This window comes from Salvelinus alpinus, chromosome 15 (assembly GCF_045679555.1).
Source record: "Salvelinus alpinus chromosome 15, SLU_Salpinus.1, whole genome shotgun sequence".
Taxonomy (NCBI): domain Eukaryota; kingdom Metazoa; phylum Chordata; class Actinopteri; order Salmoniformes; family Salmonidae; genus Salvelinus; species Salvelinus alpinus.
The window spans coordinates 14995046-15053897 of NC_092100.1; the positions used below are offsets into that span (position 1 = coordinate 14995046).

Consider the following 58852-nt stretch of genomic DNA (forward strand, 5'->3'; position numbering starts at 1 on the left):
GATTCTCCCAAAATCCAAGCAATCAACATCATTTATCAGAAGATACTTGAATGTAGAGAATAATCTCTGCTCTGACAGACGACTTTCTGTCTCCTTTCTTCTTGCTGATCTTGTTGCGGTAGCAAGAGAACATTCTGGAGCTTTTGGCAGGAGTGGTTGTTGTTCTTCTTCTCTACTACTGCTCTCCGTAACGGTGACTTTCCGTGCCTCAGCCAAAACAAGGTCTGAAAACAAAATCATTAAATTATGTATATGATCAAGAATATAAATCAAGTTTCAAATCAAATCAAGTTTATTTTATATAGCCCTTCGTACATCAGCTAATATCTCGAAGTGCTGTACAGAAACCCAGCCTAAAACCCCAAACAGCAAGCAATGCAGGTGTAGAAGCACGGTGGCTAGGAAAAACTCCCTAGAAAGGCCAAAACCTAGGAAGAAACCTAGAGAGGAACCAGGCTATGAGGGGTGGCCAGTCCTCTTCTGGCTGTGCCGGGTGGAGATTATAACAGAACTATGCCAAGATGTTCAAAATATTCATAAGTGACAAGCATGGTCAAATAATAATCATGAATAATTTTCAGTTGGCTTTTCATAGCCGATCATTAAGAGTTGAAAATAGCAGGTCTGGGACAGGTGGGGGTTCCATAACCGCAGGCAGAACAGTTGAAACTGGAATAGCAGCAAGGCCAGGTGGACTGGGTACAGCAAGGAGTCATCATGCCCGGTAGTCCTGACGTATGGTCCTAGGGCTCTATATAAAAATGTATTGTACCTACCAATCAGACTCTCCTTCAATTCAGCTTTATCTTCATGTGGTATGAGGACATCATGATCAAGCCAGAACAGGCAGAAAGATGGGTCCAGCAGTGCAGCCATTATGTATACATTGTCAACAAATGGAAGCTTTGTTGACTGTTCATCCGAGTACTCCATTCTGACATTCACAAACACCACCTGGAATCGACATGGACCAGACTGTATGGTGGAGGTGGTTCTCAACGAGCCGGTCACTCAGAGAGTGGGGAAACTCACTCCTCAGGTAAGAGGATCTACTATAGTCTTGCTTTTCAATTATGACAAATGTAAACAAAGCAAAAGCAAAGTGGCCATTATTTTACTGTGTTACTATTTTTCCTGAAGTTTATTTAGCACATTTTTCTTACTTACTTTTTAAAAACTCTGCATTGTTGGTTAAGGGCTCGTAAGTAAGCATTTCACGGTAAGGTCTACTACACCTGTTGTATTTGGCGGATGTGAGAAATAACATTTGATTTGATTTCATGTGCTATAACAGTGTACATTGTAACAGTGTGTTCTACTGTATGATTATGAGTGTAAGTGTTTTGTATCATTGCACTGTCTGGTCACGTGTAGTGTAACAGAGTTGTGTCTGATTGTGTTGCAGTTTGGTTATGTGTAGTGTAACAATGTAGTGTGCGATTGTGTGTAATCGTGTATGGTGTAATGTTGATGGTGTACCGTTGATGGTATAATGTTGATGGTGTAATGTTGATGGTGTACCGTTGATGGTATAATGTTGATGGTATAATGTTGATGGTGTAATGTTGGTGTACCGTTGATGGTGTACCGTTGATGGTATGACGTTGATGGTGTACCGTTGATGGTATAATGTTGATGGTGTAATGATGGTATGTTGATGGTGTAATGTTGATGGTGTAATGTTGATGGTATAATGCTGATGGTGTAATGTTGATGGTGTAATTTTGATGGTATAATGTTGATGGTGTACCATTGATGGAAAAATGTTGATGGTGTACCGTTGATGGTGTAACGTTGATGGTAAAATGTTGATGGTTTACCATTGATGGTGTACCGTTGATGGTATAATGTTGATGGTGTACCGTTGGTGTAACGTTGATGGTAAAATGTTGATGGTTTAACATTGATGGTGTACCGTTGATGGTATAATGTTGATGGTATAATGTTGATGGTGTAATGTTGATGGAACAAGTTGATGGTGTACCGTTGATGGTGTAACGTTGATGGTGTAATGTTGATGGTGTAATGTTGATGGTGTAATGTTGATGGTGTACCGTTGATGGTAAAATGTTGATGGTTTAACATTGATGGTGTACCGTTGATGGTGTAATGTTGATGGTGTAATATTGATGGTGTAATGTTGATGGTGGAACGTTGATGGTGTAATGTTGATGGTGTAACGTTGATGGTGTAATGTTGATGGTGTAATGTTGATGGTGTAACGTTGATGGTGTAATGTTGATGGTGTAACATTGATGGTGTAGTGTTGATGGTGTACCGTTATGGTATAATGTTAATGCTGTAACATTGACAGTGTTGTGTCTGGTTGTGTTGTAGGTGTTTGATTGTCAGTTCCTGCATGAGGTGAAGTAGGTCCATAATGGCAGTCCTCTGCTGGACGAGAACACAGTCATGTTGAGAGTCTACAGGTACTGTGCATTCATATTCAAACTATTGAGACAACTCCTGCTGAGACTGAGCGTGTCCTAATATGAACACTGTAATGTGCAATTTTAGTATTGTATAATATAAAACATTTAAAATAATATCATTATTTGTCATAGGCATAGTACACTTCATAAACTGAAATTAATCATCAAAGCAAGTCCAGAAATAGTTGTTGTTCTGCCCAGAACTAACACACTGGGGCTTGGTGATCAGTTTGTTCTGCCCAGGACTAACACACTGGGGCTTGGTGATCAGTTTGTTCTGCCCAGGACTAACACACTGGGGCTTGGTGATCAGTTGAATGAGTTGGTCCTTTATATGTTGCAAATGCAGATGGAGCGAGATGGGTTAGTGAAGTACTGTCACCTTGGCCTGGACCCATAAAAGTCTGGGCTTTTATAGGTCAATGAAATTTATGGTGCTTCATGATTTTATTTATATAGCGAATGCAAAGTCCATAAGCCAAGCGATTGCTTCCGGTCCTGCTGTGTTTAGGGTGAGTAGGCCTCCGCTGAGTTTGTAGATTGGACAGACTTCAAGAATGTGATTCATGGTTTTCTCCACCCCACAGACACTTTAATGCCCCATTAATGCAGGCTTTCTTTAATGCCCCATTAATGCAGGCTTTCTTTAATGCCCCATCGGTGGAGGATGGTGAGGCATGGGCCGTGGCCAGTCCTGAACCTATTGAGGGTGGTGCGGTTTTGAATATGAGTTTAAATCCCAGGTCTGCCATAGCAAGAAACTGCCGCAACTCTCCATCACGGCTCGGTAGTTGATCAGTACATTTGACGAGCCTCGGGGAAACTGCCATTGACTGCTATTGACACATTTGTCTCCCTACCCTTGTTCACCCAAGGCAGACGAACTGGAGACCCCTGTCCGAGAAACAAGCCCTGCCTCCATGGCACCAAGGAGGTGTGTTTCCTTAAAGCCACCTGCCATGAGTTCCTCAGCTCGGCTCTGAAATACCAGCACCTGAGTCCACCCTCTCCAGCGCTGATAATGAGCCAAAGGGTTTGAAGACGACAGACAAGGCTGTTGACGTCACCTTTCATTGCGACTTTGCATAGGGAGAGGAATTTCTCGATTGACTGACCTTCATGTCTTAAAGTAATGATAGATTGTCCTTTCTCTTTTCTTATTAGATCTGTTCTTACCATAATATAGACTTGGTCTTTTACCAAATAGGGCTATCTTCTGTATACCACCCCTATCTTGTCACAACACAACTGGTTGAGAGAATGTCAACAGTGTGCAAAGCTATCATCAAGGCAAAGGGTGGCTACTTTGAAGAATCTCAAATATAAAATATATTTTCATTTGTTTAACACTTTTTTGGTTACTACATGATTCCATGTGTTATTTTATAGTTTTGATGTCTTCACTATTATTCTACAATGTAGAAAAGACAAAATAAAGAACAACCCTTGAATGAGTAAGTGTGTCCAAACTTTTGACTGATACTGCATATCACTAATGGAAGTAAAATAAAGGATATCCAAAACATTTGTTGAACCGTTGATTCACTTTCCTATCACAGAACATTCAGGAAAATAGGGAGGATTTTTTTTAACCTTCCTTGGAATTCTGTGCTGTTATCTGGAGTGCAACCCAGAAGATTCCGTGAACGCCTGCCCTTTTCCGCCCTTTTGCCTCCATGTGTTTGCCATCCGTCGGGGACGGCCGCGCGGCTTGGAAAGCATATGTGAGATGGCCTGCATGTGTTTCCTAATCAGGTGTAAAATGGGCCGTTGCCACTTTCGCCAGGGGCTCTCGCGCACAAAGCTGTCTATGGTGTGACGCCGTCTGTCCTTCCTCTCCAGCGCACGGGGAGACAGGCCTTTGTTTGCACAGGCCCTGAGTGAAGCAGATTGGGGAGACTTATGCCAATTCATGCCACTATGCACAAAGAGCAGATGTGCTGTCCCAAACGCAGACCTGTTTTTTTTTTAGAGAGAGAGAGAGACCACTGCAAAACAGCAGAACCTGAGACGGAGCTGCATTTCCTGACAAAATGTCAAAAATATAAAACAATTAGAGTGTCATTTCCCCAAATTAGGGACAGTGCCACTACGAGAACTCAATCTGGGATGTGTAGAAGACTAGTCTCATATAGAGAGGCTGATGTGGTTTGTTTCAGTTTGGTAGTTTCCTAGTTTGGGCTAACTTCAGTTCCCATTTGCTATTTACTCCATCCCCTTTCCCTCCTGTAGGGCCATCCGATCAACAGCAGCACCTGCTCAAACAACTGTCCCACCCACAGCTATCAGTTTTGGGGTGGGGTGGGAGGGTCATTTTCATACCGATAGACAACCCCCCCCTGTAATAGACAGAGAAAAAAAATTCAGAACCAAAAGTTTTGGCCCCTATTCTCCCTTAACAGAACCTGTTTGCTCATGTTCTGCTTGGCTCTATTCAGTTTAGTGAGAGTTCTGGCCCACCGATGCACAGTGTCTCTGGAGGACCTGTTCACCCTTGATCTCCGACTTGGGGCTGTCAACACTGGGGAGTGTTACCTCAAGGTTGGGCCAACGCCTTCAGCCAAATGGAAAGCTGCCTGCCTGTCCCTCCATACACCATACTGACTGTCGTCCCGACTTGGGGACCTGTGTTTTGTGTTTTTTTGGGCCTGCTGCCCACTGCCACCTTTGGGTGCCAATTACCAAGTTTTTTTCTCCGTTGGACTTGTGGCCGTTTCCCCTGCAGTAAAGATGTTGCTAATGAGTTTTTGCGCGTGACCATTCATCACTCAATCTGTCTGGTGACCTTGCCCTTCTGTCTCCCTGGCAAGCAGGAGTGGGCTATCGTGGCGTTGGGTAACCGCTGCAGCATGGTAGCCTGGGAAGGACGCCATCTTTCCCTCCCTGTTATTTCCGCAACAGGGAAAGCCTGAGCAAGCGCGTGGTGCCTTTAGGCAAAAGTGAAACTTGTTGTTTCCAAATGACGGTATGCGTTCCGACATAAAAAAATAAAACTGCTTATTTGTGGGAAATTGTTATTAATGAATGTAAACATGAAGTGAATTTGGCTGGGGTGAGGGATGTTCACTTTAGGGTGCTTGACTTAACACGTCAAATATTCAAATGGAATACATTAGTTCTCAGTCAAATATGGATGATATTTTATAACTAATGACAATAACAAGATTGCAGTTTTACAACGTAGCATGCTATAGTGACCCAAACTGGTTCCAAAAATGTAAACTAGAGTTACATTCATTACAAATTGTGTCAATTCGATAATATACAATATGGACAATTTCCAATGAACACTCTGAACTTCATTTCCTGCTGACACTGATATAAACACGGCATTTAATTCATTGATTTGTTTAGTAATTTGTTCATTTAATTTCAATGAATTTCAATTAATTCATTTCCTTTCATTCATTCATTCATTCATTAACCCCATCTCCTCCCAGCTGGTAAAGGCTTCATGTTCCGGGTTCGGTACCTAAGAGAAAGTGTAGTTGTCTAACATCACGCCGACAGCGACACCACCCGCGACCACATTGTGTGCCTCATCAACGGCGGGCGCCACAGTATCCGCATCAACATCCTGCCCAAGGGTGACACAGCGCCGTTTAATGTGAGTCCATTTTCCATAACTCTACATGTCTCATTGCAGGTACATCCATGATGACTCTGAGACTGTGGAGAACAGTGTTGGACTAACAACTTTGCTCCTGTGATCTTACCAGTACAGGTAAGTAGGCCAGGAATGAAAGGAAAATAAAGAAATCTGTCTTTTGCTCCATTGTGTCCCTCTCACACCCTCCCCCTACTCAGATCCGGCCAGTGAATGACGAGCCACCCCAGCTAGGCCCAGGGCTGCGTGGGGGGCTGACCTGTGAGGAGGGGGATGGGTACAGGTCACCGCTGAATACCCCCATGCTTCACGTTTGGGATGGTGTTATTCGCCTTACAAGCATCCCCCTTTTTCCTCCAAACATAACGACGGTCATTATGGCCAAACAGTTCTATTTTTGTTTCATCAGACCAGAGGACATTTCTCCAAAAAGTATGATCTTTGTCCCCATGTGCAGTTGCAGACTAGTCTGGCTTTTTTATGGCGGTTTTGGAGCATTGGCTTCTTCCTTGCTGAGCGGCCTTTCAGGTTATGTCGATATAAGACTCGTTTTACTGTGGATATAGACACTTTTGTACCGGTTTCCTCCAGCATCTTTACAAGATCCTTTGCTGCTGTTCTGGGATTGATTTGCACTTTTCGGACCAAAGTACGTTCATCTCGAGGAGACAGAACCTGTCTCCTTCCTGAGCGGTATGACGGCTGCGTGGTCCAATGGTGTTTATACTTGCGTACTGTTGTTTGTACAGATGAACGTGGTACCTTCAAGCGTTTGGAAATTGCTCCCAAGAATGAACCAGACTTGTGGAGGTCTACAATTTTTTTCCTGAGGTCTTGGCTGATTTCTGTTGATTTTCCCATGGTGTCAAGCAAAGAGGCACAGAGTTTGAAGGTAGGCCTTGAAATACATCCACAGGTACCCCTCCAATTGACTCAAATGATGTCAATTAGCCTATCAGAAGCTTCTAAAGCCATGACATCATTTTCTGGAATCTTCCAAGCTGTTTCAAGGCACAGTCAACTTAGTGTATGTAAACTTCTGACCCACTGGAATTGTGAAACAGTGAATTATAAGTGACATAATCTGTCTATAAACAATTGTCGGAAAAATTACTTGTGTCATGCACAAAGTAGATGTCCTAACCGACTTGCCAAAACTATAGTTTGTTAACAAGAAATTTGTGGAGTGGTTGAAAAACGAGTTTTAATGACTCCAACCTAAGTGTCACAATGGCGTGTATAAGTGGCAGAGGAAGTCAGGCGCAGGAGAGTCAAATAGAGTGTAGAATGGAGTACTTTAATTAAAGTCCCAGTAATCTGCTCCATAACACTCACGGAAAAAATATAAAACAAATCTGGGTACGAAGACCCGTCGCACACCTATACACAATCAACACAACACTTGACAACGAACAATCTCTGACAAACACATGAAGGGAAACAGAGGGTTAAATACACAACAGGTAATGAATGGGATTGACAACAGGTGTGTGGGAAGACAAGACAAAACCAATGGAAAATGAAAAATGGATCGATGATGGCTAGAAGACCGGTGAAGTCGACCGCCGAACACCGCCCGGACAAGGAGAGGCAACGACTTCGGCAGAAGTCGTGACATTACCCCCCCCTGACGCGCGGCTCCAGCAGCGCGTCGACACCGGCCTCGGGGACGACCCGGAGGGCGAGGTGCAGGGCGATCCGGATGGAGGCGGTGGAATTCTTTTAACATGGAAGGATCTAAAACGTCCTCCACCGGAACCCAGCATCTCTCCTCCGGCCCGTACCCCTCCCAGTCCACGAGGTACTGAAGGCCCCTCGCCCGACGTCTCGAATCCAAAATGGATCGAATAGCGTACGCCGGGACCCCCTCGATGTCTAGAGGAGGCGGAGGAACTTCACGCACTTCAGCCTCCTGGAGCGGGCCAGCCACCACCGGCCTGAGGAGAGACACATGGAACGAGGGGTTAATACGGTAATTAGTGGGCAGTTGTAATCTATAACATACCTCGTTCACTCTCCTCAGGACTTTAAACGGCCCCATCGTGGTGTAAAAGCTTACCTCTACCCGTTCCTCAACGGCCGTGGTCGCACCTGTCAGTGGATTTTGTGACTGATCTTCCACCTTCACAGGGTTACACCACGATCCTGGTCGTTGTGGATCGGTTCTCTAAGTCCTGTCGTCTTCTCCCTTTGCCCGGTCTCCCTACGGCCTTACAAACTGCGGAGGCTCTGTTTACACATGTTTTCCGGCATTATGGGGTGCCTGAGGATATAGTGTCTGATCGGGGTCCCCAGTTCACGTCAAGGGTCTGGAAGGCGTTCATGGAACGTCTGGGGATCTCGGTTAGTCTTACCTCAGGTTTTCACCCCGAGAGTAATGGGCAGGTGGAGAGAGTTAACCAGGATGTGGGCAGGTTTCTGCGGTCCTATTGCCAGGACCGGCCAGGGGAGTGGGCGAAGTTCGTGCCCTGGGCAGAGATAGCCCAGAACTCGCTACGTCACTCCTCCACTAACCTTACCCCTTTTCAATGTGTATTAGGGTATCAGCCGGTTCTGGCTCCTTGGCATCAGAGTCAGACCGAAGCTCCTGCGGTGGACAATTGGTTTCGGCACGCTGAGGAAACTTGGGAGGCAGCCCACGTCCACCTTCAGCGTGCCATAAGGCGCCAGAAAATTGGCGCAGACCGTCGCCGCAGTGAGGCCCCGGTGTTCGTACCAGGGGACAGGGTCTGGCTCTCGACCCGAAACCTGCCCTTCCGCCTGCTCTGCCGGAAGCTGTGTCCGCGGTTTGTGGGGCCGTTTAAAGTCCTGAGGAGAGTGAACGAGGTATGTTATAGATTACAACTGCCCACTAATTACCGTATTAACCCCTCGTTCCATGTGTCTCTCCTCAGGCCGGTGGTGGCTGGCCCGCTCCAGGAGGCTGAAGTGCGTGAAGTTCCTCCGCCTCCTCTAGACATCGAGGGGGTCCCGGCGTACGCTATTCGATCCATTTTGGATTCGAGACGTCGGGCGAGGGGCCTTCAGTACCTCGTGGACTGGGAGGGGTACGGGCCGGAGGAGAGATGCTGGGTTCCGGTGGAGGACGTTTTAGATCCTTCCATGTTAAAAGAATTCCACCGCCTCCATCCGGATCGCCCTGCACCTCGCCCTCCGGGTCGTCCCCGAGGCCGGTGTCGACGCGCTGCTGGAGCCGCGCGTCAGGGGGGGGGTAATGTCACGACTTCTGCCGAAGTCGTTGCCTCTCCTTGTCCGGAGGATAAAAAACGTTCAAAGGAATTCCAGGTGGTGGTGGAGGTACTGGACAAGCTCCCTGTCTCTCCCAGCGGTCCATACTCTGGACAATGCGATCCATGGCAGCGCACAGACTGTCAATCTCCGCCGCGTGTTCCAGGACGCGTTCCTCAACCTCCATTAGCGAAGTGCCTCCTCCTGCTGACTTCATTTTTTAGGGTCAGAGATTCTGTCACAATGGCGTGTATAAGTGGCAGAGGAAGTCAGGCGCAGGAGAGTCAAATAGAGTGTAGAATGGAGTACTTTAATTAAAGTCCCAGTAATCTGCTCCATAACACTCACGGAAAAAATATAAAACAAATCTGGGTACGAAGACCCGTCGCACACCTATACACAATCAACACAACACTTGACAACGAACAATCTCTGACAAACACATGAAGGGAAACAGAGGGTTAAATACACAACAGGTAATGAATGGGATTGACAACAGGTGTGTGGGAAGACAAGACAAAACCAATGGAAAATGAAAAATGGATCGATGATGGCTAGAAGACCGGTGAAGTCGACCGCCGAACACCGCCCGGACAAGGAGAGGCAACGACTTCGGCAGAAGTCGTGACACTAAGTGTATGTAAACTTCCGACTTCAACTGTACATATATATATATATAGAGAGAGGGACATATACTCGCTGTATATACACAACCGTTCAAAAGTGTTTGGGGTCACCTAGAAATGTCTTTGTTTTTGAAAGAAAAGCAAAAAAAAATCCATTAAAATAACATAAAATTGATCAGAAATACAGTGTAGACATTGTTAATGTTGTAAATGACTATTTGTAGCTGGAAACGTCTGATTTTTTATGGAATATCTACATAGGTGTACAGAGGCCCATTATCAGCAACCATCACTCCTGTGTTCCAATGGCACGTTGTGTTAGCTAATCAAAGTTTATCATTTTAAAACGCTAATTGATCATTAGTAAACACTTTTGCAATTATGTTAGCACAGCTGAAAAATGTTGTGCTGATTTAAAGAAGCAATAAAACTGGCCTTCTTTAGACTAGTTGAGTATCTGGAGCATCAGCATTTGTGGGTTCGATTACAGGCTCAAAATGGCTGTTTAACAGTAGTGTAAATATATATATATATATATATATATATATATTTAGAGTGAAAGAGAGAGAGAAAGAGAAAAGAGAAAGAGAAAAGAGAAAGAGAGAGAGAGAAAGAGAAAGAGAAAAAGAGAAAGAGAAAAAGAAAGAAAGAGAAAGGACTACGGAGGGTGACTAGGGGATGGGGGGTAGAGAGGGAGGGAGGACTACGGAGGGTGACTAGGGGATGGGTGGTAGAGAGGGAGGGAGGACTACGGAGGGTGACTAGGGGATGGGTGGTAGAGAGGGAGGGAGGACTACGGAGGGTGAATAGGGGATGGGGTGTAGAGAGGGAGGGAGGCTGTTGTGCAGGGGGGGTTGGGGTTGGGAGGAGGTATATATGTGTGTGTGTGTGTGTGTGTGTGTGTGTGTGTGTGTGTGTGTGTGTGTGTGTGTGTGTGTGTGTGTGTGTGTGTGTGTGTGTGTGTGTGTGTGTGGGCGAGCTTGCGTGCATGGGTGGGTGGATGCGTTCATGTGTTTGTGTGCATGCCTGCATACCTGCGTTTGTGTGTGTGTTAGTGCACGTGCATCCTTGTATATGTGTATGTGGCCTGTGTCTTTGTGTACATGCTATGTGTGTCTGTGTGTAAAAGTAAGAAGGGGGCTTGTTAGGGCTTTTAATTAATAGAAAGTTGTGTTGTGAATCATTGCATGGTGTTGTGGTGTGTTCCTGCGTGGTGTTGTGGTGTGGTGTGTTCCTGCGTGATGTTCTGGTGTGGTGTGTTCCTGCGTGGTGTTGTGTGTTCCTGCGTGGTTTTGTGGTGTGGTGTGTTTCTGCGTGCTTTTGTGGTGTGGTGTCTTTCTGCGTGGTGTTGTGGTGTGTTCCTGCATGGTGTTGTGGTGTGTTCCTTCGTGGTGTTCCTGCGTGGTGGTGTCGTGTGTATAGTGTTGTGGTGTGTTTCTGCGTGGTGTTGTGGTGTGTTTCTGCGTGGTGTTGTGGTGTGTTTCTGTGTGGTGTTGTGGTGTGTTCCTGCATGGTGTTGTGGTGTGTTCCTGCATGGTGTTGTGGTGTGTTCCTGCATGGTGTTGTGGTGTGTTCCTGCATGGTGTTGTGGTGTGTTCCTGCATGGTGTTGTGGTGTGTTCCTGCGTGGTGTTGTGGTGTGTTCCTGCGTGGTGTTGTGGTGTGTTCCTGTGTGGTGTTGTGGTGTGTTTCTGTGTGGTGTTGTGGTGTGTTTCTGCGTGGTGTTGTGGTGTGGTGTGGTGTGTTATTGCATGGTGTTGTGGTGTGTTCCTGCATGGTGTTGTGGTGTGTTCCTGCATGGTGTTGTGGTGTGTTCCTGCATGGTGTTCCTGCGTGGTGGTGTGTTTCTGCGTGGTGTTCCTGCGTGGTGGTGTGTTTCTGCGTGGTGTTGTGGTGTGTTTCTGCATGGTGTTGTGTTTCTGCGTGGTGTTGTGGTGTGTTCCTGCATGGTGTTGTGGTGTGTTCCTGCGTGGTGTTCCTGCGTGGTGGTGTGCTTCTGCGTGGTGTTGTGGTGTGTTTCTGCGTGGTGTTGTGGTGTGGTGTGTTCTTGCGTGGTGTTGTGGTGTGTTTCTGCGTGGTGGTGTGGTGTGTTCCTGCATGGTGTTGTGGTGTGTTCCTGCATGGTGTTGTGGTGTGGTGTGTTCCTGCATGGTGTTGTGGTGTGTTCCTGCGTGGTGTTGTGGTGTGGTCCTGCGTGATATTGTGGTGTGGTCCTGCGTGATATTGTGGTGTGTTTCTGCGTGGTGTTGTGGTGTGTTTCTGCGTGGTGTTCTGGTGTGTTCCTGGATGGTGTTGTGGTGTTGTGTGTTCCTGCAAGGTGTTGTGGTGTGTTTCTGTGTGGTGTTGTGGTGTGTTCCTGCATGGTGTTGTGGTGTGTTCCTGCGTGGTGGTGGGGTGTGTTCCTGTGTGGTGTTGTGGTGTGGTGTTGTGGTGTGTTTCTGCATGGTGTTGTGGTGTGGTTCTGCGTGGTGTTGTGGTGTGGTGTGTTCCTGCATGGTGTTGTGGTGTGGTGTGTTCCTGCGTGGTGTTGTGGTGTGTTTCTGCGTGGTGGTGTGGTGTGTTCCTGCATGGTGTTGTGGTGTGGTGTGTTCCTGCGTGGTGTTGTGGTGTGTTATTGCATGCAGAGGCCACGCACACGGCTGGTGGGGATTACTCCTCTGCCGTGCTCTGTTCGGGGAGGGGAGCTAACGTTAGCGACTGACCTGTGTGCACGGAGCAGACACAGATTCTCCACGAGAGCCTCCGGACAATGAAGGCCTCAGCAAACAAAAGACAGAAAGAAACATCTCTCGCTCACAAAAGAACATACGTTAGGCCTCCATTCTACCCAGCTTGCTGCCAAGATTATCCATCCCTGCCCGCCGGAGCCCATATCCACCATGATCTGCTAATTCGCTAATCCTATAGTCACGAATAAAGGCGGGTATTTCTCAATCTTCACCACTGTATGGAAGGCCTACAAAATCTGGATTAGTTTGTGGGGGAAATGTAGTCGTCTAATTAATTTGCATTGAATAAAGACAGGAGACATGTGTAAGAGCATTAGCAGAGCGAAACAAGAGGAATCCGGCTTTGCCTCTTTTCTTGTTTGGGGGACGCTGGTTTTATCACCTATATCCCAGACTGTTGGTCATCAACTACACACACATCACACATTCCACCCTTGGATCAGTGTGGATCCTGATCCAAGCCTCCATCCCACCAGTGCCCATTCTCCATTCATTGTTTATCAGTGCTGTAAATGGGAACAGATGCCAGCGTGCACAGGCATGATGGCTTTATCAGTACCCAGGTGGCAGCGGGCTGGCCAAGAGCCGAGATAGGGAGGACAGGACAGAGAGAGAGAGAGGGAGGACAGGACAGAGAGAGAGAGAGAGAGAGAGAGAGAATGTGAGAGAATGTGAGAGAATGTGAGAGACGGTAGAGGGAAAGAGGAAGATTGGCATACATTTACAGTTGGATGAATGGATGGATGGTTTTTCTATATGATGCCTTTTTCAGGCAATGCCTTGTCTTAAAGCTTCTGAAATCATTACTATTGTGAGAAAATCTAAACTATATCCATTGCAATCCTTTCATGTGCATTCAATTCATGCATTTTTATGCAGTCTTTCACCGTCATTTCTCATTGTGTGTCCCTTTCAGGTGACATGTTTGTGGTTAACGAGGGCTCGTCAGAGTTATGGTTAGGTAGCCAAAACGTTAGCCATGGTTAGTTCAAAGTTAGCCATGGTTAGTTCTGTTAGCCATGGTTAGTTCAAAGTTAGCCAGAGTTAGTTCAGTTGGCCATGGTTAGTTCAAAGTTAGCCATGGTTAGTTCAAAGCAGTGACGGACTGTAACTATAAGACCTAGGCCTTCAGAGGGACCAAAAAGTTTTGGTCAAACACTTTGACACGGCTGATAGACAGGAGACTCCTGAGCCTATCACCTTTCATGTGCCACTGTTGTTGTCGCTATTGGTGAGCAGTCACACACAGCATCAAATCATGTTAAAGAATAAGCAGCCCATTCACTCCGGTAGGCCCAATGAAATCAGAACAATACAATAGCACAACCATTTAATGTCCAAAATTAAATGAACAAACCAGCTATTAATTCCTATTGCAAATATATTTGATCACATTCATCACACTAACCAGTCTAAAAGTTTAAATGCAACAAATGTTTGTCATTATTTTCAAAGAAATAGCTAACAGCATGCAAGCTGCAACAAAAAAACAGTACCACTCACCAGAGGATCATTTGTAAACAAAGTTTGAAATGTAATCTTGAAAATGGTGATGCTAACGAATTAGCAACAACATCCACTTTGAAGTTGATAACAGCTGCTGCAGACACCGTCACCATTATCACACTACTACAACACAAGGTAGCTAACGTTACTCAAGTGCTTCACCAATAGGTGCAGGGGCTCGTTTGTGCTCCACCTGGTTAACAGGATAATTAAGGAAGACCTAGGGACTATTCTAGAGATAGAATTGTGAATAACATTAACTTTTAAGCTTCTTAAATTGCACTATTCACTCTAAACTGATGCCTTAAGTTTATTTTTTGTGTATACTGTTAGTGTCTGAAGAACCCTGTCACCCCTTGGGGATTGATGAAGTTGTATTGTATTCTTCTTTTTCTCCATCATGTTTTTATGGCAAACTACAACCTATTAGTGTATTGCCGCCACCTAATGTTTTCTGTTTATCAGCCCACTACTCTGTATTATGAATTCATTATGCTCTAAGTGATGGCATGCCTAGACATGTCACTTAAAAAAACGGAAAGTCTCACCTATTGCCAGTCTAAATTTGATTGGTTCATTTCACTGTCACTCCAAATTTCTCCTCTAATACAGTTGAATGGCAGAGGCCTTCTGTCCAGCTTCTGAAGGCCTTGCAAATGGCTGGCTGAACTAGATTTTTCTACCCAAAGACCACCAGAGAAAATCCTGATTGGATAATGTTTTCTATTTAGTATTAACCAATCTCTTTCAAACACAAACTGAAGAGATTAATAGATTTTTTCTTACAATTTAATAACAAAACATATATACATTTTATAGATTTACAGTTGAAGTCAGAAGTTTACATACACCTTAGCCAAACACATTTAAACTCAGTTTTTCACAATTCCTGACATTTAATCCAAATAAAAATTCCCTGTCTTAGGTCAGTTAGGATCAACACTTTATTTTAAGGTGAAATGTCAGAATAATAGTAGAGAGAATGATTTATTTCAGCTTTTATTTCTTTCATCACATTCCCAGTGGGTCAGAAGTTTACATACACTCAATTAGTCTTTTTGTAGCATTGCCTTTAAATTGTTTAAATTGGGTCAAACGTTTCAGGTAGCCTTCCACAAGCTTCCCACAATAAATTGGGTGAATTTTGGTCCATTCCTCCTGACAGAGCTGGTGTAACTGAGTCAGGTTTGTAGGCCTCCTTGCTCACACACGCTTTTTCAGTTCTGCCCACAAATTCTCTATAGGATTGAGGTCAGGGCTTTGTGATGGCCACTCCAATACCTTGACTTTGTTGTTCTTAAGCCATTTTGCCACAACTTTGGAAGTATGCTTGGGGTCATTGTCCATGTGGAAGACCCATTTGCGACCAAGCTTTAACTTCCTGACTGATGTCTTGAGATGTTGCTTCAATATATCCACATAATTTTACTTCCTCATGATCCCATCTATTTTGTGAAGTGCACCAGTCCCTCCTGCAGCAAAGCACCCCCACAACATGATGCTGCCACCCCTGTGCTTCACGGTTGGGATGGTGTTCCTCGGCTTGCAAGCCTCCCCCTTTTTCCTCCTAACATAACGATGGTCATTATGGCCAAACAGTTCTATTTTTGTTTCATCAGACCAGAGGACATTTCTCCAAAAAGTACGATCTTTGTTCCCATGTGCAGTTGCAAACCGTAGTCTGGCTTTTTTATGGCGGTTTTGGAGCATTGGCTTCTTCCTTGCTGAAGCGGCCTTTCAGGTTATGGGTTTTATTGCCGGGACCACTCATACGTGACGTTTTGATAACCATGTAAATCTCTCTCGGACAAGGTGACTTTTATCAATATATTCGGTTCTATTTACTGTCAGATTCAAAAATGCTAATTAGCATCAAATTAGACATCATGCAAGACTACAAATCCCTGCTAGCTCCTGCATGTTGTAATGAACACGAGTGGAGATCGAGAGCTGGTTTCAAGCGCAGGACGCAGCAGGTGTTTATTGCAAAGGACCACAGGAGGAGGTAGGTAGCCGGGTCCAGGGGCAGGCAGAAGGTCATACATAGGGGGTCCAAAAGGCAACAGTACAGGCAGGGAAAAGGCTAGTAACATAGTCTGGGAGATCAGGCAATAGGTAGATAACAGGCAAAAAGCCATCGTTAGTGAGGCAGGCAAAAACTATCATACACAGGAGGATTAAATCACCAGGGAACAACTACGCTCTGAAAGACATGTGTCACAAAACAAACAATACCTCACAGTGATGGGGTGCAAAGAACTGAACTAAATAGTGTGTGATAATGACATACAGGTGTGTGAACAGGTGATTAGAATTCAGGTGATTGGGATCTGGAGTGTGATCTGCGTTCAAGAGATCTAGGTTTTTGAGAGTGTGAGCTGGAAAGTGGGCTGGAAAGTGAGCTGCGTCCAGGGGATCGACGTGTTTGAGGGTGTGAGTTGGAAGCAGACGTTACACACGTCATCTCTAGCTGACAGCTTTGCTAACAGGTCAATTTAAAACTTGCAAAAGACAATTCAAAGAATTGTCAGTTTAAAGAAATGTAGCCAATTTATTCATTACTAAATTTAGCTAACATTAGATAGTTAATCCAGAGATTCTTACATTTGCCTTGATTCGGCAGTCTCGTCCAGATTATCATGCCATTTGTAGTTCTTTATTATAGTCACATTAGCAGCTAAGTAGCATTTCATTTTTGGGGGTAAATACATTGTAAAGTCACCTTGTCCTTGAGAGATTTACACTTTTTTGTGCAAATTTGAGCCCACTAATGCCGTTTTTTCCTCAATAATTTTGCCCAACTAAGGGCAGCAGTTGCCTTCATGATTCACCATGTCTTCATTTGATTTAGTGCCGTATGTTGACTTGTGTCTTTTGTTAGTCTGTGGGTTTAAGGTTGTTGGGTTGTTATTCATGGAGTACAGGCGTTGCGTCCCACTACAAGGCCAGCCTGCCCCTTCCCCCTCCCTTCCCCCAGCCTGGGCTGTGCCTTCCTTCCAGAGGGTTGTGCGTTGTGTTGTCGTTGGGGTCAGGCCCCTGCTAAACAGATGTTAGAGAGAGAGGTTGCCAAGCGCCTGTGGTGCTGCTGCTGTTGCTTCCCCTGCACCAAGTCCTTCCAACTGTGTTCTCTCTCTCTCTCTCATTTTTGCAATAAAATATTACAGTTCTTAAGCCAGTTTCTCATTTCCACCACATAAACTCAGCAAAAAAATAAACGTCCTCTCACTGTCAACTGGGTTTATTTTCAGCAAACTTAACATGTGTAAATATTTGTATGAACATAAGATTCAACAACTGAGACTAACTGAACAAGTTCCACAGACATGTGTCCCTGAACAAAGGGGGGTCAAAGGGAGGCTGCATTAAGTACTGCAGTGCATCTCCTCCTCATGGACTGAACCAGATTTGCCAGTTCTTGCTGTAAGATGTTACCCCACTCTTCCACCAAGGCACCTGCAAGTTCCCGGACAATTCTGGGGGGAATGGCCCTAGCCCTCACCCTCCGATCCAACAGGTCCCAGACGTGCTCAATGGGATTGAGATCCGGGCTCTTCGCTGGCCATGGCAGAACACTGACATTCCTGTCTTGCAGGAAATCACGCACAGAACGAGCAGTATGGCTGGTGGCATTGTCATGCTGGAGAGTCATGTCAGGATGAGCCTGCAGGAAGGGTACCACATGAGGGAGGAGGATGTCTTCCCTGTAATGCACAGCGTTGAGATTGCCTGCAATGACAACAAGCTCAGTCCGATGATGCTGTGACACACCGCCCCCAGATCATGACGAACCCTCCACCTCCAAATCGATCCCACTCCAGAGTACTGGCCTCGGTGTAACGCTCATTCCTTCGACAATAAGCTTGAAACCGACCATCACCCCTGGTGAGACAAAACCGCAACTCGTCAGTGAAGAGCACTTTTTTTTTGCCAGTCCTGTCTGGTCCAGCGATGGTGGGTTTGTGCCCATAGGCGACGTTGCTGCCAGTGATGTCTGTCTGGTGAGGACCTGCCTTACCTCTCTCAGCCTATTGCAGACAGTCTGAGCACTGATGGGGGGGATTGTGCATTCCTGGTGTAACTCGGGCAGTTGTGGTTGCCATCCTGTACCTGTCCCGCAGGTGTGATGTTCGGATGTACCGATCCTGTGCAGGTGTTGTTACACGTGGTCTGCCACTGCAAGGACGATCAACTGTCCGTCCTGTCTCCCTGTAGCGCTGTCTTAGGCGTCTCACAGTACAGACATTGCAATTTATTGCCCTGGCCACATCTGCAGTCCTCATGCCTCCTTGCTGCATGCCCAAGGCACGTTCACGCAGATGAGCAGGGACCCTGAGCATCTTTCTTTTGGTGTTTTTCAGAGTCAGTAGAAAGGCCTCTTTAGTGTCCTAAGTTTTCATAACTGTGACCTTAATTGCCTACCATCTGTAAGTTGTCAGTGTCTTAATGACCGTTCCACAGGTGCATGGTCATTAATTGTTTATGGTTCATTGAACAAGCATGGGAAACAGTGTTTAAATCCTTTACAATGAAGATCTGTGCAGTTATTTGGGTTTTAACAAATTATCTTTGAAAGACAGGGTCCTGAAAAAATGAGTTTATTTAAATTTTTTGTAGAAATTACTTCAATGTGACTCAAACGGAGGTACAGATAATCACACCTTGCTAATTTATTGGCAACTTGCCACTGAAATCCCACCAAACTGTCCTCCCATTCACCCTCTCCCACCGCTCTCCCTGACTCCTCCCCTCTTGGCCCCTATCTGCAGGTATGAGGATCATGTACATGCAGGATGACATGGAAAACCTGAAGGACTCGTTCACCGTGCAGCTGACAGATGGCTGCCACACAGTCCAGGGGACAGCGAAGATCATCGTCCTACCAGTCAATGATGAAAAACCCTGGCTGCTGAAGTAAGGATAGGAAGGACTCTCTGGGAGGAACACTCTGAGCCAAGAAGGAGAGGATGGGGGTGTGGACGGGGGAGGGAAGATAAATCTGTCTTCCTCGAATGAGTGACTGGGAATCAAGTTACATCCTTGACTAGGTCCTCCTCTGTCCTCCTGTTTTTCCTCCTTAGATCAGGAGTTTTTTTTGAGTCAGTGCGTTGGCACTGGTTGCAGTCCATAAAGGCCACATAGGCAGAAGTAATGTGGCTTTTTGGCAGACTCCCGCTTCCTTGTTTGCGGGGCCCTGGTGGATGGCTCTGACAAATCTCTCCTGCCTGTTGTTCCATGCTAGGCAGCAGGGGGAAGGAGGGGATCTGGTGTTTGTTGACGTGTGTTCAGGATGAGGACTCTTCTGAGCGTGCTAGGCTAGGTTTAGTGCATGCTAGGCCTCTGTGGTCCTTTCTGCATGTGTCTCTCTGTGGCCCCCAGTGTTTGCCCTACTGTATCTCTGGGCTGGGGCCCCTCAGTTGACTGGTGCTAGTTGGTACTGCTTGAAGGGAGCTGTATATGAGTTGGAACTGGTACCCAATGTCTCTGTGGCCCTCAGTGTCTTTGCTGGTGATTGTACTCTCTCTAATAATGTCTCCCTATCTCTTTCTCTCTCTTAGTCCCTAGTATGTTTCTTTCTGTGTCTCTATGGTCCTGACCATCTCTTGGATGCTCTGTCAGGAATACAGGTGTAGAGGTGGACTGGATGGACAGGAAGGTGATCTCCAGTGTGGTGTGGAGGCGAAGACCTGGACACTCGTCCCAGTCAGATCTACTATATCCTCAACGCTGGGCCCAGGTTTGGGAAGCTGCAGCTCAAGATGCAAAGCACGGCCCTTCTTCAAATGACACTGAGAATCAACTTATTTAGAATGTTGTCCCCAGATACACCTTACCCAGCTAGCACACAACATTCTGAGAACCATATATGTTTCTTCGAGCTTGGTGAGCGCGTGGTTGTCCTATGGTTATTTTGCATACAACCTTCCCACAACTTTCTGGGAATGATGCAGAACAGTTGCTTGGCTTTGGAACATTCTCAGCTATTTAATGAACTTGACAAAAAAAATTACTTGGTATTTCATTACTTTAACAGAAAATGTCCTAAAAAGTTCAAACATGGTTACATTACATTTTTGGCAATGTTCTCAAATAGTTCAGAGAACAATAAGAAACAACATTCTTCTGTAGGAATGTCAGTACTTCATAAAATTTCCTCATGATTTTAATTAAAGTCATGTTCTCAAATTGTTCAGAGAACTTTAAGAAACAATGTTCTTCTGTGGGAATTTCAGTACTTCCACAGAACATTACACACAAGTTCCCATGTTGTTCTATTTAATGTTCTATTTTTACTACATTCTGGCAAAGTTCTCAAAAATGTTGTGACTTTTAAGCAATGTTGTCAGAACGTATGGTTCTCTTATGTCAGTTCTATGCAATATTCGGGGAATGTGAAAAAAAGAAGGAATTCAGGGAACCAGAGTAAAACGAACCTCCCTGCAACCTAAATATGAAAGGTTCCCAGAACAGGCAAAACGTTCTGTTTTACCAGTCAGGAAACTTATGTCTTCGTTCTTACAACCAATGTGAAGCCAAAAACATAAGTTCTTACAAAAAAAGTTCCCACAACTTCCAAGGAACCAAATGTGCTAGCTGGGTATGTCACCCACCTGAGCTACTCCTGTCCACGTGTCAAAGTAACATTTTACTGTGTGTGTATCTATCTGAAGGTACTTTAGCAATCACAACGCATATCAACATACAGTAGTTATTACTTGCAGTTACCTGCTAAAGAAAAGGTAAATAAAGGAAGGCATATTCAGTCACTACCCAATGTACCCGGTATGCCAATACATTATACCTCGTTAACCCACCAGTGTGAGGGTGACGCATGGCATGGCAGCCATTTTGTGCCTCAACGCACCACGCACGCATCAGCAGAGGCCCAAACCAACTTTCTCCAGCCACTGCATCTCAGCCATGTATAATTGAGTAGGTGGCATTCCCTATAGCCAGGCCAGCTTTGTCAGTTGGGTGAGCATGGCATGTGAGGCAGGGCGGGGCAAGAAGAGGAAGGGCAGCGAGGGGTGCGCTTGGCCCTTTTGGCTCAGTGGCCTCCAATCCTGGAGGAGTGGAGGTGAGAAACGCACCGCAGGAAGAGCCACCTCAGAACATGAATAATTGAAATAAAGGGAGGGAACAGATGTTGAGGGTTTTGGTACCCTCCGCGGTTTCATTGTTCTATTTTTTTCCAGTTTTTAGTAATTTTTTTGCTTACATTTTTACCTTTTGTTTCAGATTTAGCACATTAGCCTACAATTTGAGCTACCAATTCTCCACACTTTTCCTACAGTTCATATTGAGCTAACCTTTCAATTCAAATCAAACTTTATTTAAAGTCCATTGAAAATTGCTATACACACACTTTACAGTAAAACAGACAGTTAAATATAATAAAAAGCAGGTAAAACTTACAGCCTGCAGCTATAATGCATTATGATCAAGTTATAATGAGTAAGTAACATTTAAGACCCCTTGTAATCTCTTATAATTGATGTCTGTCCTTTGTGACATCGTGCTGGTCACCAGGCCAGTGACCTTGGAGGGAGAGAGGCTCAGACTGACCACAGACATTCTACTGGCCACCAACGGACACATCCACACGGTCCAACTTCCAGGGAACACCGCTCCTCACCTTCTCCCAGCTGGATGTGGCAGCACAGAGAGTGTGTTACAACCATGACAACAGTACACAGCCCAGCAAGACTCATTCAGGTCAGACTTGAATGATTGAATTCAAAGCATTCTTGTTCAGTCAGATTTAATTGGATCTTTACATTTGTCTCAAAATCCAGACACAATTATGTCACAAATGTTACAAATATGTCTCCTTTTGAAGTTAAACACCATGAAATGTCAGTTGATTTTGACTGTATAAAAAAGTTCGATTTTCTTTCATCACATGGCCCATCACACGTACATTTGGACGGAGTACTTGAGCATAAAAAGAAGCTCAGGAAAGCTCATCAAATGCAAAAATATATATATATATATATAAAAGTCAAGTTTAAAGAGATGAGGGAGCGGTCTTTGCTACAGTATGTTAATGAGCTTAAGCTTGGGTGGAGAGAGAGAGACGGCGGGGCGTATGACTGACCTGTCCTTTGCTCTCCTCTCCGTCACCCAAAAGCCTGGCGCGCGCACACACACACACACACACACACACACATACACACACACACACACACACACACACACACACACACACACACACACACACACACACACACACACACACACACACACACACACACACACACACACACACACAGAGCACACTGGCTGTATTCCACCTCGGGGTCAGCTGGGAGCCAGCAGCCCTTCTGCAGCCAAGCCAGCCGGTGACAAGAGGAGAGGAGAGGGGGGCACACCCACTGCCTATGCTCTCTGTGAGAGCGGGAGGTGATAGCCGACCAGCATGGGCAGTAGTGATGGCATCTCTTAACTGACGCACTGACCCAAAAGAGCAATCAGTAATTTTTTCCGCCCGCTACACATCACTCAAATACAAACTGATAACATTTTTAGATCATCCAGCTATTTCACTAGGCCTATTTCTTCTGGTTTCTGGTTAACCCCAGTCTTAACCAACACATATGAAGGTATCCGACCAGCTTCATCCATGCTGTATTGGTGTGTTACTGTATGTTTCTGTTCGAGGATGACTGGTGGCAGTGTGTGATGGCAGCGGATGAGGCCACACCTGTGTGTCAGAGCAGGGGCTTGGCTCAGGCCCCCAGGCAGAAGGTGTTTTCTATGCCCACTCTCCTGGTTCCTGGTCGCCATGACAGCGGATGATGAATGGGCATTATTAGGGGAATAATAACAGCGGCTGGCATCGGTTGCCATGCCGGCCAGAGAGGAGTGTACAGACAGACAGGCATCCCTGGGCACAATTACCTAGCAAATATGGGATGATGGAGATGGCAGATGTTGCACCGGTTTGGCTGAGAGAGGGGACCTGTGTGTTGATTGTCATGGCTGGTGAAGCCTAGGGCAGTTGTCAGCTGCAGGGCTGTGTGTGTGAGGCAGATTGGCTTGGCAGCGGGTTGAACGAGGACTAAAATCTGTCCACTGTCCCCATTTCAGCTCCAGTACATTGTCACTGTAGCATGTGGTGGGCCATGGGCAAAACTGTGAACACGCACCAAAACTCGCCCAGCTTGCAAGTGGGAAAGGGAATCTTCAGAGTGATTTATTGCTTTATAAATTGGAATCGGAATAATAGCTAGTTCTCATGGTAGAATAATGTGAATTATTTGGAGGGGTTTTCAATAATTTAGAAAAATGATTCATTTTGGTAGTTATTTTTCAATGCTATGTCTTTCTATCACACAGACACTGTTGGCCAGTGGCAAAAATGGCTTGATCGCTGATGCTTTGATTCGTACACTTTCTCCATCCATCTTCTTCTGTTATACAAGATGTCCACGAGTCGGCATTAGCCCTTTTAACTGTACCTCTGTCTCCTGTGTTTTAATGGACACACCACCACTACAATAGCACACAGCCAAACCACCAGTTCACCTCAATATACAATCCAACCAACCATAACTTGTTTTTACAACAAACGTGATCTGTGATTTCTATGCCCACCTACAGTGCCTTCAGAAAGTAGTCACACCCCTTGAATTATTTAACATTTTGTTGTTACAGCCTGAATTCAAAATGGATTAAATAGATTTTGTTCTTCACCCATCTACACACAATAACCCATGATGATAAAATTAAACCTGTTTTTAGAAATGTTAGTAAATGTATTGAAAATGAAATGCAGAAATATCTCATTTGCATAAGTATTCACACCCCTGAGTCATTACTTTATAGAAGCACATTTGGCGGTGATTACAACTGTGAGTCTTTTTTGGTAAGTCTAAGAGCTTTGCACACCTGGATTGCACAACATTTGCCTGTTATTATTTTTTTAATTCTTCAAGCTCTGTCAATTTGATTGTTGGTCATTGCTGGGCAGCCATTTTAAAGTCCTGCCATACATTTTCAAGACGATTTAAGTCAATACTGGAACTAGGACACTTCAGAACATTCAATGTCATCTTGGTGGGCAACTCCAGTGTTGATTTGGCTTGTGTTTTAGGTTATTGTCCTGCTGAAGGGTAAATTAGTCTCGCAGTGTCTGTTGGAAAGCAGATTGAACCAGGTTTTCCCCCTAGGATTTTATTTGTGCTTATAAAAAAAAACCTAGGCCAGGGGTTTCCAACTGTTTCTAGCATGAGAGTTACTTAAAAAAAATGAAACATGTCACGAGCTACTCATTTTTTCTAGCTTTCAAATAGGCACATTATTTTCTTTCCCCTGCAACTCTTCCCCGGGTCCTTAGTGTACAAGAGAAAGTAGTGCACTGTTCTCTATCAATATACCTGGTAAAATAATGGTTCATAATAAACTAAGGAGGTCCCTATAAAATCTGTGATTTTCCCTCAAAAATGTTTTCTTCAAATTTGTTCTCAGTTATATTTTTCCCTGGTTTTAGATTGTAATTTATTTACTCTCAAAATTAGAATTGTTCATAGAGAAACAACAAAATGTAATATTCTGAGTCGATGTCAATGCTGCAATCACATCAGAAGACAGTTTTTTTTAGGTCTGAAAGAAAACAAAACATTTGAGTGTAATTCCCCTTTAATAATTGCACATCTAGTGTGCCTTCTAATGTGCCGTCTAGCGATGGTTCTGTACTGTTGGTGCTCATTTCATGGCAAAGTTTGCAAATAACAAATAGATACAAATAATATACTTTCTCCTGATATACTTCTGCCAGATAAACCTAGTTTGCATTTAACATTTAATTGAGAACGGTTTGGAGAAAGTATTTGTCAACCCACAAGACAGTTATCACATCAACTGGCTGCACACAGAGTCATAGACATATGGCTGCACACAGAGTGATAGACATATGGCTGCACACAGAGTCATAGACATATGGCTGCACACAGAGTGATAGACATATGGCTGCACACAGAGTGATAGACATATGCCCGCACCACTGACAGAAAGAGGTAATACTGCTGGAAATGAATGATATATATATTGTGTTGTGTTAGGTTTGGCTTGAGGCCAATAGTGGCTAACCAGGGGTGGGATAAAGTCAATGTTGCGTTGGTTAGATAAAGGCTGGGATCTTGTGGTGTTTCATACTTGTGATATTTGTTGGACAGTTTGCGGTGGAACATGTGAAACTTGTTTGGTGAGCTACTCATAGGTGGGCAGCGAGATACTGGTAGCTCGTGATCGACATGTTGGAGATGCCTGCCCTTGCCGATGACAAACATACCCATTACATGATGCAGCCACCACCATGTGTCACGCCCTGACCTTAGAGATCGTTTTTATGTCTCTATTTTGGTTTGGTCAGGGTGTGAGTTGGGGTGGGCATTCTATGATTTGTGTTTCTATGATTTTCTATTTCTATGTTTTGGCCGGGTATGGTTCTCAATCAGGGACAGCTGTCTATCGTTGTCTCTAAATGGGAACCATACTTAGGTAGCCTTTTTTCCCACCTGTCTTTGTGGGAAGTTGACTTTGTTTAGGGCACATAGCCTTTGAGCTTCACGGTTTGTTTGTTTGTGTAGTGTTTATTGTTTTTGTTCGGCGTCTTGTTTAATAAAGGAACATGTACGTTTACCACGCTGCACCTTAGTCCTCTTTTTACAACAGCCGTGACACCATGCTTGAAAATAAGGTACTCAGTGATGTGTTGTGTTGGATTTGCCCCGAACATAACGCTTGTATTCTGGACAAAAAGTTTATTTCTTTGCCACATTTTTTTCAGTATTACCAGAGACTTTCTTAACCCAGAGGCACAACATCGCAAGACTTCCTGGAACACTTGCGAAACGGACCAAACAGACCAGGCCAGCATTTGAGAAGTAAATGAGAGAAGTGAACAATTCTTCCTTAGTTGTTAATTTTCTCGAAATATAAAAGGCACCGCCTATATTCAAGCCAATGTCTTTAGTATTTGAACATGTTATTACTCCAACCTTGTGAAAGGACAAACTTACACGTTTTCATTTTTGTCAAAAATAACTTTATATCAAAGGAGAGCAGTTCGGCGCTAGACGACCGTTAGACCCGATGACGTGTTTCTACACATGAGCTTAACTAGCCAACGTCGCCATGACATCGCCTACAAGTGTGATCAGGGATTTCTTTTGGAGAAACAGTTTTAGCATATCTTCATACTGTACTGACTTTGGTATTACTTAGGTGCCTTTTTGCAAACAGGATGCATGTTTTGGAATATGTGTATTCTGTACAGGCTTCCTTCTTTTCACTCTGTCCATTAGGTTAGTATTGTGGAGTAACTACAATGTTGTTGATACATCCTCAGTTTTCTCCTATCACAGTCATTAAACTCTAACTGTTTGGTGAAATCACTGAGCAGTTATTTCCTCTCCGGCAACTGCGTTCAGAAGGAAGCCTGTATCTTTGTAGTGACTGGGTGTATTGATACACCATGCAAAGTGTTATTAATAACTTCCCCATGGGATATTCATCGTCTGATTTTTACATTTTTACACATCTACCAATCGGTGCCTTTGTCTGCGAGGTATTGAAAAACCTCCCTGGTCTCTGTGGTTAAATTTGTGCTTGAAATGCACTACTCGATTGAGGGACCTTACAATTATTTGTATGTGTGGCGTACAGAGATGAGGTAGTCATTTAAAAATCATGTTAACCACTATTATTGAACACAGAATGAGTCCATGCAACAAGTGACTTGTTAAGCAGATGTTTAGGCTGGCCATAACAAAGGGGTTGAATACTTCTTGACTTGACATTTCAGCTATTCATTTTTTATTCATTTGTAAACATGTCTACAAACATAATTCCACTTTGACATTATGGGGTATTTTGTGTAGGCCAGTGACACAAAATCTAATTTTAAATTCAGGCTGTAACAGTCAAGGGGTGTGAATACTTTCTGAAGGCACTGTACTACACGCCTTTACCCAAAGCCAAACTACATGCCTATATCCAAACAAACTTAATCCAATCCACTTTTTCATTTTCTCCCCCACAGCTTCGTGGTTACCAGCGGCATTAGCTCCCGTAGCGGCTCTCTGCATTTCACCATAGAACATGGTAATTGGATCCCGCAGTCCATCAACTGCAATACCGGCCTCCAACTGACAGAGGGCGCTGTGAAGACCATTACAACAGACCAGCTGGAGCTCGCAGGCCCAGACGCTGCTGTGGGGAACCTGATCTACGCCCTCACCCAGTCCTCCTGGTACGGCAAACTGCTCCTCAAGGGGTACCCACTAACGGTACTCTGTTTCACCCAAACTGATAACAACCTGGAACTGGCTTACCAGCACTGCCAGGGCAGCCCGGACCAGATTGACAGGTTCAGCCTGCTGCCATCAGATGGTACTAACAGATGATTCATGGAGTACCCGGACCAGATTGACAGGTTCAGCCGGCTGCCATCAGATGGTACTAACAGAGGATACATAGAGTACATCCTCATTGAGAAGCATTAAGGAACATTTGAATATCAGTTTACGTCCTGAATTGAAATGGAATTGACCCCAACCCCGAAGCCTTTTTTCTGTAGCGTCAAGATCCAAATAGACTGAGGGAACATTAGGGTATATCCTTCATTTTCATGTGACACAAAAAAGTATCTAATGTACAAAACTATGGCTGCCACCTTCACCCTTCTAAGCTCAGCTCTCTAACCCATTCTTCACAAACAGAAAAAAAAATTGTCTAACAATTATTTCTTCAAACAATAACCTACAATTCATAAGTAATAATTTCAGCATGAGACATCTTTGTAATTGTAGGCAGAGAGAGAGAGAGAGAGAGAGAGAGAGAGAGAGAGAGAGAGAGAGAGAGAGAGAGAGAGAGAGAGAGAGAGAGAGAGAGAGAGAGAGAGAGAGAGAGAGAGAGAGAGAGAGAGAGAGAGAGAGAGAGAGAGAGAGAGAGAGAGAGAAGAGAGCATTATAACCCAGGCCTCCCTACAGTATTGCATGTTAACCTGTCAGGCTGTTGTGGCCAGGTGGATGGGGCTGCTGCCGTGACACTGTGTACCTCGTCCCTCACCTCTCCTGTGGCCAGCCATGCACTCACATATTCTAGAGCGGTCAGCCAGGCGGAAAACCTGCTGGCCAGCACACCCTGGGCCTCTGAGAGTGTGTGTGTGGGTGGGGGGTGTGCATGTGTGGGGTGTGCATGCAGGTGGAGCAGCCCAGAGTTTCCCGGCCTCGGCCTAGTGGAACTCCCCTCTCTGGCTAGAGTTATGCTCTGCTACCGTGAGCCAAACAACGCAGCGCCTCTCAATGCTCAACCCCTTAAGACTTTATTCTGCATAAGGTACAGTCACATCATGAATAATATCTACTACAGACCTTAGAAGGTATAGTACCGGTACACTCAGTGAATGACAACAAGCAGTACAAATCACTTTTATCCTTTAAATATGTTTAAGCTCTTATTGGTCGCTCTATTGTGTTGTGTGAAATCAGAGAGGACTATATTTGGGCCAAACATAATTTATCGAGTCTGATATTTTCCTAAAATAATGTACCAGAATGTAATACAACATAATAAATATATTTTAAAATATGCATCTTTGATAATTCTACTCTAGAAGTTAACATACAAACGACCAACAATTCTGCTCTCATGAGACATAATCAGAGTGCCCTCTTGTGGGGTTTTGATAGAAGTGCACATGACTCTATATTTACTGTGGTCACTAACGCTGATTCTGGAGAACCACAGGCTATGCAGGCTTTTGTTCTAGCACATCACTAATGTACTTGGTTAATCTAATCACCGAGACATTCATTGGTTGAATTATGTGTGTTAGTGTAGTGCTGGGCAGGAACAAAAAGCCTGCACTCCATGTGGCTGTCCAGGACCAATGTTAATAACCACAATACATAACTGTAGCTTACTGTCACTGTTCATTGAACATAGTGCACTTACACCATCTCACCAAAAGAGGCCACTATCACTACCTGACCACAGAACCCAACCGACATACACTGACTGTACAAAACATTAAAAACAATTTAATCTGCTAAATATGCATATGTGACCAATAACAATTGATGCTGAAGTACTGTATTTCCCTCAGAAGAATGTTGTTTCTTACCAACCTGACTTGCCTAGTTAAATAAATGTTAAATAAAATAAAAATCTTAACGTTCGCTGAACTATGAGAACATTTCCAATGTCAAACCAGTTGGTGAACGTTCCTAGAACATAAATTAAATGTAGCCATCTTTGAACTTTTACAAAATACCAAGAAACGATTCATTTTTTTGTCAAGTTCCTTAAATGTGCTGAGAATGTTCACAAACCAAGCAACTATTCTACACCATTCCCAGAAAGTTGTGGGAAGGTTGTATACAAAATTACCATAGGACAACCACGCTCTCACCAAGCTCTAAGAAACGTATGGTTCTCAGAACGTTATGTACTAGCTGGGATCTCTCAGAAAAAAGATAGGCCATGTCCACGATAGGGAAATTAAAAACTACAAATTAGATTTCAGTGCTTGAAAAGGTTGGGCTTGTTTTGTTCATATTTACAGTTATTAACGTGAAGTTTAATTTTTTTATTTAACCTTTATTTAACTAGGCAAGTCAGTTAAGAACAAATTCTTATTTACAATGACAGCCTACCAAAAGGCAAAAGGCCTCCTGCAGGGATTCTGGCTGAGATTTTTTAAAAGTAATACAAATAACATATAAATATAGGACAAAACGTTGTTCTGTATATTTATCTCATGTATTACTTTTACTTGGGTTACATGCACGGATGAATTGGAGAATTCTCACATACTCTGTCTGTGCCATTGCTGTTGCATTCCAAGCTTGTTTTGATGCATTCCAAACTAATTTTGAAATGAATGCACATATTATGCACATATTATGCACATATTATGTGTTATACATATTATTATGTTCCTGTAGTGATTTTGGGACATTTGTGGATTGAATTAAAATTCTTAAACTACTTTAAAAATGTGAAGGCCATTTAATTGTTATATAGGCCTTTCTCATAATTGTAATTGACACAGTACAGATCCTCGGAACGAATTTTTATGTTGACATTGTTTCTTTACGGCGTGTTATTTATGTGCGACGACGGCGAAGTGGGGAAGATGGCGGCGGCCATGGTGCAAATGTCTTGTTTGTACCGTGGGATGCTAGCGGTCAGGGCAACTGGAATCCGACCGCACATCCCAGGCCTGGTGCCGTCGCAGTTTCGAGCATTTTCTGTGAAGAAGGAGAAAGAGCCGGAACTGGAGGACAATCCATATTATAATAAATATCAGGAAAAGATCAGAAAGCTACGGAGGTAACGTTATAAGCGAATAAAGTCACACGCTAGCAAATATTAGTTTAACGTTAGCTTGCTAATTTACCTACATTACATGGCAATAACACTGGGTGCTAGCTAATCTTGGTGTGCAACTTTCACTGTTTGTTAAATTAATTTCCCATGTGTAGTCAGCTAGCCAAGTCTTGCCAACTGTTAGCTAGCAGGGGTGTAATCATTAGTCCAGACCGTTTTGCTACGAAAACGAGTTATTGGACAAATTCAGGTTGGTCCCGTTTCGTTTGGTTCCTAGTGAATACACCCCTGGTCTCAAGGTTTTATTCATTACGTCTTCGGAAAAAAAATTACCGTTTGATAACCAAACGTAACGGGGAGGAACCTATCTGAATTTGCCAAATAACTACTTTTCCAAAACGTTGTCCGTTTGGAGTAAACGGTTTGTTGACGTTTTGCAACAGAATAGGCATAATGAATACACCCCAGCTAGATAACGATATCTTGGCTTGTGACACGAATGGTACAGCGTGAGATGAAGGGTTATAAATGATTGTTGATTGCTGCATATTTCTCATCCTTGCTAATGCTTTGTCAACTGAGTGTGGCGTGTATAGGCTTTTTGTTCCAGTGTAGTACTAACTTGCTATCTGAACTAGAGGCCTTCACGGGTCCACCCCAACCTGATGACTCGGGGTTCCAAAAATCAGTACTTGACCATTGGAGTCCTGTTGTGGCCAATTTTAAATGACAAACAAAAATGTATCATATTTACATTTTATTCTTTATTCACTAGAATAGCCGGGCCTCGAGGCATCCCAATTCAGCTGACGCCTGTGTAACAGTATAACTTTAGACCGTCCCCTCGCCCCGACACGGGCGCGAACCAGGGACCCTCTGCACACATCAACAACTGACACCCACGAAGCGTCGTTACCCATCGCTCCACAAAAGCCGCGGCTCTTGCAGAGCAAGGGGAAACCCTACTTCAGGTCTCAGAGCAAGTGACGTAACCGATTGAAATGCTATTAGCGCGTACCCGCTAACTAGCTAGCCATTTCACATCCGTTACACTCACCCCCCTTTCAACCTCCTCCTTTTCCGCAGCAACCAGTGATCCGGGTCAACAGCATCAATGTAACAGTATAACTTTAAACCGTCCCCTCGCCCCGACCCGGGCGCGAACCAGGGACCTTCTGCACACATCAACAACGGTCGCCCACGAAGCATCGTTACCCATCGCTCCACAAAAGCCACGGCTCTTGCAGAGCAAGGGGAAACCCTACTTCAGGTCTCAGAGCAAGTGACGTAACCGATTGAAATGCTATTAGCGCGTACCCGCTAACTAGCTAGCCATTTCACATCCGTTACACCTGCCTCAACATTCCAATGCTATCGCAAAATGTATCCGTTGGTTGTTTATGAAGGTCTTAGGTGATATTAGAATACGATTTTTTTATTATTATTTCAAAGAATACAAAAGCATTTATTAATCTATAAATGAAAAACCATTAACACAATTCAAGTGTTTATTTATAAATAGGCTACATTTTAATATACGCCATCACAAAGAAATCCATTATTTTTAATTTAGGCAGGTCTTAAGGAACAATATGAAAATGTATTTAAAAAACAGAATAGCATATTTTGAATTTAATTATGTTAGTGCTTTTGAGTGTCGTGAGTGCCACTGCAATTCTGACAAAAAGGTCTATTTTCAAGCAGAGCTCATCCACAAATGTTTCTTCTTTGCTAGTTGTTTGGCAAAGATAGGTTATTTGGAAACATCAGAATCTGCTCTTTTTGATTAGTATATAAATATCAACACGTCTAACATGCATGTGACTGTAGGAGGATCTGGAAAAAGTTGCCTTTTGGTGCTCTTTCCAGACCCAGTCCTCCCTGGGCGCTGTGGCTTGGATTACTTTTCTTTCAAACCAAACTTAAGGCTGTGTAGGCTAATTCTATAAAACGGATATATACAGCTCTGGAAAAAAATTAAGAAACCACTGCAAAATTATCAGTTTCTCTGGTTTTACTATTTATAGGTATGTGTTTGAGTAAAATGTCCTCTTGCTCAGTTGTGCACCGGGGCCTCCCACTCTTTCTATTCTGGTTAGAGCCAGTTTGAGCTGTTCTGTGAAGAGTAGTGCACAGCGTTTTACGAAATCTTCAGTTTCTTGGCAAATTCTCACATGGAATAGCCTTCATTTCTCTGAACAAGAATAGACTGACGAGTTTCAGAAGAAGGTCTTTGTTTCTGGCCATTTTGAGCCTGTAATCGAACCCACAAATGCTGATGCTCCAGATACTCAACTAGTCTAAAGAAGGCCGGTTTTATTGCTTCTTTAATCAGAACAACAGTTTTCAGCTGTGCTAACAAAATTGAAAAAGGGTTTTCTAATGATCAATTAGCCTTTTAAAATGATAAACTTGGATTTGCTAACACAACGTGCCATTAGAACACAGGAGTGATGGTTGCTGATAATGGGCCGTTTCAAGCTACAATAGTCATTAACAATGTCTACACTGTATTTCTGATCAATTTGATGTTAATTTAATGGACAAAAAAACAAGGACATTTCTAAGTGACCCCAAACTTTTGAACGGTAGTGTATATCTACATTTAATTTGTAACAAAAAAATATTATGCTCGTTAGACCTGAATTATAGCCTACCAAACAGGCTATACACTGAGTGTACAAAACATTAGGAACACCTTCCTAATATTGAGTTGCACCCCCTATTTTCCTCAGAACAGCCTCAATTTATTGGGGGCATGGACTCTACAAGGTGTCAAAAGCATTCCACAGGGATGCTGGCCCATGTTGACGCCAATGCTTCTCACAGTTTTCAAATTGGCTGGATGTTCTTTGGATGGTGGACTGTTCTTCAACCCAGAAGCTTTGCAGTTCTTGACACACTCAAACCGGTGCACCTGACACCAACTACCATACCCCGTTCAAAGGCACTTCAATCTTTTGTCTAGCCCATTCACCCTCTGAATAGCGCACATACACAATCCCTTGTCTCAAGCCTTAAAAATCCTAATTTAACCTGTCGCCTCCCCTTCATCTACACTGATTGAAGTGGATTTAACAAGGGACATCAATTAAGGGATCATAGCTTTCACCTGGTCATTCTGTCATGGAGCGAGCAGGTGTTCTTAATGTTTTGTACACTCAGTATAGCCTACCTTATTAAGTCTAAATACATTTTTATCAAAACAGTTTAATAGGCTAGAATTTGATGGTGCACAAATTAAAAATAATAGAGAATATTAGGTTACAGACGAAACTGAACTATGCGCTGCTCTGTCTAGCAAGTGGTCATCATCCCATAAAATCATCCTCTAATACAACTTTTATGAAAATACTATGCTTTAGACAAATCGTTATTTTTGATACAAAAAAATTGTCCATGTTTTGCTTGTTTCTTCAGCAATACATTTTTTTTAAATCTTTCGGGATGCATTTTTTATTTTACCTTTATTTAACTAGCCAAGTCAGTTAAGAACAAATTCTTATTTTCAATGACGGCCTAGGAACAGTGGGCTAACTGCCTTGTTCAGGGGCAGAACAACAGATTTTTACCTTGTCAGCTCGGGGATTCGATCTTGCAACCTTCCGGTTACTAGTCCAACGCTCTAACCACTAGGCTACCTGCCGCCCCATTTGGATCCAATACAGACCCAACCCAACTTGGACCCGGGTCTCTCTAATCTATGACATGTTTGGGTCGGATCTGGTCGTGTGTGTGTATGTATGGGGATTTTGCAGGTCTCATTTTTGAGACCCAAGAACACTTCTAATTTGAACTTTCTACTACTCGGTACTTACCCTCCTGATTCAACTAACTTAATCAAGAGAATTCATTTATTTTTTTGTACTGGGCAGGAACAAAAGCTTGCACATACCAGGACAAGGATTGAGTGACAGTACTAATAACTACTAGCCGAAGCTAACTTTGATATTGTAGAGCTTGTAAGTCTTTTGTCCTGGTCTGGATAATTAAAGGTCTAACTGAAGTCATGACAGTCACTCTCCTCTGAGATGTTTCCTGCTACAAAATAAACTGTTCTTTTCGCCATTTTGTCTTTTCATATCTAGGCTGAACTGTAACTTAGTTTTGAACTTACGGATTTCCTAACCAGCCTTTATTTATTTTTTCAGTGCCAAACCGCAGGAGTTCAATGCTCGACTCGAGAAGCGAAATGAAATTAAACGGGAGCCACTCGGACACTCCAAACAATCAGAGTTCGTCAAACTCATGGAGCAGGAGGTAGGTTACTAAGTTCTGAGGTTATATTGACCTTAGTCTCTTGGACCTGACGGGTGATGGCAAGCAAGTCTACAGTCTAAGAGAACCCAGTGTTTTGATTTTGGAAATTGACCTCGCAGTCCGAGCTGGTTGTCTGGGTGGTTGGTCCTTATAAAAAAAAAAATATATATATATATTCTGGGTTCATGATTTCACCTGACTCATGCGCACAACCATGTAAGCACGAGCTGGGCTGGTGTGCGTTAATGGTGTGTATTTACATTGTGTGGTCATGCTTCAGGTTATAGGAATCTGAACCCACTACCAGCGTTTTGAGAAGTTTAATAATCATTCCTAGCGTCGTTTGGACCAACCACCCAGATAAACAGTAGAGTAAGTTCCAATGTAATTGGAGGGGTTGAGAGAAGACCGGACACAGCAATGTATCAGACGGTACCTAGCAAGGGTTAGCATTAGCTAGCTATCACCGGCCCAGCTATTAAGCTAAAGAAAGTTTTCACACAACTTGAATTTTTCCACAATTCAGCCTGAATTTAAAATGGATATTCATTGAGGTTTTGTGCCACCGATCAACACACAATACCCTACAATGTGGAATTTTGTTTTTAGAAATTTGCTGAAATGTCTTGAATCAATAAGTTGCATGGACTCACTCTGAGTGCAATAAATCAAATCAAATCAAATCAAAAATCAAATCAAATCAAATTTTATTAGTCACATACACATGGTTAGCAGATGTTAATGCGAGTGTAGCGAAATGCTTGTGCTTCTAGTTCCGACAATGCAGTAATAACCAACAAGTAATCTAACCTAACAATTCCACAACTACTACCTTATACACACACACAAGTGTAAAGGGATAAAGAATATGTACATAAAGATATATGAATGAGTGGTGGTACAGAACGGCATGGCAAGATGCAGTAGATGGTATAGAGTACGGTATATACATATGAGATGAGTACTGTAGGGTATGTAAACATAAAGTGGCATAGTTTAAAGTGGCTAGTGGTACATGTATTACATAAAGATGGCAAGATGCAGTAGATGATATAGAGTACAGTATATACATATGAGATGGGTAATGTAGGGTATGTAAACATTATATTAAGTGGCATTGTTTAAAGTGGCTAGTGGTACATTTTTACATAATTTCCATCAATACCCATTTTTAAAGTGGCTGGAGTTGAGTCAGTATGTTGGCAGCGGCCGCTAAATGTTAGTGGTGGCTGTTTAACAGTCTGATGGCCTTGAGATAGAAGCTGTTTTTCAGTCTCTCGGTCCCTGCTTTGATGCACCTGTACTGACCTCGCCTTCTGGATGATAGCGGGGTGAACAGGCAGTGGCTTGGGTGGTTGTTGTCCTTGATGATCTTTATGGCCTTCCTGTGACATCGGGTGGTGTAGGTGTCCTGGAGGGCAGGTAGTTTGCCCCCGGTGATGCGTTCTGCAGACCTCACTACCCTCTGGAGAGCCTTACGGTTGTGGGCGGAGCAGTTGCCGTACCAGGCGGTGATACAGCCCGACAGGATGCTCTCGATTGTGCATCTGTAGAAGTTTGTGAGTGCTTTTGGTGACAAGCCGAATTTCTTCAGCCTCCTGAGGTTGAAGAGGCGCTGCTGCGCCTTCTTCACAACGCTGTCTGTGTGGGTGGACCAATTCAGTTTGTCCGTGATGTGTACACCGAGGAACTTAAAACTTTCCACCTTCTCCACTACTGACCCGTCGATGTGGATAGGGGGGTGCTCCCTCTGCTGTTTCCTGAAGTCCACAATCATCTCCTTTGTTTTGTTGACGTTGAGTGTGAGGTTATTTTCCTGACACCACACTCCGAGGGCCCTCACCTCCTCCCTGTAGGCCATCTCGTCGTTGTTGGTAATCAAGCCTACCACTGTAGTGTCATCCGCAAACTTGATGATTGAGTTGGAGGCGTGCATGGCCACGCAGTCGTGGGTGAACAGGGAGTACAGGAGAGGGCTCAGAACGCACCCTTGTGGGGCCCCAGTGTTGAGGATCAGCGGGGTGGAGATGTTGTTACCTACCCTCACCACCTGGGGGCGGCCCGGCAATAATAGTGGTTAACATGGTTTTTGAACGATTACCCTATCTCTGTACCCGACACATACAATTGTCTGTAAGTTCCCTCGGTCGAGTAGTGAATTTCAACCACAAAGACCAAGGAGGTTTACCAATGCCTCACAGAGAAGGGAACCTATTGGTAGAAAGGTAAAAAAAAAGCAGACATTGAATATCCCTTTGAGCTTGGTGATGTTATTAATAACACTTTGGATGGTGTATCAATACACCCAGTCACTACAAAGATACAGGCTTCCTTCTGAACGCAGTTGCCAGAGAGGAAAAAAACTGCTTGGGGATTTCAGCTTGAGGCCAATGGTGACTGTAAAAGAGTTTGAGAATTGAATGGCTGTGATAGGCGAAAACTGAGGATGTATCAACAAATTGTAGTTACTCCACAATACTAACCTAATGGACAGAGTGAAAAGAAGGAAGCCTGTACAGAATACACATATTCCAAAACATGCATCCTGTTTGCAATAAGGCACTAAAGTAATGTACTTTTTGCCCAGAATACAAAACATTATGTTTGTGGAAAATCCAACACATCACTGAGTACCAATCTTCAAATTTTTAAGCATGGTGATGGCTGCATCATGTTACGGGAATGCTTGTCATCAGCAAGGACTGGGAGTTTTTTTAGGATAAAAATAAACGGAATAGAGCTAAGCACAGACAAAATCCTAGAGGTAAATCTGGTTGTCTGCTTTCCAACAGACACTGGGAAACAAATTCACCTTTCAGCAGCACAATAACCTAAAACATAAGGCCAAATATACACTGGAGTTGCTTACTATGATAACATTGAATGTTCCTGAGTGGCCTAATTAGTTTTGGCTTAAATTGGCTTGAACATTTATGGCAAGTCTTGAAAATGGATGTCTGGCAGTGATCAACAACCGCCTTGACAGAGCTTGAAGTTGCTCTGGATACGAGTTCCTGCTAAATGACTAAAATGTAAATGGGTTGAAAAAAATTATAATGGGCAAATATTGTACAATGCAGGTGTGCAAAGCTTGTAGAGGCTTACTCAAAAAGACTTGCAGCTATAATCGCTGCCAAAGTTGATTCTAACATGTATTAACTCAGGGGGTTGAATACTTATCTAATCATGATGTATTAGTAGATAACATTTTTCTTCCACTTTGATATTTGAGTATTTTGTGTAGATTGTAAAAAAAGAGAGAGAATTAAATCCATTTTAATCCCAATTTATAACATAACAAAATGTGGAAAAGTCAAGGGGTGTGAATACTTTCTGAAGGCTCTGTATATTGACCCTAGTGGTCCAAGGCACTGCATCACAGTGCAAGAGGCGTCACTGGTGGTGACGCCTCCAGTGGTGGAACAAACTACCTCACGACGCCAGGTCAGCGGAGTCAATCACCACCTTCCGGAGACACCTGAAACCCCACCTCTTTAAGGAATACCTAGGATAGGATAAAGTAATCCTTCTAACCCCCCCCCCCCCCCTTAAAAGAGTTAGATGCACTATTGTAAAGTGGTTGTTCCACTGGATATCATAAGGTGAATGCACCAATTTGTAAGTCGCTCTGGATAAGAGCGTCTGCTAAATGACTTAAATGTAAATGTCACTACAGTCACTGGTTCGATTACAGGCTGTATCACATCCGGCCGTGATTGGTAGTCCCATAGGGCGGCACACAATTGGCCCAGCGTCGTCCGGGTTTGGCCGGGGTAGGTCGTCATTGTAAATAAGAATTTGTTCTTAACTGACTTGCCAATATAACACCTTTTGTTGGGTGTAATGGATTACCCTCCGCTGCTTAGAAGGGTGTCCCACGGTTGTAGAATTCTTTACACTGAAACAATGTTTTTGCCAACCCCTAGATGCTCTGACAGCCTTTGTGCCAATATGCCCTACATAAGGAAACACTGTTTGATTGACATCCATTTATATGCAACAAATCTTATCTTATTTGCAGTTAGAGAAGCGTGACAACCAGGCTGATGGTTCAGGCAGATTCACCAAAGACAAGGTGAGAAGTCAAATCGGTGTATTAATATAATTTGCATAATCCGGTTGAATTTTGTGTACTGCTTTACACTAGGTTTTAAAGCCCATTGCTTTGTATGAGGGTAAATCACCCTGTCCACCTGGATAATGCCATTTAAAGTTTATTGCACAGACCCTAGGATCTATCCTGAACTTGGACTTGATCCAGGATAAGTCTGGAGAAGAAATTGCAGAGGTACGTGTTTAAGTGTTTAGAGTAATTCAAACCTTGCATATCTATGTAAAGAATGTTATTTTTCATGTTTTCATAAGAGGAATAAAATACATTTTTTTTGTGTAACTTTCATTTTGTTTTCAGCTTTGGAGGCAGTATTATGCCACAAAAGACACCATAAGCGCTGTCATACCAGTAAGTTTGCAGTTTTGTCGGATAACACTTTTGACAGTAGTTTAACAAATGCATAATTACAATGACATAATTCTTGCTGTATTTTAGGCTCACGTTTTTGAAGTCATTTTCAACAGAGCTAAGTGCAACCCTGTGGTAAGCATCTCCATGCTTTGTGCCTAGTAGAACTCTACTGTAGTTTGTTCAAAGGTTGATGATAAAGCAGTGTGTTTACAATGACTGCACACAATTTGGCAAACAAATTGTTTGCCAATTTGTGTGGCATGGTGACAGAGCAGATGTGGTTGTTTGAGGAGTAACATGCAGGAAAGGACACTTGATGGCAGTATTGTACAAGTAAAGAAAGGGAAGCTTTAATATTCAGCGCTTCCATAACATGTTAACCACAACCTGAATAATGTATGGACAACAGTGAATTGAGATGATTGAATCCCAGCATTTCAATATTTTTTTAGAAATGTTATACTCATGAGTCCACTATTGGAACTCATGTTGAATGGTTTTAATCTGTCTGAAAGTTGAATACAAAAACATTTAAAGGTATTACTCACCTGTATAACAATGTGTTACTGCCCTACATCCAGTTCCTGTATGCGTTACCCCAAAAGGAGGGCTATGAATTTTTCCTGGGGCAGTGGTCGGACCACGAGCTGCATTTCACGTCCCTGATCAATGTCCAGGTAACTCCTATACCTCCTCTTTTAATGTTTTATTTATTTAACCTTTATTTAACTAGGCAAGTCAGTTAAGAACAAATTCTTATTTACAATGATGGCCTACACCGGCCAAACCCTAACCCGGACGATGCTGGGCCAATTGTGCGCCGCCCTATGGGACTCCCGATCACGGCCGGTTGTGATACAGCCTGGAATTGAACCAGGGTGTCTGTAGTGACTTCTCAAGCACTGACATGCAGTGCCTTAGACCGCTGCGCCACTCGGGAGCCCCTCTTCATCCTAGTTCACCCAAACAGCACCATAGGTTTCAACACTGAACAAAAATATAAAAACAACATGCAACAATTTCATATAAGGAAATCAGTCAATTCAAATAAATAAATTAGACCCTAATCTATGGATTTCAGCCAATCAGAATAAATTTTTCCCCACAACAGGGCTTTATTACAGGCAGAAATACTCCACAGTTTCATCAGCTGTCCGGGTGGCTGGTCTCAGACAATCCAGCAGGTGACGAAGCTGGATGTGGAGGTCCTGAGCTGGCGTGGTTACATGTGGTCTGCTGTTGAGGCCGGTTGGATGTACTGCCAAATTCTCTAAAACCACCTTAGGTCGCCTTATGATAGAGAAATGAACATTCAATTCTCTGGCAACAGCTCTGGTGGACATTCCTGCAACAACATGCCAATTTCACATCCCTCAACTTGAGACAGCTGTGGCATTGTGTTGTGTGACAATACTGCACATTTAAGAGTGGCCTTTCCCCCCCCCCCAGCACAAGGTTGACTTGTCTAATGATCATGCTGTTTAACCAGCTTCTTGATATGCCACACCTGTCAAGTGGATGGATTATCTTGGCAAAGGAGAAATGCTCACTGACAGGGATGTAAACAAATTTGTGCACAACATTTGAGAGAAATAAGCTTTTTTGTGCGTATGGAACATTTCTGTGATCTTTTTATTTTAACTTTCCGTGTTGCGTTTATTTTGGTTCAGTATTTGATGTATAGAAATACGATTATAGTCCTAGATCACTTGTATTATCTGTGGTGTAGATTCTATACTATATTGACTCTGGTGTTTCCCTGACTCCCTCCACAGACCATGGGAGAGCACGCCCCCAGTCAGTTGATCCTCTACCACTATTCTGACCTGCAGAAAGACAAGGGTGTAGTGCTCATGACTGCCGAGATGGACCCTAAATTCATGGTAAGCTGTTTCTAATAAGCCATTGTACATGATGTAATACCACTTTAAAAATCCATAACAAGAATGATGTTGAGGTCAATGTTAGAAGGCAGCTGTTATACTCCACATTCAACAATAGCTTTACTCATACAGGCTAATCACTACTGTATACACACGACACATTTAATCAATTATATCAACAACTGTGCAATGTGGAATGGTAATTAGTCAAGTAGTTGTTCTGTAGATTACAACAATGTCATTCACCTCTGGTATTTTTTACACTGTAATTACCAGAACTTTTTCTAATGTATAGCTTGTTTAATTTGGTTTGGTCCAAGTGGAGGAAGGCTTTTAACCAAATACTCCTGTTTTGCAGACAGTACATCTGGCTCAGTGCTTGGCCAATCAGGTGCAGCTGTTCTACGGAACCCAGCGGCAGGAGATCTTTCGATTGGTGGAGACCTTCAACCACAAACCAGCTGACTTTAAACACATGGCAGTGATCGCTGAGTTGGAACAGAGTGGCGTCAATCCTGCGCTCTCCTCTGGGAACTAGATCAAGAGTTGTCAGACTGTGAAATTATGCTCCAATTTACCAAGGGATTGGCACATGGTCATTCATTTGGAGCCAATCTTGCGTTTGCGAAAATGACGTCTTTTGCTTGGCACTAATGACCTGGTTGACCAGATGCATCAGTCAAAATTTATGCTAAATTCCCGGGCATAGATGATGTAATGAATCAATGTTATTTAATCTTATCAAAGCCTTAAATGTTCTTTTTCACCTCGCCCCTGTCCATCTTACTGTTGTACTTGACAGTAGTATTCCTGTCAGAACCCAATCTGTAACCCATATAAGGCACTCTATACTGTACATAGGCCTGTAGTCAAATGTAATGCTCTATGACCCCTTGTGGAAGGCAGTGCTCTATACACGGAATAGGGTGCCATTTCGTGTATGGTGTATCCCCTTCCAAATATTCTTGTTATTTTTATATAGAATAACAGCAGGAATTTGGCTTTCAAAACAATGAAGTGTACAATGAGATTTCGTACATAAGTATATTTGTACATATAAGTAAAAGAAAAAAGTGAAGTCCTCTCACTGTCAACTGTGTTTATTTTCAGCAAACTTAACATGTGTAAATATTTGTATGAACATAAGATTCAACAACTGAGACATAAACTGAACAAGTTCCATAGACATGTGACTAACAGAAATGGAATAATGTGTCTCTGAACAAAGGGGGGTCAAAATCAAAAGTAACAGTCAGTATCTGGTGTGGCCACCAGCTGCATTAAGTACTGCTGTAGAAAAGGCCCATGGAGTTGGTGGAATAATCCTTTAATTCATGGCGCTTTAATTAGGTCAGGTGGAAATGACCGACAGATCTCATCCCCATAAAAGGAGGAAATCGCCATTGCCCGATCTCGCTGCTTTCTCTTCCTTAACTCTGTCTAATCCAGAAGTTCTGTGCGTCCATGAATCCACGTAAATCCACAGACTCTGTTACCTTTCATCTGAACTATCTGTTGCGATCGGGAGAGTGGGCCATCATTACACAAACATATTGTGTAATGTGAATGGTCAATGATCACGGCCCTACGCATCATCATAGGCCAATTATGCAATCGATATGGTTAATATGTAATGAAATTAATTACATGTACACATGAAGACACTTGAAAGGGTGAAATGAGAAATGTCATTGTTTGCTGAACTGATCGACTTTGATATCAAACTAATAGGGATAATAGATTGAATAACCATTCACTGTTTGGATTCTTTTATGATAAATAGTTACGAGCCTAAATGACTCACGGATGATTACTTTTGACTTCTTAATGAACTGGATTGTTGAATTCCCTAAATTATGTTAATAATGAATGATTATGATTTGATCTTTGTGATTATGAATTTGATTGGATACATGTTATTTTGTTTCCTTTGTTATGCAGCACAGACTACTCAGTAAATATACCACTTTATGGTTAAAGGAATTTCTGCCTCAGTCTCATCCATTCCTCTGTCACCTGACACGTGACCACCTGTTCACCTTCACTGTCAGTCATCCTACCTGTCCAGCTACCCACACAGATTCCACTAATCTTTCAATGGTCCTTCGGTTTGGATGATGACTGAACCAAAAACAGGTGAAAAGGAAATGGAAGAGGAGAGGGAAGAATTGTCTCCACTGGAAGGAAGAAGAGAGGAGGAGAGAGCAGCTGAGGGAAAGGTCTTGGAACAAAGGAAATATCCAGGAGCTAAGCCTAAAGCAACAAAGGCTTCATCCTCAAGCACCAGAAGAACCAGGCAAGCACCTGGTTATCTTAAGGATTATGTGGTCGAGTTTCCCACATCAAAGGGCAAGCCCACCAGAGCTCAAAGTGGTGATGGATCAATTGTACGTTTCAGCCATCAACCATCCCCCCTGAGCCAAGGACCGGGAACTGCTTTGGAGCAGGAAAGTGGTCTACAGGAAGAACCCATGGAGGTGACCCCCACAGCGCAGGTCAACCAGCTTCCTGAGGCAGGCTCCGCTCACTCCTTAACTAAAGGGAAATCGTCGAGGCACTCTAGACGGAGAGAGAGTTCGACCAGTAGATACCCCTTTGGAAGTGGCCATGGCAGCCGCCATTCACTAGCCCTCAGCGATTCACAGACCGCTGTCCTACAAGAGAGGATGAAACTATTAGTGTTGGAGGAAATTGAGCGTCAGATTGGAACGACAGGCTGATGAACGATGTCACCAATTGGATGTGCAGGCCCGTAGAGCTCTACAGGAAAGGGAATTCATTGCCAAGCAAGAAGGGAATTGGAGTAGGCACGAATGGTCTCATCCTTCCTGGAGAGGAACGACCTGACCTGTCTGCCTTTCTTTCCCAATTAGCCCCTCTGGTACAGCATGGCACACAGTCCCCGGAGGCTCACAGCGATGGTGGGTTTGTGCACATAGGTGACGTTGTTGCCGGTGATGTCTGGTGAGGACCTGCCTTACAACAGGCTTACAAGCCCTCAGTCCAGCCTCTCTCAGCCTATTGCGTACAGTCTGAGCACTGATGGAGGGATTGTGCGTTCCTGGTATAACTCGGGCAGTTGTTGCCATCCTGTACCTGTCCCGCAGGTGTGATGTTCGGCTGTACAGATCCTGTGCAGGTGTTGTTACACGGGGTCTGCCACTGCGAGAACGATCAGCTGTCCGTCCTGTCTCCCTGTAGCGCTGTCTTAGGCATCTCACAGTACGGACATTGCAATTTATTGCCCTGGCCACATCTGCAGTCCTCATGCCTCCTTGCAGCATGCGTAACGCACGTTCACTCAGATGAGCAGGGACCCTGGGCATCTTTCTTTTGGTGTTTTTCAGAGTCAGTAGAAAGGTCTCTTTAGTGTTCTAAGTTTTCATAACGGTGACCTTAATTGCCTACCGTCTGTAAACTGTTAGTGTCTTAACAACCATTCCACAGGTGCATGTTCGTTAATTGTTTATGGTTCATTGAACAAGCGTGGGAAACGGTGTTTAAACCCTTTACAATGAAGATCTGTGCAGTTATTTGGATTTTAACAAATTATCTTTGAAAGACAGTGTCCTGAAAAGGGGACGCTTCTTTTTTTGCTGAGTTTATATTGTAGATTAACTGTGTAATACTGAAAGAATGGTTAGACAATTTCTGTGTTCATTTATTATACATAGTTGCAACTTGAGCGTTATGACTGGCCACATACAGTATCATTCACCTGTTGCACCCATTTATTTATTGTTACAATAAATTCAAAAGGAACGTTCATAACATGCAAAATAGCTACCCTGGTTTGTACGGTTATGAACAATGCATAGGTGCTGTTCCGGTTGCGTGTGTACTTTGCTCAATCAATGTAAACATGGTGCGGTGCTTTCGAGCTGCCTCTGGTACCAGTGGCTATAAATAAATGTATAACTACATTTTTATTGGTATTTCATGAATGAGTCATGTCTCAACCGTGCAAATTCCTCTAATGCCGTCAGGTGATTTGATAGGCTACTGTTCCTACAGAGGTGTGTCTGTCTGGAAATTTGGTACATTCATTCACAGCGGAGTTCATGTTTTAAGACCTTTTTCTTTTCAGCACGTTTGTAAATTGCAGGATGTCTGTCGACAATGTTTATGGCCGCGTAGAGCAGTAGAGGAACGCATGATAAAAATTCATAATAATTTCGCTTCTGACATTTTTTCACCCAACACTCGCAATTCGACTGCCATCACCCGATAGGTTAACCAATCTCTTTACATATTAAGTCAGAAGCCGATTCGTATCGATAATCAAGAAGTCCTTTGCCAACGAGCCTACAGCTCAGTTCAGTAGGCGATCCAACGAAAACAGAACCACTCACAGAAGATCTATAGAGGTAATAAAACATTTTATGTCTTGGCATTTTACCGGTTATCCGTATACTTTTATAATTACAGAAGTAACTGTATCGGTCGTTGTTTCTGACAGCAGTACCATAATGTGGCCTAAGACAATTTCCCTCGTGTCAAATTATATATTTGCACAGTAGCTACACCTGTGCCTCAAGCATAACGATGGCAGCAATTCGTCCATTGATGGTTTCACAAGCCTGCTGTATACAGACATGGATGTCTCTGGCTTCTCTGAATGAAGATGCTATCTCATAAACGTTGCACTATGAGTTAGCTTTATTCTTCTGTTTTGAATAATGGAGCACACCTAGGCTTAAACCTGTTTTTAATGCAGAACATTTGCACTGACAAACCATTTAGCCTACATACATAGCCGACAAACACATTAAAAATAAACTAGCACATGACTCAAATGCAACTAGGCTAATATATCCAGTTAACACCATTGTGTATTAAAAATCTATTTTTGATTAATTATATATTATAGGCTAACGCGTTTCTCCAAGTGTCATGTCATTGCTGAGAATCCGCTCTAGAAGATGTTCAACGTATAACTCAAATGTGTTGATAATGGATTAGACATTCCACAACATCACATTATAACCCTACTATACTTGTCCAGTAACCATGGTTTCCTGCAAATGAGTGAAACACTTGATAGCGTCCTCCACTTCCTTCTACCTTTTCTTGACTCATCTGCCTGCTGCCCACATGATGAATGCTCCAATGATCCACAGATGGCGAAGGCAGACCAGCGCTTTGGGCAGAGAGATGGCTCCGACCAGAACTTTGACTACATGTTCAAGCTCCTCATTATTGGAAACAGCAGCGTGGGGAAAACCAGCTTTCTGTTCCGCTACGCAGACGACTCGTTCAGCAACTCTTTCGTCAGCACAGTGGGCATCGACTTCAAAGTCAAGACTGTATACAGGAATGACAAGAGGGTTAAGCTCCAGATATGGGTGAGTTGTAGACAGTTTTCTCTAGTCAATTCGAACTGAATCTATAATCCCCTTGTGGATTTTGAAGCTATTATGTTTCTATTGTGTTCTATTCTATATCTATGCCACCATAAATGTGCCATGTGATGCAGCTGTCGTTTTTGTCACCTGTTTTCAGTCAGTCTGAGCTTGATCAGACCGAACATAAGATGAGGATTATATTTCATTCAATTAGACCTATATGGTGATTCTACAGTTAGTTATACATGCTGAACGTTCACTGCTCAAGATACAGGGCTTGAGTGCACTGTGCTTAAGGATTATAATAATTACGCACAAGTAGGCTAAATACAGGATAGATAATCATGTTATTATGTGCATAATGATTATTATGTTCAGTCTCTTCTGGGTTATGCTTTGTTGATCCATTTAGTATTTATTTCTGGCTTGAGCTCCACATTCACAATTGCAACCAATCCTTGTAACTACAGCCAGGGCGATGTCATGACTGTATTGTAGATAAATTGCACACATAACCACACACACACACACACACACACACACACACACACACACACACACACACACACACACACACACACACACACACACACACACACACACACAGCAGTCTTTCCCCTGCAGGCCTAGGGAGACAGAAGCTTCTGGTGAGCTTGCATCATTGAGCAATGATTGTTGTCATGGCAGCAGCTCTTCATATTACTCCCCAACAGCGAGATTCTGTGAGGTAATTAAAGTGGCCTATTAGGGTGAGGGGTAAGAAAACAACAGAGGGTATACAGGGGCCGATGGGGGTGGTGGGGGTGTGGGGAGGAGCTATGCAGGCTCAACTGCAAGAGTAAATTGCAATTTGTGATAAACCGAGTGATAATCAGTGCAGATTGATTCCGTCTTAAATGCCAGGCTGGAGGTGTAAAAATAGAAGGCGGTGTAGTCACACTCAAAACAGCTGCGGCGCTATTGATGTTGACGGCAGCAGCAGCAACAATCTTGCAAAAACGTTCAGTAATGCCACCACTGGCTCTGTGAGAGCAGACAGCAAGCTCCACTACAGCAAACTCTAAGCACAGTTAGGGTTGCTGCCTAGCCTATTTACCCAGTGCTTCTCTAGAACCAGTGGTGTAGAATGCAGACCTGGGTTCAAATCATTTCAAATAGTTCATCTGTGCGGGATTGAGCATGCCTGGTTGGACCAATAGAATAGTATAACAAAATGCAAGCCCCGCCCATCTGGCACTCCAGGCAAGCTAAAGCAAACGATCGAAGTTGGTTGATAGAATGCCAAGAGTGTGCAAAGCTTTGTTTAACACTTTTTTGGATACTACATGATTCCATATGTGTTATTTAATAGTTTTGATGTCTTCACTATTATTCTACAATGTAGAAAATAGTAAAAATAAAGAAAAACCCTTGAATGAGTAGGTGTGTCCAAACTTTTGACTGGTACTGTACATATACACACAGCAACAGCACAACCATTGTAAAACAATTCTTAAAGGCCCAGTGCAGTCAAAAACGTGTTTTATATATATTTCCAAACAATGAGGTTTAAATAACACTGTGAAATTGTGAAAATTATGATGATGCCCTTTTAGTGTAGGAGCTGTTTGAAAAGACCACCTAATATTTCTTCCTAGCTAGCCATTTCACACCGGGTACACTAGCAAAATTCTTGCTTGAGAAATTGCTTTTGCTAAGAAGCTATTTTTGACCATTTAATTGAAAACAATCACAGTAAGGTACTTCATTCTTATCCAAAAATTATTTGATATTCAGATAAAAACGGCTGCATTGGGCCTTTTAAAGTTTAAACTGCATTTTAAAAAAATTGTTTAAAGGTGTAATATGCAGAAATTGCTCCACGATTTCCTGGTTGCTAAAATTCTAATAGTTCACATAATTTATGTGACAAAACAAGTACTCGAGTGTATAGAATCAATGTACCATCTAAACTGCTGTGAAATATATTTTCAATCACCAAAAATATTGTATTTTCAGCTGTTTGAAGCTGATGTACAAAACTGAAAGTAAAAGATGCTATTACGAAAGAACGGGAAGCATAGAAATTGCGCACATAGAACAGGTCTACTGCTTCTTAGATTTGCTTTCAATGAGAATGACTGATCTATAACTCACATTTCTATGTGAATTTGATCAAGTAGCCCAAAAAGTTACATATTGTAGCTTTAAACACTAAGAAAAAAATCTTAATTACATGCGAATTTCCAATGTAGATATGGTCCTGCGTATGGCCGCTAGGGGGCGATGCAGTTCAATCTACTGCAGTCATGGCAACCAGATGGCGCTCACCTTACTGCTGTCTCCCACTCACTCAGCAACGATGGTAATTAATGCAGTTTTCAGGTTCTCTGCTGTGTGCCTCTCCATGTTCTCAGTGGTCAGTACATGGGACTTCATATCCCACTTCCCATCGATGTGTTGACTTGTTGCGGTGATGTATGATTGCGTGTTCATACACACCCAGCAATCTGTGTTTAACGCCACATATTTGAGAGCTTTCGCTTTGTACTTGTAGAGCAATCATTGTACAATATGTCCATCCGGGCCATCACGGTTTTTCGACATGGCATCGTGTAGATATGCCATCAGGGCAACTACCATTGACAATGGCTCCATATCAACTGCAATAATTTCTGTAATCAGCCCTGTGATTTTCTCACTCCGTCCCTTTTATCGCACTGCTTTCGTCTGTTGTTCGGGGCATACGCTGCTGCTAGCAACGGGTTGACTCATGGTGCCTCCTTTTCAGAGGGTTAAGCATTGCACCTGTACTGCCACTGTATCTCAATTCCACCTCGCAAAGTTTGCATTTCACCACCTTTTCATTTAACTTCTCAAAGTATTGCCAAACAGGACTTCGCTGCTGTCTCACTCTGCCATTTGTCCAACTGTTAACGACAATGACGTGCGGAGCGCTTTATATCCATGGCAAATAACGTTACAGGATTGTTGCGTTAGGTATTTGTTTAATTAAAATGTTTCACGATGATGATCGGGACCTGTTAGGGATAGCTTTGTGATTACGGCACTGTTATTAAAAAAAATTAAAATAAAAAAACAATGAAGAAACGTTTTTCAGTTTGTTAACGTTTACAATAAAAAAAACTATCACAAATTATTTTAAACGTTTACACCCCTTGCCTCCATATAATTAATTTCATAATAATAATAATGTAGTGCTCTTTACTTGCACAGAATCAGTCCTGGGTTCAAATAGTATTCCAAATAGGCCAACCACTTTCACAGTACCAGCAAAAATTTGACACAACTACTCATTCCAGGGTTTTTCTTAATTTTTACTATTTTCTACATTGTACAATAATAGTGAAAACATCAAAACTATGAAATAACACATATGGAATCATGTAGTAACCCAAAAAGTGTTAAACAAATCAAAATATATTTGAGACTCTTCAAAGTAGCCACCCTTTGCCTTGATGACGGCTTCGGGACAAGTCTCTGAATGTCCTTGAGTGGCCCAGCCAGAGCCTGAACTTGAACCCATCTAACATCTCTGGGGGAGACCTGAAAATAGCTGTGCAGCGACGCTCCCCAAATAACCTGACAGAGCTTGAGAGGATCTGCAGAGAAGAATGGGAGAAACTCCCGAAATACAGGTGTGCCAAGCTTGTACAGTCATATCCAAGAAGACTTGAGGCTGTAAAGTACTGAGTAAAGAATACTTATTTAAATTGGATATTTAATTATAAAATTTTGTAATGAATTTGCTAATATTTCTATAAAACAGTTTTTGCATTGTCATTATGGGGTATTGTGTGTAGATTTAATGAGAAATGTTTTTTTCATCCATTTTAGAGTAAGGCTGTAACGTAACAAAATGTGGAAAAAGTCAAGGAGTCTGAATACTTTCCGAATAAACTAACTAAAATACACTCCCATGCATTCAACCCAGGCATTGACAATGGTACTTGAAACACGCATTGGAAAATCCTGTCAAATACCACTTGGCAGACCACCTGGCATTTACACTCAAATACGCAAACAAAAGCACCTGTTTTGGGCTGTGTATTTGAGAATAGTCAAATACACAGAAAAGCATTTCAAATACCAGATACTCAAATACATATGTATTTGAACCCTGTTCTGCACATAATTTAACTTGGTCATCCTGGCCTGACCCCAGGGGTCCACCGACCTGCAGAGCTCCAACACGACACACCCCACTCAGCTGCAGAATCGTAGTGAAACATTTATTATTGGCTTTGTGTGGACTATGCCAGGGCCAGGACGGATAGTAGTAGCTCTTTAATTACTCTTTAATTACTTGTTTCTTTTATCTCTTATTATTACCTGTATTTTTTTGAAACTGCATTGTTGGTTAGGGGCTCGTAAGTAAGCATTTCACTGTAAGGTCTGCATATGTTGTATTTGGCGCATGTGACTAATACAATTTGATTTGATTTGACCCGTAAACAAGTGCACAATAACACGTAGCATGGAAGCCGATACAACAGCACAGGTACTCACAAGACCAACGGACATGGTAACAATAACCGACAAGGACAATGGGGAACAGAGGGCACACATATATATATATATATATATATATACACACATTATAATCAGGGGGAATGGGAACCAGGTGCGTAATGAGACGACAGTCTGGGGTTGGTGGTAATGAATCCAGTTCAGTGACGCCTAGAAGGCCGGTGACGTAGACCTCCGGAGCTGGTGAACGGAATGAGCAGCAGTACCGGGGGAATCCGTGACAACATGTCTCCAAAGTGGTCCTCGATGGTAAAAACAAACACATATAATTATTAAAAGGCAAGACAAAATTACAAACAACCATAATATATTCATTTATATTGACATCCTAGAAATCATTCTGCTTAGGAGGCTGATACACCAACAAGTATAGGACGACATTTAAGAAGTATATCTACCCATGCAACCTCAAATCCATCCATTTTCAGATCTGAACGAGAATTACATCATTCCAAGTAAAAACACAATGCATCGTTGTTAGTGTTAAACCATTGTGTTTGGTCACGAAGGTGGAGCCTATGTCTATGAATATGAAATCTCCATTAATTAGATCAGGAAAAAGTGCTGGGCTTTGTCCTACACATATGCTTGCTTATGTGTATTAATCAAACGAATGGACACAGAGGCAGCGAAGCAGCAACAAATCAGCATAACTGGAAAATTTGCTTTCTATATTTAGACGGGGAAAAACGTAAAGCCATTTTACATTCTGCAATCAAGATTAAACAGTTACGTTAGGAAGAGTCTGAGCTGCCATAGGAACTGACAGATAAGATATTGACACTTCTGAAAGTCACATTGATGGGGGAGAGATCAGTGGATCTGTCGTTGGTATCAATAGATGGGTGAGTCATTGAGTCTTTGATCAGAATAGGGTTAGTGTCTTATTATGATTAGGGGGAGGTTGGTGTGGTAGCCTGGTCCCTGTATTTTGGTTGTATGACCGTAGGAGTTGACTATATACAGCATAAACAGATCTGGGAACAGGTCATTGATATGGATGGCACCCACTGAGTGCATGTGTACACATTCAAACCTGTCCTTTCCTTACAAAAAAAAAAAAGCTGGGGCACAGATGATGTCAAGTGATCAGAAACATCAGAGGCCGTATCAAGCGTTTCAGATTAGGACTGCTTATTTAGGATAAATGTTGCTTTTTATCTCCCGTTAATACGATTACATATCCAGGTGGGGCTGATCCAGATGCTAAGATGCTTGATACATACGATGGCACCAGAAACACTGCCTGCCTTGGATTCACAGCCCATCACTACAGATCGCCGTTAGCAGCGCGACCAAGTGTACTGTGATCTTAAATGATAAGTGGCAAGCCGAGAGCTTGGCCGTGCAAATGCTACTGTTCTGATTGCCAATGTGACATTGCAACTTCCACACGTATCACGTGCCATGAGTTGAGGTGAGAAAAGCAGGAGTTTGACAATCCCGGTGGTTATTCTGGCATTTCACAGATGTAGCGTCTGTGTCTTGGGATTTTCCCAGGCAACAGCTCCTGCGTGGTAATAAACCTAGATTTGGAAGATTCCAGATAAGCGTATTGGCGTCACTTTCCATCCAAGCCTCCTTTAACCCCCCAACTCCTGCTAACATGTCTTAATGTCCCCCAGTCACAGTCACCCTTTGACAAAGATCTGTCTCCCATAGCAAACCATTCTGTCGATGGCAGTTCCTGTATCATTGGAATGTTGACGTTTATTGTCATGAGTTTCTGCTAGATGGGCCAGATGCAAAGTCAAAATGTATGAAAACCAAAATGTGCTTTTTGTTCTTAATTTAAGTTTAGGATTAGGCATTAGGGTTAGCAGTGTGGTTATGTTTAAAATCAGACATGATGACTTTGTGGCTGTGCTATAGAGTGACCACTCTGCAGAGCTGCCTCCAGTACATGAGTCTTCTCAATAAATGCCAACCTGCATAATATTGTCCTGTACCATTGCAGTTTGTCCTGTACCATGTTTTTTTTACTCTTATACAGTGGTTCTTTCACACAGCACTGAAAGCTTCTTTATTATCATAAGATGCTATATGAACATTGAACAATATTAATATGCCTTTGTCTCCCCTAGGATACAGCAGGGCAGGAGAGGTACAGGACTATCACCACCGCTTACTACAGAGGAGCTATGGGCTTCATCCTCATGTACGACATCTGCAATGAAGAGTCCTTCAACGCTGTGCAGGACTGGTGAGTGAATAGTCTGCTGACTGAGACACCAGGGCTGTCTCTCAATACTCTCAAATGGCTTCCTTTGCTCCTTTCATTACTCACCACTGGTGAAAAGACACATAGTGTGTGTGTGTGTGTGTTTCAGGGCTACCCAGATAAAAACCTATTCGTGGGATAACGCTCAGGTCATCATGGTGGGCAACAAGTGTGATGTGGGCGAGGAGAGGGTGGTGCCCACAGAAAAGGGGAAGCACTTGGCTGACCAATTAGGTGAGTTAATTGGTGGGATGAATTGGTAAATTGCCTGTAAGATTGTGTGCTGGATTACCATATTGTCAAGGCTGTCCTTCTGCTGAAATTCATGTTATTTCGCCTTATAGCAGTGATGACCTGCATGGTATTTCTGGCCAGGACAAGATTCCATGTTTGTGAGATTTGAATTGAAACCACACTGAGGAATTGTGGTGGTGAACAAAATGGCATCTACTCTACTCTATTCTAGTATGAATGAAGAATAATTGGTAATACACAGTAAAGACTTGTCCCCTGGGGCTATACAGTGCCCCTATTGGGACAGTGGAGCACGTTGTCTTTTGGCTTTATACTCGAAAGGTTTGGATTTGAAATCAACACAATGACTATGAGGTTAAAGTGCAGACTGTCAGCTTTCATTTGAGGGCATTTTCATTCATTCATATATAAAACATTTAGAAATTACAGCACTTGTTGTACAGAGCCCCCCATTTTAGGGGACCAAAAGTATTGGGACAAAATCACTTATGTGTATTAAAGTAGTAAAAAGTTTAGTATTTCAAATCAAATTTATTTATATAGCCCTTCTTACATCAGCTGATATATCAAAGTGCTGTACAGAAACCCAGCCTAAAACCCCAAACAGCAAGCAATGCAGGTGTAGAAGCACGGTGGCTAGGAACAACTCCCTAGAAAGGCCAAAACCTAGGAAGAAACCTAGAGAGGAACCAGGCTATGAGAGGTGGCCAGTCCTCTTCTGGCTGTGCCGGGGGGAGATTATAACAGAACATGGCCAAGATGTTCAAATGTTCATAAATGACCAGCATGGTTAAATAATAATAATCACAGTAGTTGTCAAGGGTGCAACAAGTCAGAACCTCAGGAGTAAATGTCAGTTGGCTTTTCATAGCCGACCATTGAGAGTATCTCTCCCGCTCCTGCTGTCTCTAGAGAGAGTTGAAAACAGCAGGTCTGGGACAGGTAGCACGTCCGGTGAACAGGTCAGGGTTCCATAGCCGCAGGCAGAACAGTTGAAACTGGAGCAGCAGCACGGCCAAGTGGACTGGGGACAGCAAGGAGTCATCATGCCAGGTAGTCCTGAGGCATGGTCCTTGGGCTCAGGTCCTCCGAGAGAGAGAGAAAGAAAGAGAGAGAGAAAGAGAGAATTAGAGAGAGCATACTTAAATTCACACAGGACATTTGGTCCCATATTCATAGCACACAATGATTACATCAAGCTTGTGACTACAAACTTGTTGGATGCATTTTCTGTTTGTTTTGGTTGTGTTTCAGATTATTTTGTGCCCAATAGAAATGAATGGTAAATAATGTATTGTGTCATCTTGGAGTAACTTTTATTGTAAATAAGAATATAATATGTTTCTGAACACTTCTACATTAATGTGGATGCTTCCATGATTATGGATAGTCCTGAATGAATGGTGAAATATGATGAGTGAGAAAGGTACAGATTTACATTTCATTTCTATTAGGCACAAAATAATCTGAAACACAACCAAAACATACAGCAATGCATCCAACATTATTCACTGTCCCAGTAGTTACGGAGGGCACTGTATAAGCAAATCCACATCAGTTCTTCTCTATACGTGTTATTAGCATTACTCTAGTCTTGTCAAGAGTCTACACACGTCATTTCTATAGCTGTATGTCATTTCGCATAACGTGCCATGTCTGTGCTTTGCACCCCATGTTGTGGAGGCAAGCTAATCAGTGCTAGTTGTTTCATGCTGTCTGCTCTGACGTCACCTTTCTGAGACGACCTGTCACTCCTGGAGCTTTGTGTTAGCTTTTTGCTCTCAAATGTTGAACGGTTGGCTGAAGTGTGACCGCTGTTGAGGGTATCTTATCGAATCCTGGAGCGTGTTCGTACTTGGTACACAGCATGGTATAACCTGTGTAATATTTAGTATGTCGTGTCCTCACCTAGCTCTGGTCCTAGGTGTTAGTGTGCATTCCACTACTAACTTATTAGAGGAATGCACTCTAACGTCCTGGACCAGAGCTATGTACTCACCATACTGTATGTACTCCTTCTGTCTGTGTGCAGGGTTCGAGTACTACGAGGCCAGCGCCAAGGAGAACATTAATGTCCGCCAGGTGTTTGAGCGGCTGGTCGACATCATCTGCGTCAAGATGTCCGAGCGAGTGGACGTGGAGCCGCCCATGGTCCCCGGCGTCAAGACTACCAGACTCACCGACAAGCCCCCCCAGCTACCTCAGAAGTGCACCTGTGCCTGACTCACACTTATAGGGCTGAGCCAAGCCATGCCAAGCCAAGCCGTACTTGGCTGGCCTGGTTACGCTTCTACCATAGTTGCTGGAACCATGCTGGAAAAGACCATTTGAATAGAAACTATCCGAGCCAGCACCGTGTGGTTGGGGTTGGCCCTATAGTATGAGTGAGGTACTACTGATTTGGCCCCTTAGTTCTCCACTACTATACTTGCCATTCCACTACTGTTCTTTCCCAACTTCCTGTAAAGCTATTATAAGTTCCACAAACCTCTTTCCAAAAGGTAGCCAACTATACAATGTAATTTATCAAGCTACCAATAGCCACTACTACTACCACTACCACTACTACCAAAAACTACTACCACCAATAACTACTACTACTACTACCACTACTACTACTATTTACATATGTTTCCCCCCTGTAGCTTTGACCTCCAGCTGGTTCAGAGGTCAGGGAACACTAAGCAGGGTATACAGGTAAGCACAGCATTGCCTCTCCTCCAAAAAGTGGCTTCACCACCGCACAAAGAAACACAAGACCACATCAGTTCGCATTACAAGTTTACACGGGTTAGGAGACAAGCCTCGATAGCTGCATAATCTTCAAATTCAGAATCATTTGGTTTAGTGCTCTTGTTGACCGTCCTTTACAAGCACTAAAGCGAAGACAAACTACCCACTGGGTACAGACGTCAGTTCAATCTAGTTTTGATTAACATTTGGTTGAGTTGTCAACTAACGGGAATTCAGCGTGAAATCAACAACATGACATTGGATTTAGGTTAAAAGTTGGATAAAAAAATATATAAATGCCCTTATGTTGATGACTTTGCAAATCAAATCAGTTTTCCACATTGATTCAGCATCATCACATATATTTTTGGGGTTGAAATGATGTAGAAACAACATTGATTCATCCAGTTTTTGCCCAGTGGGTAACAATCTTCCCTGTAGATTTTTCAGTCTCTTAACAATATGCAGTGCAACTGTCTCTTGAAGAGGTAGTAACGATGGTACACTGTTGAAATGGCAAGATGTCCAATACGTCTTTCACCACCAACACTAAGCCAATGCCATGTACAGGGAGTTCTGACATTCTGAGGGACTATTTAGAATATAGATGTTCATTGAAGAGCACACTCTTTATCCTTCAGCTAATATAATCTCCTAGCCGTTATGTAAGCCATGTTTATTTACAGTGTTTATTTCATGAAAATGTGTGTGTTTTAGAGAGCAAAGCAGTCTATTGTTGTGTATGACGCATATAACTGAGTGTTCAGTTGTAACGGTTTCATTTGTGTATCATGTAACTTGGGCAGAGGTACATGTCAACATCAAAATACACTGTGAAATGGGAAGAGACAGAAAATTATATATTAAAATGTTCTGCTTAAAAAAAAACAATGGCAAAATCTTAAACATATTCTGCAAAATCTTTGTATCGCAAAGTAGCACAGTTTTAAGTGTAGCTTCCCACCGTGTATTTTCAGTTTTATATTGAAATGTCTTAATGATTTAATATGTGAATTTGTAAATGATAGTTAAAATCTATAATGGTGTTTGCTGAATTAATTTTGATGCTGTATTATGGGAAGAAATATAGACCATTTATGTGAACTTGTTGTTACAGTGAACTCCTAGACAAAGTGGGAGAAAAGCACAAAGTGATTGTACAACATTTTGTGAATGTTTGTATATTATAGATGCAATTTAGTATATTAAAAAGCACAACTGTACTTGAATTCATTGATTCCATTTATCACTAATTGTAACGGCGGTCCTCCTCCTCTTCTACCGAAAAGGAGGAGTAGTGAGGGAACCAAGGCGCAGCGGGTTGTGAACACATAATATTTATTAAAGACAAGACGAAAACGAACTATACTTGATAATGATACAAAATAACAAAACGAAAGTAGACAGACCTGAACGACGAACATACATAAACACGAGAACGCACGAACAGGGAAAAATAGCCTACATGAAATGAACAAACCGTAACAGTCCCGTATGGTGCGACAAACACTGACACAGGAGACAATCACCCACAAACAAACAGTGAGAATGCCCTACCTAAATATGACTCTTAATTAGAGGCAAACGCAAACCACCTGCCTCTAATCAAGAGCCATACCAGGCAAACCGAAACCAACATAGAAACAGATAACATAGAATGCCCACCCAACCTCACGTCCTGACCAACTAACACACAAAAACTAACATAAATAGGTCAGGAACGTGACAGTACCCCCCCCACAAGGTGCGAACTCCGGACGCACCAGCACAAAGTCTAGGGGAGGGTCTGGGTGGGCATCTAACCACGGTGGTGGCTCAGGCTCCGGGCGCGGTTCCCACCCCACCATAATCCATCCTAGCCCCCTCCCTTCAAGAATGTCCACCCTCTTACTTCCCCCACAAAATCCTCCTAATAACAAATCTAATAATGACAATACCGGGACAGAGAGATAAACCAAGACAGAGGGATAGATAAGACTATAGAGGTAGATAAAGATAGAGAGGGAGATCAGGATAGAGGGGCAACTCCGGACTGAAAGGCAGCTCCGGACAGAGAGACAGCTCTGGACTGATGGGCAGTTCTGGGTATCTAGCCTTTTCAGGCTGAAGGGCAGCTCATGGCTGACTGACGACTCTCGATGCTCATGGCTGGCTGACGGCTCTCGACGCTCATGGCAGGCTGACGGCTCTCGACGCTCATGGCAGGCTGACGGCTCTCGACGCTCATGGCAGGCTGACGGCTCTCGACGCTCATGGCAGGCTGACGGCTCTGGACGCTCATGGCAGGCTGACGGCTCTCGACGCTCATGGCAGGCTGACGGCTCTCGACGCTCATGGCAGGCTGACGGCTCTCGACGCTCATGGCAGGCTGACGGCTCTGGCTGCTCATGGCTCTCTGACGGCTCTGGCTGCTCATGGCTCTCTGACGGCTCTGGCTGCTCATGGCTCTCTGACGGCTCTGGCTGCTCATGGCTCTCTGACGGCTCTGGCAGATCCTGTCTGGTTGGCGGCTCTGGCAGATCCTGTCTGGTTGGCGGCTCTGGCAGATCCTGTCTGGTTGGCGGCTCTGGCAGATCCTGTCTGGTTGGCGGCTCTGGCAGATCCTGTCTGGTTGGCGGCTCTGGCAGATCCTGTCTGGTTGGCGGCTCTGGCAGATCCTGTCTGGTTGGCGGCTCTGGCAGATCCTGTCTGGCTGACG

General features: G+C 43.2%; 2 protein-coding genes and 1 long non-coding RNA gene across 4 annotated transcripts in view; 2 read left to right on the forward strand and 1 right to left on the reverse strand.

Annotated features, from left to right (window-relative positions):
• The window catches only part of LOC139539260 (uncharacterized), a 14841-nt gene extending 541 nt beyond the window's left edge, over nucleotides 1-14300 (reverse strand). The window contains exons 1-2 of the long non-coding RNA XR_011667898.1: nucleotides 14125-14300; nucleotides 1-224 (exon numbers count right to left, since the gene is read on the reverse strand). The exon at nucleotides 1-224 is cut by the window's left edge and continues 541 nt beyond it. This is a non-coding gene — a long non-coding RNA (uncharacterized lncRNA). The remainder of the gene's footprint in view (nucleotides 225-14124) is intronic.
• A 15837-nt stretch (nucleotides 14301-30137) lies between these two features.
• LOC139539534 (ATP synthase mitochondrial F1 complex assembly factor 1-like) lies at nucleotides 30138-42152 on the forward strand. 2 transcript variants are annotated; one of them, XM_071342581.1, is made up of 9 exons: nucleotides 30138-30465; nucleotides 34614-34722; nucleotides 38744-38797; nucleotides 38936-39010; nucleotides 39134-39184; nucleotides 39272-39319; nucleotides 39769-39864; nucleotides 40963-41070; nucleotides 41429-42152. In XM_071342581.1, exons 1-9 carry the CDS (start codon nucleotides 30209-30211, stop codon nucleotides 41606-41608), a joined length of 978 nt encoding a protein of 325 aa, XP_071198682.1. In that variant the 5' UTR covers nucleotides 30138-30208; the 3' UTR covers nucleotides 41609-42152. The 2 variants fall into 2 exon arrangements, with proteins under 2 accessions (XP_071198682.1, XP_071198683.1); XM_071342582.1 differs by having other exon boundaries at nucleotides 38948-39010.
• A 3156-nt stretch (nucleotides 42153-45308) lies between these two features.
• Nucleotides 45309-57377, forward strand: LOC139539535 (ras-related protein Rab-3B-like). Its single transcript, XM_071342583.1, has 5 exons — nucleotides 45309-45437; nucleotides 46191-46415; nucleotides 53030-53148; nucleotides 53276-53400; nucleotides 55454-57377. Exons 2-5 carry the CDS (start codon nucleotides 46191-46193, stop codon nucleotides 55642-55644), a joined length of 660 nt encoding a protein of 219 aa, XP_071198684.1. The 5' UTR covers nucleotides 45309-45437; the 3' UTR covers nucleotides 55645-57377.
• The last annotated feature ends 1475 nt before the right edge of the window (nucleotides 57378-58852 follow it).

Bases quoted from the DNA above. Each gene is read 5' to 3' on its own strand.
- LOC139539535 (XM_071342583.1), top strand. From the start codon at position 46,191: ATGGCGAAGGCAGACCAGCGCTTTGGGCAGAGAGATGGCTCCGACCAG. The intron at 46,416-53,029 runs GTGAGTTGTAGA...TGTCTCCCCTAG, and splicing joins GGGTTAAGCTCCAGATATGG to GATACAGCAGGGCAGGAGAG. The intron at 53,401-55,453 runs GTGAGTTAATTG...GTCTGTGTGCAG, and splicing joins GCACTTGGCTGACCAATTAG to GGTTCGAGTACTACGAGGCC.
- LOC139539534 (XM_071342581.1), top strand. From the start codon at position 30,209: ATGTTGACATTGTTTCTTTACGGCGTGTTATTTATGTGCGACGACGGC. The intron at 30,466-34,613 runs GTAACGTTATAA...TTATTTTTTCAG, and splicing joins AAGATCAGAAAGCTACGGAG to TGCCAAACCGCAGGAGTTCA. The intron at 38,798-38,935 runs GTGAGAAGTCAA...TGCCATTTAAAG, and splicing joins GCAGATTCACCAAAGACAAG to TTTATTGCACAGACCCTAGG.